A 72,089-nucleotide genomic window follows, 5' to 3' on the forward strand; every position below is an offset into this window, starting at 1 on the left:
ATTATAATTTCTCTAATAGTGATAACTGGCCTTAAAAACTTGAATCATTGTTTATTTCAAATTATTTTTATAAAAATATTATTTAAAATTTATTTTTGTCACCATGAGTAATCCCTTGGTATTTCTTCTCTTTGAATTTTTCTTTGTCTATACTTGCATACTAAATGCGCATCCTTTTTAAAGAGTTACCATATTAGAGAGGCTGTTTTTGACCATTCTGTCTAAAATTACCTTTATATCTTTCCCTGTCTCATGGTTATTTATTGCACTCATCCCTGCCTGAGATATTCAGTACTGTTTGCTTTCTTCCTGCCTCTCCCCACTACAATGTAAACTCCCTTAAGGTAGGGTTTGTCTTTACAGTATCTAGAACAATGTCTTGACAGTGAGGATAATTCAATAAATACTGAATGAAGGTCATTGTGGACATCACTGTACTACTGTACTGATCGTGATGGTTATTTTTCATCCTGCAGGGACTTAAATAAGAAATGAGAGGATGTTGGAAGTTTAGGATATATTCTGTAGCAAATAAAACCAGGAGAATATCAAATATTGGAATTCACAGTCCAAACAATATAGCTGAGTTTGTGATCATCTATTTGTAAGAGATGTACCACATGTTCTCTTTCATACGTGTAATGTAGACATATGTACAAAAAATGTTCACATGTATGTAAAAGCAAAAATGAGACCTGTTGAAACTACCCCAGGAATAGCAGGGGGAGGGAAGGATAAAGGACAGCATGGAAGGAATGAATTCGAGTATGATATATTGGACACATAAGAAATTTTGTAAATGCCACAATGCACCACCACACAGTAAACAATAAAGAAAAAACAATATCTGCAATTCAAAAAATATTTATTTGTCTACTTTATGTGACATACCCTTTGGAACATTGGATTATATTTATTAAAATTATCTTGAAGCAGCTATTCTAGGCCAAGTCAGAATATCAATGCATTTATAGGTCTATAAATTTTAGCAATCGGTCGTTTATTTCCTGTATAGACTTGATTGAAAAATCCAACTGCTACAAATGTTTTCTCATGCATCATTCATAGTGCCCTGCTACAGTTTTTTGGCAATATTATCTGAAAGATAATGCAGTGTAGTGAAATAAAGACCATGATTTATTGTATTTTCTATGCTTCATGATACTTACCTTTCTAATTAACTTTGTATTTAATAGGTATAATTCCAAACTATTTAGCTTATTTCACTGATGACCGAGTAACAAAAATCCTTATTTTCTTCAATTCAATAAATTAAAGCATATTCTTATGTGTATGCTCTTTATTTCAGTTTTCATATTTACATGCTAACGTGGTATAGCTATTCCTTTATTCAATTCATTTTCCCCAGTATGGCAAGGTTCTTTTAAAATAAGTAACTTTAATTTAGTGTGTCACATTTCATTTTCTTCCTTTATTATTGTGCTGGGTTGGGCTACATTGTAGCATTTAAAAATGTTCTTACAATGTATCAACCATATCATACTTGAACTCACCTCTTCCACTGCTCCCCTCTACTCCCTTCCCCCAATTCATGGAACAGTTTTAACAAGTATCATTTTTGCATTTACTCTCATGTGTACCCATTTTTTTTGTACTATATTTGCTTTCCTTTCCCCTTTCCTCACCACCACCCCCTCCCACTGGTAACAACTCCCTCCCTGGGCAGGATCTGTTCTGTCCTCCTGTTCTCTGGTTTTGTAGAAGAAAGAAAGAAAAAAGGAAAAACAACGACATTTTTGCTTATTTGAGATAAAGGTAGCTACAAAGGAGTTTCCTTATGATATTTCCATGTGTATATGTATTGTAACCCAAAATTGGTTCATCTCCTCTAATTTTCTTCATTCTACCTTAGTACCTTTCTGATGGTGGTTTCAGCCAGGTTTAGATTTCTACATTCATTCTTGAATGGGCAGTATATCAACCACATTCAACTTCTTAGTTTCCTTCTTTTACCCTTCTCCTCACATACATGACCTCCCCATAATGTGAGCAGTGTTCTTTAATGTTGCTATGTTTGTATTAGGTCTATATTCCACATGTGAGAGAGAGCATACGGCTTTTTGCTGTCTGAGCCTGGCTAACTTCACTTAAGATGATATTCTCCAGTTCCATACATTTACTTGTGAATGACAAAATTTCATTCTTCTTTATAGCTGAATAAAATTCCATCACATATAAATTCCACATTTTCTTAAGCCATTCATTAGTAGTGGGGCATCTTGGCTGTTTCCATAGCTTGGCTGTTGTGAATAACACTGCAATAAACATGGGTGTACAGGTGCCTTTGTTGTTACCTGACTCACATTCTTTCTGGTATTATCCTAGGAGTGGTATTGCTGGATTATATGGCAAATCTATTTTTAGTTTTTAAGGAGCTTCTACACTGTTTTACATAGTAGCTGTATTAATTTATGTTCCCACCAGCAGTGTATGAAAGTTCCTTTTTCCCTACTTCCTTACCAACATTTGCTGTTGTTTGTGTTCTTGGTGGTAGTTATTCTAACAGGAGTGAGGTAGAATCTTAATGTGGTTTTAATCTGCATTTTCTTTATGGACAGTGATGGTGAGCATTTTTTCATTTGTTATTTTTAGCCATTTGTTTTTTTCTTCAATATCTATTTTATCTTTGAGCCCTGAAGATAACCTTTCACCTGTATTTTTTATTTGATTTAAGGCATTTGACTGTATTTTTATTTGATTTAAGGAACTTTATATTTCTAGGATTTCTGTTTGATTCTGTTTTTCTGAGGTTTTCCATATTTTTGTTAAACTTCTTTTTCATGTCTTGTGGTCTCTTCTTCATTTTGTATATCTTCTTTTTCATAATTGCCTTAGCTTTGTTTTGGAACTTGTTAAGCCCATTCTGAATTCATTTAGTTGTGCCTGTTACTTCACAAGTTTTTTGTGTTGTCTTGATATTCTTTGAGTTGTTTTTGTATGTTCTCTTTAAGTGTCTCTTGAAGTTCTTCTATGAGTTCCTCTTTGAACTCGTTTTTGAGCTCCCCTTTGAGACTCTCTTTAAAGCCCTCATTAAGCTCATTGGACATATTTATCATCATTTTACTGGGGTCAGCAACTGAGTATTCATTTCCTTCATTTTCCACTAAATCTTCTATTGAATTATTGTTAGTGTTTTGAAGGGTTGTATTCCCCTGCCTTCTACTTTTCCCCACGTTTCTATTTTGTGCCTTGCTCCTGTGTTATCATTTGGCTAGTTGTCAGTTTTAATCACCTGTTATCTTTCCCTAGATGTAATTACTGTGCTGTGACTGGCTTAGTGGTTTGCTGGGTTTGTGTGCTATTTCTGTTCCCTGACCTAGAGGTATAATTTAGCAATAACAATTTCACAGATTCCATGCCAGACCAGTTATTTACATAATATTTAGAGGACCTATTGATGATGTTATCTATAGACCATGGGGATTGTGGGGATAAGGTTGTTTGGCTAGAGATAGATACTTAGGTAATTGAAATGATGGTACTGGGGGGGCAGGAAAAAAGGGGTTAGGTTGGGGTTAGGGTGGAGGGGTGTGAGTGTGGGGACTATTGGGTAATAGCACCCTAGTATGTGTTAAGGTATAGTTCAGTTGTTGTGGGGGAGGTTGTTTATGCCAGGGATTGCAGAGGGATAGGACAGATGGTAATGTATAGAGTTGGTACAGTGGACTACTAAGTGAGTGGTGAGTGTGGATGAGATAGGGGTAGTGGGTAAAGATAAGGGAAGGCAAGGAAGAGAAGGTGGAGACAGGAAGAGAGAATGGCAGTAAAGGGCAGAAAAAATAGTTGAGGAGAGAAAGGAAAATGGGGCAGGAGAAGGCTTAGCAGGTTGATATTTGGACAGAAAGGAAGAAGGAGATAGGTAACAATGGATTATAGTGCAAGAAAAAGGGAAAAAATGAAGAGAGTAAAAATAAAGATAAGAAAATAATAGTAATAAAATTAAAAGTACTAAATAAAAAAGGAGGAAAAAGAAAATCAGTTCACTGAAAGCTTTGGACTTATTCCTTTGGCATCAAATCCAGGAGCTGGAGATTTTGACAGAGGCTTTCTCACTGTCCCTGTCCCCCTTCAGGGTTGGTATGCTGGACTGTGTGGTGATGGATGTGATACATGGGTGCACTGTGCTTGGCCAATGCATGTTCTTGTTTTCTACAGCATTAATGAATCAATGATAGAAAACTCCAGCAAGGTAAAAGCAAGAAGATTTATTTGCCAAAAACTGAATGTGAAAGGTTGCCCTTAAGATGAGAAGTGCTCAAGACCTGTGAAAAGAAAATGCAAGAACTTACTGACACCAAAAAGACCAAACCTGAGAATCATGGGCATTGAAGAAGGAAAAGAGGTGCAAGAAAAAGGAATGCATAACATATTCAACAAAATAATTACAGAAATTTTCCTAAATCTAGCGAAAACTATGCCCATACAGGTACAGGAAATCTCTAGAACTCCAAACAGACCTGAACAAAATAGAACTACCCCAAGACATATTATCATTAAAACAAGTACAGAGACTAGAGAAAGAATATTGAAGGCTATAAGAGAGAAAAAACAAATAACATACAAAGGTAAACCCAACCAAATCACAGCAGACTGCTCAGAGAAACGTTAAAAGAAAGAAGAGATTGGGGTGAAGTCTTGTGGGCACTGAATGAAAATAACTTCAACCCTAGGGTACTCTACCCAGCAAAACTATCATTCAAAACAGACGGAACAAACTAAAACAATATGTGACCACAAAGCAACCACTGCAAAAGATCCTTCAAGCAATTCTGTACACGGAAAATGAAACCCAACATAACCATGAAAGGGCAGGCAGCACCAAACTACAGGAAAAGAAAAAGCAAGAAAGTAGAGAGTAACCTTGATTTTAGGTACACACAATCAAACCTTCAAACAACTAAGACAAGTAAATGACAGGAATCACCACATACCTATCAGTACTAACACATAATGGACTTAACTCCCCCATCAAAAGGCACCATTTGACAAACTGGATTAAAAAGGAAGATCAAACAATTTGTTGCTTACAGGAGACCCATCTCACCAACAGAAATAAGCATAGGCTTAGGATGAAAGGCTGGAAGAAGATTTACCAAGCCAATGGCCCCCCAAAACAGGCAGGAGTAGCAATACTTATCTCTGACAAAGTAGACTTCAAACCTACATTGATCAAACAAGATAAAGAAGGACATTCCATACTAATAAAAGGGGAAAAAGACCAAAAGGAAATAACAATTCTCAGCCTATACGCACCCAATGTCAATGCACCCAATTTCATCTAACATACCCTGAAGGACTTAAAAGCATATATTAACTCCAACACAGTGGTAGTGGAAGATTTTAATAACCCACTATCATCAATAGATAGGTCAACCAAACAAAAAATCAATAAAGAAATCCAAGATCTAAAACATGCCATAGATCATCCAACTTCTACACAATATACATTCTTCTCAGCAGCTCAGATAACCTTCTCAAAAATAGATCATATCCTAGGGCACAAAGTAAGCCTCAGCAAATATGAGAAAGTAGAAATTATACTATGCATTCTATTTGATCAGAATGCATTAAAACTAGAACTCCATATCAAAAATAAAGACAAAAAACATGCCAACAGCTGGAAACTGAATAACTCATTGCTAAATGAACAATGGGTCATTGATGAAACAAAAGAGGAAATTAAAAGGTTCCTGGAAGTCAATGAAAATGAAAACACAACCTACCGGAACCTATGGGACACAGCATAGGCAGTCCTGAGAGGAAAGTTTATAGCCATGAATGCATATATTAAATAGACTGAAAGATCTCAAATCAATGACCTAATGATACATCTCAAACTCCTAGAAAAACAAGGATAAGCAAATCCCAAAACAAACAAAAGGAGAGAAATAATAAAAATAAGAGCTGAAATCAATGAAATAGAAACCAAAAAAAAAAAAAACATACAAAGAATTAGTGAAACAAAATGTTGGTTCTTTGAAAAAATAAACAAGATTGATAGACCCCTGGCAAACCTGACAAAAATGAGGAGAGAAAAAACCCAAATTGGTAAAATCAGGATTGCAAAAGGAGAGATAACAACAAACACCATTGAAGTCCAGAAAATCATCAGAGACTACTTTGAGAACCTATATTCAAATAAATTTGAAAATCTTGAAGAAATGGACAGATTTCTAGATACTTATGATCATCCAAAACTGAACCAAGAGGACACTAAACAGCTGAAAAGAGCTAACACACAAAATGATATTGAAGCAGCAATCAAGAGTCTCCCAAAAAAGAAAAGTCCAGGACCTGATGGATTCTCTGCTGAATTGTATCAGACCTTTAAAGAAGAAATAATACCAACCCTCCTTAAACTGTTCCACTAAATAGAAAGGGAAGGAAAACTGTCTAACATATTTTACAAAGCCAGTATTACACTTATCCCAAAACCAGGCAAAGACACCTTCAAAAAGGAGAACTAGAGGCCAATCTCCTTAATGAATATCAATTCAAAAATCCTCAATAAAATAATGGTAAACCAAATTCAATGACAAATCAAAAAGATTATTCACCACGACCAACTAGCCTTCATCCCAGGAATGAAGGAGGGATTCAACATTCAAATATCAATAAATGTATTAAACCACATTAACAGAAGCAAAGACAAAAACCACTTGAGCATCTCAATAGATGCAGAGAAAGCCTTTGACAAGATCCAACATCACTTCATGATTTAAGCTCTAAGAATACTAGGAATAGAAGGAAAGTACCTCAACATTATAAAACCTACAGCCAGCATTATACCTAATGGTGAAAAACTGAAACCATTCCCTCTAAAATCAGGAACTAGACAAGGATGCCCACTATCTCCACTCCTATTCAACATAGTACTGGAATTCCTAGCCAGAGCAATTAGGCAAGAAGAAGGAATAAAAGGAATACAAATAGGTAAAGAACCTGTCAAAATATCCCTATTTGCAAATGACATGATCCTATACCTTAAAGACCCAAAAGACTCTACTCAAAAGCTCCTAGACACCATCAACAGCTATAGCAAGGAAGCAGGATATAAAATCAACATAGAAAAATCATTAGCATTTCTATACACTAATAATGAACAAACTGAAAAGGAATATATGAAAGCAATACCATTTATAATAGTCTCAAAAAAAAAAATCAAATACCTAGGTGTAAACTTAACAAAAAATGTGAATGACCTCTACAAAGAAAACTATAAACTTCTGAAGAAAGAGATTGAGGAAGATTATAGAAAGTGGAGAGCTCTCCCATGCTCATGGATTGGTAGAATCAACATAGTAAAAATGTCGATACTCCCAAAAACAATCTACATGTTTAATGCAATTCCCATCAAAATCCCAATGACATTTATTAAAGAGATTGAAAAATCTACCATTAAATTTATATGGAAACACAAGAGGCCACGAATAGCCAAGGCAATACTCAGTAAAAAGAACAATGCTGGAGGTATCACAATACCCGATTTCAAACTATATTACAAAGCAATAGCTATAAAAACAGCATGGTATTGGCACAAAAACAGACATGAAGACCAGTGGAACAGAATAGAGGACCCAGATATGAAGCCACACAATTATAACCAACTTGTCTTTGACAAAGGTGCTAAAAATATACGATGGAGAAAAGATAGCCTCTTCAACAAAAACTGCTGGGAAAACTGGTTAGCAGTCTGCAAAAAACTGAAACTGGATCCATGTTTATCACCCTATACCAATATTAACTCAAAATGGATCAAGGATCTTAATATCAGACTCCAAACTCTAAAGTTGGTACAGAAAAGAGTAAGAAATACTTTGGAACTAATAGGTATAGGCAAGGACTTTCTCAATGGAACCCCAGCAGCTCAGCAACTAAGAGATAGCATAGATAATTGGGACTTCATAAAACTAAAAAGCTTCTGCTCAACAAAAGAAATGGTCTCTAAACTGAAAAGACCACCCACAGAGTGGGAGAAAATATTTGCCAGCTACACATCAGACAAAGGACTGATAAACAGAATATATAGGGAACTTAAAAAACTAAATTCTCCCAAAATTAATGAACCAATAAAAAATGGGCAAGTGAACTAAACAGAACTTTCTCAAAAGAAGAAATTCAAATGGCCAAAAAAACATGAAAAAATGCTCACCATCTCTAGCAATAAATGAAATGCAAACCAAAACCACACTAAGATTCCACCTTATTCCTGTTAGAATAACCATCATTAGCAGCACCACTAACAACAGGTGTTGGCGAGGATGCGGGGAAAAAGGAACCTTCCTACACTGCTGGTGGGAATGTAAACTAGTACAACCACTCTGGAAAAAAATTTGGAGGCTTCTTTAAAATCTAAACATAGATCTACCATATGATCCAGCAATACCACTCTTGGGGATATACCCAAAAGACTGTGACACAGGTTACTCCAGAGGCATTTGCACACCCATGCTTATTGCAGCACTATTCACAAAAGCCAAGTTATGGAAACAGCCAAGATGCCCCACTACTGATGAATGGATTAAGAAAATGTGGTATTTATACACAAATGAATTTTATGCAGCCTAGAAGAAGAATGAAATTTTATCATTCGCAAGTACATGGATGTACTGGAGAACATCTGAGTGAGGTTAGCCTGGCCCAAAAGACCGAAAATTTTATGTTCTCCCTCATATGCATACATTAGATCAAGGGCAAACACAACAAGTGGATTGGACTTTGATCACATGGTAAAGTGAGAGCACACTTGGGAGTTATGAGGATAGGAAAGACACCCAAAACACTAGCTAGCATTTGTTGCCCTCAATGCAGAGATACTAATGCAAATATTTTAAAGCAACAGAGGCCAATAGGAGAAGGGAACCAGGAACTAGAGAAAAGATTAGCTCAAAGAGAATTAATTTAGAAGGTAACACACATGTACAGGAAAGCATGCGAGTCAACTCCCTGATAGCTATCTTTATCTCAACTAGCAAAACTCTTGGTCCTTCCTATTATTGCTTATACTCTCTCTTCAACAAAATTAGAGACAAGGGCAAAGTAGTTTCTGCCTGGTAGCAAGTGGGTTAGGGGGGAGAGGGTGGAGGTAATGGGGTAAGAGAGGGATTAGGGGGAAGGGGGGAGAAATGACCCAAACATTGTATGCACATATGAATAAAAGAAAAAAATAAGATGAGAAGTGCTTCAAGCAGCGTGGACTGGAATCCAATCCCCCAAGTTTTGACAGACTCCTTTTATTCTCCTGTGCCCTGTACCAGGGCTCTTTATCTCCCCAGGGCAGCTGTTTTTGGGCTGGGTCTCACTGTTTTTAGTAGATATCAGAAGCAGTTCTCCTAAGGTTTTGTTGGCCCCAGTTTTAAGGCTGTCTCTGTCTTAAAGCTGTCATTTTAGCTCTCCCTTCAAATTCCCCATCTCAATGGCCATTGTAATTGCCTTTAGGGAAATGGGGTAATGCAATCTGGACTCTAGCTGCTTCCTACAGGAATGCCTTCCAAGGCATTAAGGTCGGCCATGAGAGGAACCATCCAGGAGGCTGCAGTCAGTCATAGAGGGTTTTTATTTCCATCTGCATCTATAATTTGAAGTTTTCTAGGTGAGGGGAAACAAATTTTACCAACAAGTTATGAATGCGAGTCCCAAAGATAAATAAGAGTATGATGGCAACTATAGGACCCAGAAAGGGTAATAACTATGTCCTGGAGGGGAGTCAGAATTTTATTTGGTCCTATACCTGTGAGGATATCTGAGTTTCGAGGAACTGTTCCCAGAGCCACTTAGCCTGTTGGAGAATGTAGTCTGCACATTCCTCTACAATGCCTGAAGTGTTTATATATGTGCAACAGGAAGTATTGACACTGGCACATAACCCTCCTTGTTTAGCTAAAAGAAAATCTGAGGCTAGGTGGTGGTCCTTCAGGTTGTGAGACTGACACACTGCCTACTTCACTAAGAAGACACTGTGGTGGTCCTTGAGTCCAAGAAAAACCCATTGTTTAAGTCCAAAACTAAAAACACCACCTTTAAGTACTACAGGACATGTCTGGAGCAAGAAGAAATAGTCAGTTTGTCTCTATTAATGTGGAAGGTCCTGACCAAAAATATGAGTTTGTTGTAGAAGGGCTTTAATGCCAGATAGTCACACATGCGTAAGAATCATTTGTTTAACCCTCTTGGCTTTGATTATATTTTTGAGTGGTCTGACATGAGTGACTCCATTTAAACTTTGATGGCATTCCCCCTTGTCTCCAAACTGTCTCTGAGCAGTCTCCTCTGAGGATTTTTTTGATTGCTCTCTTAAGTGCCCATGTTAGGGGGGAAAGCAAAAAGCAGGTCAAGTGGGAGTCACTGTCAACTAGACCCTTTTGGCCAAATTTAAGCAACAAAGAGGCTTGGAAGGAGTTGCTGTTAGGCAGTGAGCTTCTAGACAATAACAATACAAAGTATAACAAAAGTAAATATTTAAAAAATTAACTTGGTTGACAGACAAGTATAGAGTCATTTTTTTTGTAAATAAAAATGTAAATTCAATTTACTCAATTGTAAATTCTCCATAAGGATCAGATTATTATGACAAAAACTTAAAATAGCAATGGTTAAAAGTTTGATGGACAATTTAGGAGCTAATAGAACAGTCTAGGTATTTTTATTGTTTACAGAACAATTATGATTAGCAGCATTATAATATCACCATTAATTTTTTTGTTATAGTTAGGAACATATGTATAAAAACCTGTGAAAGGCTAGCATTAAAGAAGGACACCAACTTGTTTCAGTGTTTGTAAAAACTTTGTATTTTAAAAGGCCTGATATACTTCAAAAACACAAATATATTTAATATACAGGAGCCAGCAACAGTATTACATCTCTCTAGAGGTTATACATATATATTAGTTGTTACCCTTGGAGTAAAACTTTAGATTTCCCATCAGTTGAGGTGGCAGGGTCAGTGACCACAAGTAGCCTAATCACAGGTACATACAGTGTACTAACTACATTAGAATCACCTAAGAAAATAGTTGTTTCACCATAATTATGAGATCATCTAGAAGACTGACATAAACTGACTCTTTAATAAACTTTTATTTATTTATGACACAGTTATCTCAGTTGTCAAAAACCCTGACAAAATTTAGCAGAGAACACAGGTAAATATTCATGAGGACTAAGTATGGAGTGAGGAAACCTGATGGCTCACATTAACAGATGGCTCATGACTGACAGGAGGGTTCTGCTGACTTGTAGTCAGTGGAACCCCCCAAAACTAACAGGCTCAACCTGAATTCCCTCTGCCTGACATGTGGAAGGAGTTATGATGCATAGCCCAGTGTTAGAACATTAATGACACACAACATAGTTTTTTTAGAACTAACCTCCTCCACTCTGTTGACTCCAATAAAAACTTGAGGTCTCAAGACCTCCAGTGTAGTGCTCCTTTTTGAGGCTTTTAAAAAATCCTATTTGGAGGGTGTACTCTGATTTTGTTTTTACTTTGCTTTACATAAGTAAATTTGTCTCAATCTATGTCAGTGCTGTGGCACTCCCTGTGTTTAGCTGCCTATTGTCTGTCTGTGTCCTAATAAACTTTTGTTTTCCTACTTGTCTTGGTAAATTCTTGAATCAACCTGTAGCACCACAAATCCCTGACAGTTATCTTGATAGAACAAAAACCTATTTTTTTTTCAAAATTCCTTCTCATCCTAAAGTATTCTGTTTTTTTAACCTTTCTTTCTCAATACCCTTCTATATCCTTTTTTTTTTAATCTCCTGGTTGACTTGTATCTTAAACTTACAGAATCCAAATTCTCTGTTAAATAAAACATGGCTTGATAAGAAGCAGCTGCTCTAAGCCCAAATGGTAAAGAAAGGGAAAAGCCCAAAATGAATGTTATTTTTCTTGGCTCCCTCATCTAGGACCAGCATGCTCTAGGTGAGTTATGTCCAGTAAGAATAGCATTTCCTATGTCACTGTCAGGCTACAGTATCTATCAGCCATCCTGCCATTTTCTCTGAGGAGCAACTGGGGAGCTACTCTCATCCCATGAGGTTCTCTGCTTTTGGTGAACTTGTTGTTTGGATATTTTACTAAGACTTACAGACTGTTATTTTCCAACTAAGGCTGGGTAAGAAAACAAGACTTTAAAATGATCTTGAACAGCAAAACTTTCAGCACAAGCAAGAAAAAAACTATAGACAGGAGGAAGAATATGCTTAGTCAAAAATCTTTGTTAACCTTATAACTGCCATTTCCCTCTTTCCCATTTTTTTCCTAAAGTTTTTTTTCTGGACTGCTTTTATTATTTTTTTCTTTATTCATATATTCATATATGCATACATTATTTGGGTCATTTCTCTCCCATGCCCCCCAACCTCTCCCTCTCCCCTCCACCCCCCTCTTCTAGGCAGAACCTGTTCTGCCCTTTTCTCCAATTTTGTTGAAGAGAAGACATAAGCAATAATAAGAAAGACAAAGTGTTTTAGCTAGTTGAAATAAGGATAGCTGTACAGAGAGATTCCTAGCATTGTTTCCATGCACAGTGTATTACAAACCAAATTGATTCATCTCTAACTGACCTCTTTACTACTTCTCATACCCTTTTTGATCTTCTGAACCTGGCTAACCTCACTCAGGATGATGTTCTTCAGTTTCATCCATTTACTTGAGAATGATAAGATTTCATTCTTCTTCATGGCTGAGTGAAATTCCATTGTGTATAAATGCCACATTTTCTTAATCCATTCATCAGTGGTGGAGCATCTTGGCTATTTCCATAACTTGGCTATTGTGAATAGCACTGCAATAAACATGGGTGTGCAAGTGCCTCTGGAGTAACCTGAGTTGCATTCCTTTGAGAATATACCTAGAAGTGGGATTGATGGATCATATGGCAGATATATGTTTAATTTTTTAAGAAGCCTCCATATTGTTTTCCAGAATGGTTGCACTAGCTTGCATTCCCACCAACAGTGTATGAGGGTTCCTTTTTCTCCATCTCTTCACCAGCAACACCCGTTGTTGGTGGTGTTTTTGATGATAGCTATTCTAACAGGGGTGAATAGACAAGGACTTCCTCAATATCTCAGCAACTAAGAGAAAGGAGGGACAAATGGGACTTCATAAAATTAAAAAGCTTCTGCACAAGAAAAGAAATTCTCTCTAAACTGAAGAGACCACACACAGAATGGGAGAAAACATTTGCCAGCTAAATATCAGACAAAGGACTGATAAGCAGAATATACAGGGAGCTCAAAAAACTAAACTCTCCCAAAAATCAATGAACCAATAAAGAAATGAGCAACTGAACTAAACAGAACTTTTTCAAAAGAAGAAATTCAAATTGCCAAAACACACATAAAAAAATGCTCACCATCTCTGGCCATAAAGGAAATCCAAATCAAAACCACACTAAGTTTTTGTTGTTGTTGCTGTTGTTTTTCAGGAGCTGAAGCCTACAAAGTAGCTAACAATATCACATCTGTATAACATTTTCTACAAAATTTAGGTTTTTCCCTCCTTTCTGCAGAATATGTCTAGTTGTTAGATGGTATTACAGTTAATGCTTTCCCCTTCTGGCTAGGATTCTGATCTCCCAAAAGCTATTTAAGCCAAGCCTTAGGTTCTCAGGGTCAAGATTTTTTTCAATGCTTTAATAAGCAAGTGAGGGGGTAATCCCTTGAGAATGCAGGAATACTGTGCTCCCCACAAAATAAAGGTGAGTGAGACTTGGTTATCTGGAGGACTAGACTTCCAGGCATCCCTGGGACATTAATTCTCCCTCCCAAAGGAGGAGTCCCTCCCTCATTCCCTTCCTCCTGCTCCAGCAGCCATAGCCAGGAGAAGGTGCAAATTCAGGCCTGTCTGGGTTAGAAGCTGCCTTACTGGGGTGCCCTTAACATTTTATGACCTGTATATCTACACATTTTTCAATTATTAAGAGCCTCTAGTGCAACAAGATTCTATTGAAAAGGGGTCCCAAGACAGCCAGGAGGGTTTGCATAGATAGGGGAAGAATTTTCCTTGAAAGGCCCATGTAACAAGGATCCCAGTGTAGCAGGGAGGAGGACCAGAAGAGAAACAGACAAGCCTGTGTTCTGATAAAGCAACAGGGGGAAATGGATGGCACAGCAGACAGATAAAACCTAAAGAATCCAAACGTGAAGAAGGTCACATAGCACTATGTATAGAAGGGCACTATCACTACGGTGAAGTAGCCTATAGAATCTAAACATTGTTCTACCATATGATCCAGCAATACCACTCTTGGGGATATACCCAAAAGACTGTGACACAGGTTACTCCAGAGGCACCTGCACACCCATGTTTATTGTGGCACTATTCACAATAGCCAAGTTATGGAAACAGCCAAGATGCCCCACCACCGATGAATGGATTAAGAAAATGTGGTATCTATACACAATGGCATTTTATGCAGCCATGAAGAAGAACGAAATGTTATCATTCGTTGGTAAATGGATGGAATTGGAGAACATCATTCTGAGTGAGGTTAGCCTGGCCCAGAAGACCAAAAATCATATGTTCTCCCTCAAATGCAGACATTAGCTCAAGGGCAAACACAACAAGGGAATTGGACTTTTGTCACATGACAAAGCGAGAGCACACAAGGGAGGTATGAGGGTAGGTAAGACACCTAAAAAACTAGGTAGCATTTGTTGCCCTCAATGCACAGAAACTAAAGCAGATACTTTAAAGCAACTGAGGCCAATAGGAGAAGGGGACCAGGAACTAGAGAAAAGGTTAGTTTGAGAAGAATTAACTTAGAAGGTAACACATGCACAGGAAATCAATGCGAGTCAACTCCCTGTATAGCTGTCCTTATCTCAACTAGCAAAAACCCTTGGTCCTTCCTATTATCGCTCATACTCTCTCTTCAACAAAATTAGAGATAAGGGCAGAATAGTTTCTGCCTGGTAGTGAGGGATAAGGGGGGGTAAGGGAGAGGGTGGTGAGAAGGGGGGAGAAATGACCCAAACAATGTATACACATATGAATAAAATAAAAATTATAAAAATAGAATTGAATATAACCATATATGCAAGCTTAAACCTTGATTTTTATTTTATTGCCTTTGTAACTTGCTTGCAAGGAGACATAAGGTGAGACCCCTTTGTTCTTGGGGTTCAGCCTTTGGACACAAGTCTGCCGAGTCTGTGCTGGCACAATAAAGCATTGCTTCCTCACCTCAGAGTCCCGTGTCTCTGTTTGAGTTCCCTATAACACCAGGACATTGTGGAATGGGAGTGCATAGCTTGTCAGGGTAGAGAGATGGACAAAATTTGAAACCTGTGATAAAACCCATAAACAGTGTGAGCTATGCATTCCTTGGCAGCATTATGTCTCTGGAGTATATGTCATTTCCCTAAGGGGGAAACCACAGGAACATGTTCTGCCAAGTGCTGGACATAGTGCCCACTGTGTCACTATGTCCTTTTTCATTTTTTAATCGAGGCTTCTTGAGGATTTCTCCTTCCTCTTAACCAAAAGGCTAGAATTTCAACTTAAAGGGAGGAAAATCCTGCTCCCATTTGTTCCTGGTGGGAGTCATTAGTCATGCACCCCAGAGTCCTAAAAGAGTCGCATTTGCCAGAAAAGTCAAGCTGTGGGTCTGGGCAGAAATATTCTTTCTCCTGGAGCATTTCTATAGGAAATGGGTGGCTTTTTAAAATTCTTGTTAGGGCCAGTAAATGAGCCCCTTGCATCAAGAGGAAATACTGAAAAATGTCTATTGACATTGGTATCTGTCCCAGATGGCAGGGATCCCCCTTTGGGTTAGGTATACCCAGAGACTGAGTCAGAAGTTTCAGTGTTCCTTCAGGGGCTTGTGCCACAGGGAAAAATAACACCTTAGAGGTCCAATCTATTAATTTCCAAGCTACATGAAGGGGCCCAAGATCAGGCCACATCACCCTGTGGGAGAAATTCTTTTGTAGTCCCTACATTTAAGAAAAGTACCTGGTAAATTTTGCCAATTATGAAGTACTTTTTTTACTTCCCTCCTTTTGCAATGACATGTAAACAGAGGAGCAATAAGAAGGAAGGTTGTGTAGGATCCTCAGGGAAAATGCAAGAAAGCTAGTGTAAGGAAATATAGGCCCCAAAATGACCACGTGGAGAGGAGTGATCTGGCCAAGAGATTCTTTATTGCTGGGTGGGAGAGGGAGAGAGCAGAGAGCCGAGAGAGAGAGAGAGAGAGAGAGAGAGAGAGAGAGAGAGAGAGAGAGAGAGAGAGGCAGGGGCTTAAATACCCCTCAGTGGGGCTCAGCATGATCTGATTGGTTAGGATCTTATGGTTCATGCTGATTTGAGGTTGGGGCAGAAGGAGAGTTCAAGCTAGACTTGAGGCAGGACTGTGACCCTGGGAGGCAGGACCGTGACCCTGGAAAAAGAAGCTTAAGGGTGCAGTAAGAACTGAAACCTATCAGCGCCATTATTGCCAACATTCCTCCCTTTTTTGTTTGTTAAGGAAGGAGGGCGTTGTGTTCACTCTGGCTTCTTCGAGCTGGCAAGGGGCGGCATAGGGGAAGGGAGGGTTAGTTGGCAGATGGTGTCAGAGTAGTGAATCTCATAATAGCATACACCCAGGCTCCAAAGGTGAAAATTTCCTCTTCCCTGAATTCGATTAAGGTTCCCTGTAGCCATAGATAATAAATGGTCTCCAGCCACTCCTCTGGGTCTCGTATGGCAGGTATTAGCCAGCTGTCCTCACGTAGGGAATCAAGGAACTGCAGTAGGCGCCTTGTATGGGATTAAAGTGGTTTATAGTCCGGTGTTCCGGTAGGATTCATCATGGGTGTCCTCTGGCTGAGCTATGAGGGGGTGATATCCCTGAAGGAGAAGCTGGTTGAAAGTTTGGTTAGAGATTCTGCTCACCTGAGATCTGAGAAACTGGAGTAAACAGGGTAGGAGGGTGCAGAGAGTAATGAGCATAAGCAAAGGACCCAAGAAAGACGGGAGCCAGGTGACGAGAGGAGAGCTCAGCAGGTTGGTTAAGGTGTTTTTACTGGGTTTCCTTAGGAGGTCCTCGGCCAGGTCTGTTAACCTGTTGACATTTTGTTCCACAATTCTGGACTCATTGACATAATAGCAACATTCCTCCTGGAGGAAGAAACAGGTACCCCCTTTTTCTGCTGTTAAGAGGTCCAGGGCCCTACGATTTTGGAGGGCCACCTGAGCTAGAGAGGTGAGCTGACACTGAAGGGAGGCCAGTGAGGCCGAGGTGGACTCAAGAGTGATCTGTAAGAGCTCCTCAAAGTCTCTTGCTGAAATAACACTATGGCCAAGAGCTCCCCCCACAAAGCCTGCAGCAGCAAAGGAGGTTGCCAAACTTTTATCCACCATAATGGGCAAGAAGGCAGCGCGCTTTGGTTGAGCACCGAATAGGAGGGAGAATTCAGCTTCCCCATAAAGAGTAAGTTGGGGAACTATGATTACCAGTATGCAGGGCCCAGGAGTAGTTTGAGTTATGCAGGAGTGTAGGGTGTTGTGGCACCAGAAATATAGCCCTGAGGGGGATGCCAGTTGTGCTGTAACTGTGACGTTGATATGACAGGAGAGAGAAAAGTTGGACCGAGATGTCGAGAGTGAGGTATAGCAGGTGTGTGTAGGAAGGGGAACTTGTGTAGAGTCAGGTGCCCATAGAGGTACCAATGACAAGGGAGGAGTGCATGAGGAGTTCCATAAGGCAGGGGAAGCCTTGATAGAAGACGAAGTGTTAATGGGAACTGCAGCCAGCAGAGGATGCTGGAGGGAGGCACAAAGAAAGCAGTCAATGACACTAATGGATGTGGTGAGGTTCATGAGTTGGAGTGAAGCCTGGAACAGTTGGAGCCAGGTAGGAGTGGAGGATTTTTGAAGGGCCTGTTGTAGGCTTTGTTCCGACTGGAGGACCTCCAAAGTCACCTCCTTTTGAGTAGGGATTGGAAGGGTGAGCTCCCTGGAAATCATAATGTGAGCTGAGGGTTTTGAGGCTGTGCACCCAGCATAGAGGGCTATCATTTCATCCTGAACCCATCTGTTGTCCCATGGGTTGGGGATGTGGGCCACAATGGTCCCATTTTGTCCCCTATAAAGGGAGAATTCATTGTCTGGGCCCCTTAAATTCAGTACCTGGTAGATATTGCAGGACTAAGAGGGACATCCCCCATATTCCTGGGTATATGGTGCCCCCTTCTTGCAGTAGTCCTTAGTCTGGGAGAAGAAAGGGCAATGGCATTCAAAGTCACTATCACTCCTGGGTTTGAAGGGGACTGAGAGAGGGGTCTGGCTCCCCTTAGGAGAGCAGTCTCCGGTGCCCACCAGACTGTTGAGAGAGGTTTGTGAGACAGTGTAGGTCTCCCATATCTTAAACTTCCAAAAGTACCCTCCGGTGTTAGCCTGCCCACTCATGGAGAGGAGGGTGAGGACCAAGAATAAAAAAAGAGAGTCAAGGAACATCCTTGGGGGCCAGGGAGCAAACATGGACCCGAGAGATGTGAAGTTTCAAGGGGTCTCCAGGGGAAGGAGTGCAAATGAAGGCGGGGGATGAAGGCGAAGGGATTGCTCTGCCAGATGTCTCCGGGGGGCCGGGCTGGCTTTAGCCTGGAAATATGAATCCAAGGTGATAGTTTCCCTAGAGTCTCTTCTAATTGGGCTGAGGTAGGAGTACAGAGGATGATTTTAAGGGGCCCCTTCCATTTTAGGGTGAGGGGTTTCTTCTCGGGGAAAGGGGGAGAAAAACAGGCCCAGTTCCCCTGGGTTTAAAGGGAAAGAGAGATGAGTGCGTGAAGGGTCTGGAGATAAGGTATCATGGTGTCGCCATAATTGGGTTCGAATGAAGGAGAGAAAAGGAAAGGCGAGGTGCCCTGGGAGGGGCCCAGGGAGGTGGTGATTCCCGGAGGCAGAGCTGGGCGACTGAACATTAACTCAAAAGGGGATATTTGCGTGGGTTTCCGTGGGAGCACCCGTAGGCGGAAGAGGGCTATTGGAAGGAGTTGAACCCAGTCTAGGTGTAGTTCTAAGGTGAGTTTGGTGAGAGCCTCCTTTAGTGTGAGGTTGGAGCATTCTACCTTCCCTGATGAGGAGGGGTGGTAAGGGATGTGGAACTGCCATGGGATATTAAGGGCCTTGATAATTGTTTGGGTCACCTGGGATGTGAACTCTGGGCCATTATCTGATTGGAAGGAGGTAGGCATCCCAAACCGAGGAATGATATGGGTTACAATAGTAGATGCCACAGTTGTAGCCCTCTTATTGGAGGTTGGGAAGGCCTCCACCCATCCCAAGAAAGTGTCTACCAGAACCAGAAGGTACTTGTGTCTCTTTACTCTGGGCATATTTGTAAAGTCTACCTGCCAATCTGCCCCTGGGATGTGTCCCCTGGCCTGATGAGTAGGGAATGGGCTGGGTCTCAAAGGGGTGTGTGGGTTAGTCCTCTGACAAGTGGGACATGTGGAGGTGAGGTGGTGTAGATATTGGGAGTCTTCTGGGGTAAGGGGGAAGAATGAGTTTAAGAAAAGTTTGAGATTTTGAGTGCTAGTGTGGAAGATGGAGTGTAGATACGAAAGGAGAACGTGTCTAGGGAGTGACTCATGGGCCGGTTCAGGAGTCTGGTCCTGAGGTTGTGCGAGAGCCAGAGTGGAATAGTTCTCCCCTGGCACCTGTCAGGCAGCCTGATCTGCCTCAGAATTGCCCCTAGTAATGGGTGATGAATCTGCTTGGTGGGACCGGCAGTGAGTGATTCCAATCTTAGAAGGAAGGAGAGAGGCCCGGAGTAGGTTGGTTATGAAAGTGGAGTTGGTGACAGAGGTCCCTCTCATGGTTAATAATCCCCTTTTTTTCCAGATAGCTGAGTGACAGAGGAGGATGTGGAAGACATATTTAGAATCAGTGTATAGAGTGGGAGAATGGTTGGCCGCCAGCTCAAAAGCCCTTGTAACTGCGAACAGTTCAGCCTGCTGATTGGTGGTACTGGGAGGGAGGGGCTGTGCCTCTATGGTTTGGGTTAAGGATACTGTAGCATAACCTGCTCTCCATACACCCCCCTCTACATATGAGCGGCCATCAGTGAACCAGGTGTAGGTGGAGCCCTGCAGGGGCCCTTCCTGGATGTGTGAAGGGCAGGGGAGAAGGGCCTCCAGGGTCTCTACTCAGTAGTGGGTAGGCATGGTGATAGAGGTGGGCAGGAGGGTGGCAGGGTTTAAGGAGGAGCAAGCATGGAGGGTAATGGAGGAGTCATGGAGGAAGGAAACAAGAAGCGACAAGATCCAGCAAGGGGGAAGGGTTCTTAAGCCCTTATACGTGAGAAGTTCTGCCAGGTGGTGGGGGGAAATGACTGTGATTGCCCCCCTGAAAGTGAGTTTCTTTGATTCCTGAACTAAAACATAGGCCACTGATAAGGCTCGTAGACAGGGGGCTCATTCCCAGACTGTGGGGTCTAGTTTTTTGGATAAATATGCTACTGGGGCAAATGTGGTACCCTTGTCTTGACCCAGAACTCCCAAAGCTAGGCCTTTATTTTCATGGACATAGAGGGTGAATGTTTTCTGGGTGTCTGGCAGGTGGAGGGCCGGGGCCTGGAGAAGTGCCTGCTGAAGGCGTCAGAAAGGGGTATCAATAGAGGTAAGTAAAGGTTCAGAGGAGTCTCCCTTAGTGGCATTGTATAAGGGGGCTGCCAGGAGGGAATAGTTGGGGATCCAGACCTGGAAGTATCCAGCCAGTCCCAAAAAGGAAAGAATTTCTTCCTTCATTTTGGGATCCGGCATTTCCCAAATGAGCTGTTTTCTGTCCAGAGTAATTGCCTTAGAGTCGGGGGACAATTGAACTCCCAGGTATGTAACTGTTAATTGAGAAAGTTGGGCTTTGTGGAGAGAGGCCCGATATCCCTTGTCCACCAGAAAGTTTAAGAGTAAAGTGGTGTCGGTTTTAGAGATGTCTAGAGAAGGGCTACATAAGAGTAAATCATCTTCGTATTGGAGGAGAGTGGACCTAGGGAGATGGAGGTTTTTGAGATCGTTAGCAAGCACCTGGCCAAATAGATGAGGGCTTTCCCTAAAACCCTGAGGGAGGACTGTCCAAGTGAGCTGTTGTGAGTGGTGTGTGTGTGGGTCCGTCCAGGTAAAAGCGAAAATGCGAAAATGTCCTGTGAGTAGGGGGAGAGGGGAATGGTAAAAAAATCATTCTTGAGGTCAAGGACTGAGAAGTAAGTGGAGGAGGCAAGAATAGAGGAGAGAATGGTGTAAGGGTTAGGGACAAGGGGGTGTATGGGTTTAACAGCGTTATTAATGAGTCTAAGATCCTGGACGAGGCAGTAGGCGCCATTTGATTTTTTTACAGCTAGGATGGGGGAGTTGTATAGGGAGTGGGTAGGTCTGAGGAACCCCTTTTGAAGTAAATTGTTAATGATTGCTTGTAGTCCCAGCAGGCTGGAAGTAGGGAGGAGGTACTGAGGCTGGCATGGAAAGTGATGAGGATCCTGTAAGAGAATCTTAATGGGAGGACAAGTGGCCAGGGAGGGAGTATTAGTGTCCCATACCTTGGGGTCCACCCCTGAGGGAAAAGTCTGGCTAGTGGAATCAGAAGGGCCGGCCATAGCCATAAGGGCGAGAAGGGGAATGGGATAGAAGTTAAATGAGATGGAGGCCCGAAATTTGGTCAAAATATCTCTTCCCAGTAAAGGGGTGGGACATTGGGGCATGACTAGAAACTGATGGGCAAAAGGATGACCGGAAAAGGAGCAGGAAAGCCTGGGGGTCTTTCTGGGAAAAATAGTCTGTCCCCCTACCCCGACAATAGGGGTTTGTGATGGGCTGGTGGCCCACCAAAACTCTGTCAGAACCAAAAAAGTGGCGCTGGTGTCCAGGAGGAGGCAGATGGGGCACCCATCAACCAGAAGGCTTACCTTGGGCTCCAGAAACGAGATGGTAGTTGCTGGGAGGGGAGTCCCAAGGCCCCTTCAATCATCAATTGCCAGCCCTATGAGGTCGGGACTGGAGCAAGAAGCTGACCCGGCCCCCCACTGGGAGCGGGGCAATCAATCGCCCAATGTCCAGGGGCATGGCATTTAGGACAAGGCATTGGCCCAGTGTCCCTCTTGTTTGAAACAAGGGCCTAATGAGCTCCTGTTTGGTGGGCGTTGACTCCCCCGTTTAGTTTGAGGGTGTGGGCCTTTCATAGCCTGAGCCAGCATCTGGTATTTTTGGCATTTTGCCTTTTCATCCTGGGAGTGGAACACCTTGAAGGCAGTTGCCAGCACTTCAGTCTGAGGAGTCAGGGGGCCTCTATCGAGTTTTTTTTAGTTTTGCCCTAATGTCAGGGCAACTTTGGGAGAAAAAATAAGTCATAAGGAGCTGTCTACCATCTGTGGAATCTGGGTCAATGTTGGTGTATTGTTGGAGGGCCCTGGTCAATCTATCTAGGAACGTAGAAGGGTTCTCTGTTTTGTCCTGGATGATTTCTTGGAGTTTCTCAAAATTAATGGCCTTTTGTGATGCCTGTTTTAGTCCTGCCAGGAGACAGGTGGCAAATTGGTCTTGGAGAGTAAGTCCAGCCTCAGTGTTGTAGTCCCAATTGGGATTGTGATCAGGCACCGCCAGAGTGCCAGTAGGGTGAGCAGGACTGATTTGATGGAACTCATCTGCGTATGTGCGAGCCTGTTCCCAAACCCTTCTATGTTCCTCAGGCAAGAGGGTGTTAGAGAGAATGAGACCGATATCGTGGTAGGTTAGGCTGTAAGACTGGAGTAAATATTGAAATTGTTTGACATAGGCAGAGGGGTTAGTTGTGTAGGAGCCTAGGCAGGCTTCGATTTGGGAGAGATCGAGCATAGAAAAGGGGACATGAACTCTAACAATGCCCTCAGATCTGGCTACCTCCCGAAGGGGTGTTAGGAGGGAAGGAGGGGGAGGCTGGGCAGCAAGAGTGAGTAGGTACTCACAACTAATGAATGGATAAAGAAAATATTATACACACACATCATGGCATATTAGTCATAAAGAAAAATGAAATGATTTTATTTGCAAGAAAATGAGTATAACTGGAAATCATGCTGAGTGAAATAAGCCAAGTCCCAAAAGCCAAATATCACATGTTCTTACTCATTTGTGGAATCTGGACCTGAAATAATGATGAGGCTAATAATAATAATGGAACATGAACGTGAAATGGGATCATTAAGAGAGGGAAAGGTGAAAAGAAAGGATACTGAGTGGTGAAGAGCATCGAAGTACACAACATGTAGATTTATGTATATATATGTATAAAGACAGCATAAGGAACCCTGCCAAACACTGTTTGAAAAGCAGAGGAAGAGAAAATGGGGATTGGAATGTAATGAAGGGGGTGAATTTGTTCAAAGTATACACGCATGGAATTATTACAATGAAAATCCCTGGCATTATTAATGAATGATAACCGAAAAATATAATATGAAGTATAATAATGCTGTTTTATTACAAAAGAAGAATACAATACAATCTCCAAGAAAAGCTGTTCTCTAATATTAAAAACAAAATGAAAACCAATGGTGAGAAAATGTCTTTGGACAGTATGAAAGTCATCAGAATTGTTAAAGATTATGGAAAGAGAAGTTTACCAGAAACAGATTCCTTTATAGAAGAGTGAAAGTGGGAAGCTTAAAGTAAACCAGATGGGGTCAAATTTTTGGTGCAAAATAAGAAGATAATGTTTTGCAATTAACTAATGGGGTGAGCAGATTTAGATGTTTTGTAAAATTAGTCATGTGTTTGGAAAGTTAAATGTAGAGAGAGTGTGAGAGGTATAGGACTAAATGTAAAGAAACATTTGTAAAAAATATTGTATTATTCATTTAGAAGTGGACATTTTTTCCCCAGTAGATTTGTGTTTCCTTCATAGGAGGAGAGTATAAGAATGTATAAGGATTTCTAGTATTGGAAGTTTCACTTATAGGGTTAATTAAATCCTGACAGTCAATAGATATGATGCAATTACTCTGAATATGTATTGAAAAAATAACAAAGTGTGGGGTAGGAAAAGAAAATGGGTAAAGAAATCAAATGGTGATGGCCCAAACAATGTATACATATATGAATAATTGAATAAACAATAAAAAAGAAATCAAATGGTGTTATGAAAGGGTATGGAAATAATACAGACCTAGAGGTCTCCTTGAAGTTTCCCTAAATGCAGCAAACATATTTATACCTCAATGAACTTGCAATTTGTTCTTTCTTTGACTTGAAAATTTTACTCTCCATCTCCCTCACATTGTAAATTCATATTTTTCTTGAACATCCTAGTAAAATTGGCTCTGTGCCCTTGTCCTTGCTTTATTCATTAAGTACAATTATCACTGCCTGCTATATTACATATTATTTCTATACTTCCTGTCCACTTCTCTCAAATACCATGTAAGCTTTCCACAGACAGAGCTTTTGTGATTTATTCCTTTTTGTGTCTGCAGTGGGTTGAGTGATGTCTTCCAGCTAGTCATTCAATAATTATTTGCTGATTGAAAATTACTGCTGACACTAGAAATAGAGGACATAATAGAGTGTGTGTTCTCAGTGCCTGCTTTCTTCTGTGAAGTTATATTAGAGGTTACCTTCTCCCTTCTGTAGAGACTCAGATAGGAAATGGGAGGAACTTGTAGATTTATGTGGTACGTGTTCTGTAGCAAATAGTATGGGGAGCATATGAAATGGCGGAAGATATAGGTCAAATGACTTTACTAATGCTGGAGACAATATACTTGGAGGATATAAAATATGACAAACTAAACTGTAATTATCCAACTTCTGGGTTCCATCATAGAAAATTGTTTCAGTGCTACCCAAAGAGGGAAAAAGAAGTCACAAAAGGAAATGCTATGTCAATTTACCCTGAATAGAAATAAATACCATACACAGAACAATATGCTTGAAATTTATTGTTTTGTGAAATGAAAAGCGTAAAGCATTAGTGAAATCGGGTTGAACAGTTTGAAATTGAAGACATCTAGTCATGCATGAATTAGAAAGGCAAGTATCACAAAGTGAACAGAAAAACATGAAGACATGATCTTTCTTTGTTCCACATTGTGTTTTTGATTATTTTTTTGAAATATGACGGAAAAATGGTATGATCTTAGCCATGAGAACAAACAGGTAGTTACTGGATTATTCAGTCAAACCTGTACAATAAAAGAAAATAAAGATTATTTATAAGCTTTATTATGGTTTATAAAGACATTTATACACTGGTTTGGTATAGAGTACTTAAACATAGATAAATTTGGTAAATGTAACACAGTGCTCCAAAGAGTACATCACACTGCATAGACAATTAAATAATTGTGCATAAATATCTGAATAAATTTCATATGTCATCCAGCTTTGATATTTAAATTTCTTTTAGGTTTATTGAACTATTTCATTATCCCTTTTAATACAGTCTAGATATTACATTTATTTTTATGTCCCCCAAATAGAATTCTAATCTACTCTTCCTTGAATAAATAACTTCAGCTATTTCATAACATCTAGAGGATCATGTTAAGACATCCTCACTTCATTAATGGTAAAGGGGAAATCAATTGGAATAAAATCACCAATTGCATTTAAAAATAATTGAAGTGACTCCACTTTCACTCATGAATTGTGGCATAGTCCCCTTTCGTCTCTGAAAATATTCTTGAATTTGTTTTGTATCTCAATTGTTCATTAGAATTCCTTAAGGCCTGACTTCTCATACTTGTGTCAGAATATAATGGGTTATTGTTAAAATACAGGTTCTGACTCCATAGGTTTGCATGTGACTTCATGCTCCCTTTTTTGCAGCTCCTCTGAGGACTGCATGTTGGGAGGAAAAATTTTACACAATATCCATGACAGTTCCAGTGCCAGAGCAGCATGTAGCGATAACTGTTCACAATTCAGATCGAGGATTTTGTGTGAAACATCTTCAAATAGTCTCACCAACTCTATCAAGTGGTTAAATATTATAACACCTATTTTGTCAATAACATAATTGAGATTTAGAGATGGGATTGCTGAAGGTTGGAGACTACTAGTTATCAGGCCAGGACACAAAGACAGGTATTTCCTTCCCCTGAACCCAGTCTCATAAACCAGACTAGAGAAGATTGTTTCTCTTAGAAGCATTTCAATAAATACATTCAGAAGAGTTACACCAGTACAGTAATCATTTCTAAAACTTGGATATCTTTATTTTTAGGTTGATGGCTGTTTCCGTTTTCTTCTTTTAATTATCAGCACTGATCCCTTTGGATAGTAAATATAAGTCATTAAGCCTGGCTTACCTAGTTAATCATCTTTTAGATGAAAACCAGGAGGGTAAGGATAGCCATGGTCATATGGATCTGGTTCACCTTGAAATTGATATTCTTCATATCGGCGATCCCTTCTCTGAATATACACAAAAGAGAGAAACTGAGCGAATGCTAAGAAACTGTTAGTACAAGTGGTTGCGACAATAATTGTCATTGAAAATCTTCAGTTGACTAAAGTGGGTAGGATCTTATGTGTGAATTACATGAGTGTTTACAAAGATTAGTTATGCTTTCACTTTTGTTTCAGACAGAATGTCTACAGAAAGGAAAAGGGTAAAAGTCTTATATTTTTATTGTTTATTGACAATTTGTGGTTCAAAGATATGTGTAGGACTACCGACTACAGCAAACCACTGGAAAGGAGTTTTAAGTTACCTTTAAAACATATCTCCAAGGTGCTAACTTACCTTTCTTCAGAATTAGTAGGAAATAATTTCTTTTTTGGGGGGCAGTACTGTGGCTTGAACTCAGGGCTTCACACTACCTAGGCAGACACTCTACCACTTAAGCTACTCCACCAGTCCAGTATGACTTAATTCTAATGGGGAAGAGAAAGCAGAAGGTCCTTCATAGTCCCAATTCTAGCCAGGAATACCTAAGGCACTTACTGCTCAAGAAGCCTGTGGGGAGTTACAAGGTTATGCCTCTCTTGCTATGACCCAGAGAAAGAACCCAGTCAAATTTGCATCCCTTAGAACATGCATGTTACATATAAGACTAGTAGAACCAACTGATCATTTGGATGCAGAAATACTAGCTTAGGGAAACAAAAAACATGAAAAGACAAATTAACATGATGCTTCCAAACGAACAGAATAACTCTCTAGTAACAGAGTGCAAATAAAAGTAAATACATTACTTGAATTAGATTGATGAAGGAGAAGAAAAGGAACATAACTTTTTGATACACATGTACAATGTGTAATGATCATGTCAGAGTAATTGCCATATCTAGCTAGCCAAAGATTTAGCATTTCATTGTGTAGTGAATATTCAAAATTTGCATTAGTATCTATTTTGAAGTCCTTAAATCATTTGTTGTCATCATAGTTATCTTAATGTGCTATAGAACATAATAATTTATTCCAGCAATCCAACTGTACTCCATTAATATATATGATTCTCTGTGTCAATTAAACAAAAAACTATAGTAAGAGAATATGAGATATTGAGAATTCATGTTATGAAGAAAATGACAAATAAGTGAGATTTCCTAACTTTTTGTGAATGATCAATTCAACCTAATGACTTGATAAACCTCAAAATATCAGAAAGTAGAAACTTACCATGTCATCTCCATATTTAACAGCCTTTATTCCTCATTAGTCATATCATGTACTGAATAGAATTAAAAATTCAACTTTTCCTTAGGTAGAGGTAGTTACTTATCACACAAAGAGGGTATCATTCTGGGAACAACTGTCTTCATTATAGTGGTATTAAGTTTTCACCTAAATTATTATACAAGGCACTGTGTCATTTTCAGTGAATCATAAATTAGCGAAATCAACTTGTACACTACTGACTTATGATATATATGCACTTCAGAGAGAAGTAGTCTTTGTTTCTACAGAATAGATGCTGAGACAGAAAGCAAACACATCTATACTTTACAAGATATTCAGGTAATACTTACATGGTGTCTGCCTCCATGTTTGGAATGTTTCTATGAAAATTAAAAAAAAAAGGGGTAATTAAAATTCAAGTCAGGTCAGAGACTGTGGCATTTTCTGGTGAATGAAAGTACCTTACCTCTTCAGATGAATCAGCAAACTGGGAAAAAAGAAAATAAGAAATTAGTGAACACTCAAATTATATAACTAAAAATGAGTGTAAAATTTTACTAACTGCCATAATTAGGTCAGGGAGAATGCAGGCAAAATCTTGAATAGATGATACACTAAACTTTTTATTGTATTTACTGACATTTTAACAGAAGTGAAAAGTAGGCTTTTCCATTAATAATGTACTTTCTTCAAATATTTATTCACTTCTGTCCATATTTCTTAAACGTATAAAATGGAAGAGAATTTCATCAACTTAGTTGGGAGAATGAATATTGAAAGTAAAACTGAATTTATTTTTATATGATTTTGTGATAAGTAGCTCAAAAGCTACTTACCTTCAAAGATTTGCTTGGCTGATAAAGTCTACCATTACACATTTTTATATGCCTGTTAGGTTTTTTTTCTTTTCTGTCAATTTATAACAAAATGTGATAATGGTGGTTTGATAAGCAATTTAATGTCTCAGTGATCTGTTCAATGCATGACTTATTTGAAGTATCATTATGTTTTTTGGCAGGTTTCATAATTACTAGGTATAAACAAAAAGAGAAGTAGTAAGAGTAACCTGAGAACAATAAAGAATAATGCAAAAGAATTCCATAGATGTGAGGTACTCTCAGTGACACCCATAGGAAATGAAAACACATGCTGGGAAGTACATCTATAGCTATTCTGAGAAGTTTAAAAACAGAAACTTTATATTAACAATGCTGAAATAAGAGTTTGCTAACTTGAACAAATAGGCTGTAAAAGACATAATTCATTTCTACTTTTGACATACTCCATGTTGAATTTCATTTCAATGGACAGAGTTCTAACTTTATATGGCCTATATGTTTCTATTTTATATTAAAGGATTTGGATCAGCTATTAGTTTTACAACTTGTAGACACTTTCATTCTTTTTGTTTATATGTAAAACTTAAAAAAACTATCTATACCTGAGCTTCTGGGAGTAAAAACAAAAAATTAATTCTAAGTTCTAATAAACTATGTAGGTTAATTCCAGAAGCATTAAAACACTAAAAGCTATTAAGTCAAATTCAAATAAATGCAACATGGTAGAGAACACAGGAAATAAGAATCTTTGGATAACTGCTGAAAACATGTTCTTAAGAGTTTCCTTATGTACTTACAGTCATAGAAACCAAAAGAGCCAAGATAAAGGCAAAGGCAAAGAACTTCATATTTGGCTGAGTCCTGTGAAAATACAGGTGAAAAATCAGTAACACTCTTCATCGCTGCATTGACATGAAAAGCATTTATTGATCATCCTTTTTTCCAAAACATTAAGATACATACTGCAGATCAAAGACAATTGTACCACATTACTGTCATCACAGAATTCAGGGATTGCTTGGTGACATTGATGAGTAAAGAGGAGTGCTGAGACATGAGAACACTACAGTGATATAAACACACAAATGAACATCTAAATTAGATGAAGTGAATGGGAGCATTTAAGTAAAGAAGACACTAAACTTGGAGGTAGTTTATTCAGGATGAACAGAGGAACATTTCCAATATTTCAAAAAGGCAAAGAGAGAGAACATACCTTGTTAAAGTGCAATTAAGTCAGCAAGTGAGAAGGAAACAATTGGGTAAGATAACCACTTAGATTGGTGGAGATCATAGGGACTTACACAATGCAGTTAGGATTGTTATAAAGCACAGTAGAAAAATAATTTTAAAAATAACAAGCATTGGATATGTGAAAATGAGCCAAGTTTCTTTTTTGAGAATTACAGCATTAATGATATTGCATAGAGAAAAGTGAAATGGAAAGAAGTCACAGGAAAAGTGTTTGTAGCTACATTGAGAAATTTGACTTTGCTCACTTGTTCATTGAAAACAAGATATAAAGAGAAGCTGAAAAGTGTGTGGTTCTTCTATTATAGTGATTATAAAACAGACAGGCAGATATTGATAAACAAATGGATGGATGGATAGATAAAGATATAAGTGGATGAATGTAGACACATACATGAATAATTGAAAGGTTTGAGAAATATTTCCCAAAGAACAAAAAATTTTCTATTATAACATGTTACAAATGAAATGGAAAAAGTTTCCATTAGGTAATGCAGACAAGTATAATTGTGATGCAGTATTAACTTTGAAGATGAACAGATGAATTATCAATGTTGAAATGGTTGATGAAAGGAGATAAAAATGTTTATTTTGGGGAATAAAAATTTCTGAATTTTGGGGAATTAATTTCTGAAAGGTTTTTCCAAACTCAAATTGCAAAAAGAGAATTTACATTATCTTCCTACCAAGTTTGGAGTAACACTTAAATCAAATGTAAAAGCCATTACTGAGAAATTGAATACCACATATGTAATCAAGGCTTTGGGAATTTCCAACAACTAAGACAGGGGGAACATATCCCTCCATATTCCTCACCACTTATATGTATGAAATTGTTAAAATCAGCTCAGAGGACTTGAGACCCTGAACTTAACCTTGGGTCTTGACATGGGGTTATCATGTTCTAAAAATATTTCTTTAAGAGAATTATCAATAGATAATATTCATTATCATAAGGTATTTTCAATCAATCTTAGCAAGCAAAAGTTTTGACAGAGGCATCACAGTAGATTGCACATGCACACATTACCTTCGTTACCTTTACTCAAGGTGAAACTGAAGAGTCAGAACAGCTGAGCTGAAGCCTGCAGAGATGATGCTCTTCCCTAGAGGCCTGGAGTTTTTATACATACTGAAGCACCATCTTTGTTTGTCTAAATAATGCCAGTTCTGAGATCATATTAAGGTCACTGACAACAATGCCCCAAATCTGTCTCTGGAAAAACTAAGACTCAATTTTAAAAGGTGATTTTACAATAGAAGTTTGTGAAAACCAAGTAAACCAGGAAGTAAATGGACCCGACAAATGTCAATCCTTCTTTTGATCTTTTGATCTAGGCATGTGTGAGTTAAAAAAAGGAAAATGGTCCAATTGTGGTGGGTTATGCCCATTCAGAAAATGGAGACTTGGAGGATCTCAGTTTGAGGCCAACCTGGGCAAAAAGTAAACAAGACCCCAGTTCAGCCAATAAACTGGACACAGTGGTATTTATCTGGGATCCCAGCTATATGAGGCATAGATAGGAGGATAGCAATCCACATGTGGCAGTGGGCAAAAATTTGAGACCCTATCTGAAAAACAACTAAAGCATAAGAAGCTGGAGGAATGGTTGCCTAGCAAGCACGAGGCCCTGAGTTCAAACCCTGGTATGACTAAATCATATATATATATGAATACAAATTAAAGTAAAAAAGAAATGCATGCTCGTTACAATAACCATAGAAATGATTGAAATAGTAAAAATATGTTTCTGAGACACCCTTATTTCTAGTTTGACAAATGCACTAGCAAAATGGCAGGACTATTTTAATAGTGTTAGTTACAATCTTACCAAAATGTTGCCTGTTCTGTAGTAAGTAATGATAGTGGATATGACAAAATTGGAGTCATTATTTATTTCAGATGTGTTTCTTGTAGGCTACTATTTAACCTACACTTTTACCTTATACCATTGACATTTTATATTTTAAGTGTTAATGTAGATAGCTTTAAAAATCAACTAGTTTTCTGCTGTTTGGGTAATTATTTGTTCTCAGTATGGAATATCAGAAAATCACTGGCAACATTTCAGTAATTTGTATAGCCTAGTGCATGTTTACACAGAGAGTGGCACATGGACCCTCTGAATCAGCACAGCTGGGATACTTTGTAATGTATATCACTTAATTACTCTTCCCAAACTTGAAGAAGTATCCTGAGGAACTTGCATTTTAGCCATATTTCTAGGTGAATTTTGTGAACTCTAAAGTTGGGGAAACCACAAAATTAATGGGTTTTGTGTTTTTAGATGTGATTTTATGAATAGTATATATAGTAAAAATTAGATTTTTAGTACTAAGTTAGCTTTTTAAACAAATTTTAATTACATGAATTTGAAAATTGAAGCTATTCTCTATGCAATATATAATAAAATATAAACATTTTTTAAATAAATTAATTCAGAAAAAAATTATTGAAAATTGTTCTAGTTTTTGTTGTTGTTATGTGATCTAAGCATCCTATACACATAGCCACCTCTCACATGTAGAACCAATCCAATTTCTACAATATTTTCAGTAGATAAAAGGATATTTAGGGTTTAGTAACTAGTGAAATCGTTCTAATTTTAAAAAATGAAGCATGATGTATTTATTTTGAATTTGTCAAATGATTTCTTTCCTTCCTTCTTACTTTCCCTCCTTTACTTTCTTCCTTCATTTAATTCTTCACTAATTCATTTAACCAAAATTGTTAGCCACTGTTGTAACTAGATTTGTGATTATCATGGTACAATGAACAAGTAAGATAATTCTCCAAAGGCACAAATACAACAGCATGCTACCAGGTAACAAATAGTAGTTTGTAGCCATTTGAAAACTATAATTAAACTTAAACTAGCTATATTTAGGTGTGAACACCAAAATGTAGGTATTATTTCATTCATTTTCTGTCAGAACAATTAAGTAAGTGCAGAGATGGCAGTAGGAAACAGGAGTAGTGGACAATCACACAGAAGTAAGCTCCTGTCTTAGTTATATTGTCATTCTCAGGAAGAGTAGTTGCTTATTTTAGAAGATTGATGGACCAGAACATGTCTGATATTTAAGTAAAATAGATATCTTATTGTCTGTAACCAACACCATGGCTTTGGAAAAGCCATAGTATTGATTGACCAGGGAAACATCAATAAAGGAACACAAATATATGACAAGTGTATGACAATTGTATGTCATTACATTAGCACATAAAAGTTGTATCCCCAAAATATGTATTAATAGTGATGTTTGTTCAGGACTTTCATCTTCCTCTTTCTCCTCTCCCTCCTGCACCTTCTTTTTTTCCTTCTTCTGTGTTTAGTTTATGATGAAAACATGGTGTAGTTTGTGACAACTATTCATCAGATTTCCTTTTTAAAAATTAAAAAAGAAGTAATGTTATATTACTGTTTAAATTAGTGAAAAGAGAAATAAAGCAGTCGACAATATGGAACAATACATGACCATCTACTAGATAACATAGAACCTCTGTACACAGGAGATACAAAGTGATCAGGTGCACTCCTGCTCTTCAGGAGCTTACTGTATAATGAAAAAGACCATAGTGAAGTGCAGGAGTTTAAAAAGGCACAGAAGTTTCAACCTACAGTTGCAGATTTGAAATTCATCAACACGTTAATTATTTTCAAAACTGAAAATAGAAGATAGTGCACAGGAAAGACATGTAAAGTTAGAAGCAAGTAGGGTTAAGGCAGCACATAATTAACTCCAATAAAAATATGTAAGAGTAATGGAGAAGCCCATGAAAAACTCTGAGGAGCAAAGGAATAACAGATGTGAAAAGTAGTTCCAAATAATGTGCAAATTATGGGAGCCAAGGAGATGAAATTTCATGACAGAAAGTGTAATTCCCACGAATAAGATTTCCACCACTTACCTATATCCTTAGCACCAGAAAGAATATGTTAATGAAAAAATTTCCATGAGAATATTGGAGGAAGTGAAATACAAAGAGCAGTAAGAAACATTTTTGATCAATATGAGGGTCATCTCAACTCTTAAGACTAAAGGGAGAGAATTAGAAATTATGTAAGACATAAAGTCCTTTAAGAAGACAGAGAGTGGGAAGCTTAAGGTAATTATACTGAAAGAACTCATTTGTTTTCAGGATTGTGTACTGCATGAGGAGAATTGAATGGTCTATGAAATTAATGGTACCTGAGCACAGGTTTTTGGAGGGAAAGGGTGAGAGGTGCAGAACCACCAACAACAAGAAAGATTTCATAAGCAATGCTGCACTCTAAATAAACAAAAACTAAAATTAGAGCTGCCAAATCTAGCAATTCCACTCCTAGGAATATACTCAAAGGAATGTGAGTCAGGTTAAAGTAAAGGCACCTGCACACCCATATTCATCACAGCATCATTCACACTAGAAAAAGTATAGAAACATCTAAGATGTCCCACTACAAATGAATGGATTCAAAGAATATGGTATTTATATACAATGGAATTTTTTTCACCCATAAAGAAGAATGACATCTTGTCTTTTGCATATAAATGGATGGAACTGGAGAACATCATCTTTAGTTAGCCACTGTCATAAAGCCAAAGGCCACATATTTTCTCTCATATGTGGAATATAGACTCAGTACAAATACAAGCAATATTATGAAACCAGGTCACACCAAATATTGGTCACTACCAAGAGAGGGAGGGTGAAATAAGGAAGTTAAGAAGGTGAATATGCTTGATGTATTCATATACAAGAATGGATATAGAATTTTTAAACCTGTTGAAATCACCATAGAAGGGGACTAAGGTAAAAAGGAGAAAAATAGAGGGGATGAACCAATTTGGGTTGTAATACATGTATGCATGGAAATGCCACAATGAAACATCCTGTATTGTTATTTTAAGCAAATAAGTATATATATATATATATATATATATATATATATATATATATATATATATAAAACAAAAATGGAGAACAGAAAGGCAGTATGGGTCCTGTCTGGTGGCTTGGTAACAGTGTGTGTGGGGGGAAATGTAAAGAAATGATTTAGGAGCATGACTCTGTTGGGAATATTATTATGTACTCATATGTAAATGGAAAAATAAGACCTGTTGAAATGATTCCAGGCATGGCGGGAGGTGGGATATAGGAGAATGACCCACAGGGTGAATTCAACTTACATATATTGTAAGAACTTTTGTAAATGTTACATTGTACCCCCAGTACAACAATAAAAAACAAAGAAATGGAAAAAAAAAAAGAAAATGAAGAGATTTTCACAGGAGCTTTAGATTTCCTTGTTAGGGAAAATTTAGGATTTCCATTATTGAGTTTAGGAATAGGTTTACTAAAATCCAGAGGTGTGCTGGATTTACTTTAGTTATTTGCAAGTACGCATTGATCAATGAATATGAAGTCATGAATTATAAGATAATGACATAAAATGACAAACAAACAGATAGCATAAAAGGTATGAAAAAATGAAGGGTCTTGATGTTTCTGTAATCACATAGTAATGGTATCTTTGCTTTAACCCTTGTTCATTTCTGAAAATATAACTAGAATCTTGTTTTCTCTACCAATGTCCATCTTAATTCAAAACCTAAACTTAAACTGAGTAGATTTAAAATTTTCTGCACCCTGTTTTCTGTGACCTAATTTAATTTTATCCTCTTATTGCCTTACTATTTACTTATCTCCTGGAAGTTGGTCCAAGCACAACAAAAGTATTTCTACAACAAGGAATTTGTACTTCTTCTTTCTTCTGCTTGAAATTTTCTTTCTCCATCCATATTCTAAATTCATTTACTTTCTAAAATGTCACTATCCCATATGGCTATTATCCACCATCTTATTGAAGACTCTGCATGCCTTTGCCCTGCCTTATTAAGACACTTATCCTTGGCCTAGGTAGTAGGTATAATTTGTTTCCGACCCATCTACTTTGCCCATATGTACTGCAAACTCCACAAAGGATGGCTTTTGCCTGCTGGATTCCATGCTAAATGTCTTCAGCCTGTACAATGGTTTCTAAGACCTAGAGTTACTCAATACAAGCACGTTGAATGAAAATCATTGTGGAAACCACTGAAGGAGGACATTAGAAAGTTTGTGTTTTCAGTATCTGCCTACTGCTTGGAAATATCATTGGGGTTATCTTCTTTCCTGGAAGGAAAATAAGAGGAAATATGAGGATCTCAGTAGTATAAGATATATGCTCTGCTAAATCAAGCCAGAGGCATTTCAGGAACTGGGATGCAACTTGACCATTTCTTTTGGAAATGTTTGATTCCTCCTTCTGTATGATTATCCTCTCATGAGTGCAATTACATGTATAACCTATGCTCCAGAAAGTTAAAAAGTCACAAAATAGAAAATTACATATGAACCATTAATACTGAACAATTATTATGACTTCAGTTTATATTTAGTTTTGACTGAATTTTTGTCCCATTCAAATTTATTTAAAGAATCATAAAATATTAGAATGGAAGTTGGACTCAACTCATAAATGAGTTTTCTGTGGCATGAATCTCTTACCTTGTTACATTTGTAGTCATTTTATCTCCACTGGAATTAGCAATTCACATTCTGAAAGTCATTCTCTTTTGGTGCAAGCTATCAGTAATATCACATTCCAGTAGTATTACTATGAGACTAATTATTTCCCATCTCCCAATATTGTTTACTTCCTATCCTTGGAATCTGTCAATATGTTAAATTATAAGACAGAAGAAATTAAGCTTTCAGATGGAATTATGTGTGAAAATATTGGACTGAGATTGTATAGGAAAACTTAATGTATTCACAATAGTTCATAATGATGTATTGGGGAGGCAGAAAGATCACAATGAAAAGACAGAAATAAGATACAATTAGCCATTGCTGGTTTGAAGATAAAAAAAGGACACTACAAGCTGAAGAATGCAGGAATGCCTTTGAAGCTAGTAAAAAGGGAAAATTGATTCTTGTCTATGACTTCCAGATAGGAATGCAGCATGTGAAACCATAATTTCATCCTTTTTGGATCATTTTGAACATTGGACCTTCATAATTATAAATAATGAGTTTATGTTGTATCTATTAATTCATGACAATAGCCATAGGACAGTAGCATAGGCAGTGTACCTGATGTAGGTAGTGTTATACTCAGCATTGATTTGGAACATAATTGTTCTGAATATAGAAGTTTTTCCAAATGAACTGTTTGATCTAGCAACTTAATTCTGTTCAGTTTTTGTTTCTTTGAATGTGGTAATATTGGCATCAACAAAATTGTGTACAGATTTACTAAAATAGCTTGTAGGAAAGCACTTAGCTAACTGGTGATAAATATCTTTGTTGCCATTTTTAAGTATTACTCAATTCAATTGGATAAATCCGATGTTCATCCTTTGTTTTCACATTAAATCTTACTGCAACTACTTTAGGAAGTCCATGCTCAAACAAAAACTGGGATTCATACAGTCTAATTGACTGGGCCATAAACATGTCACCAAAAGGGCCATAATTATAACTCTTAAAAATAAAGGTGTAAGAATGCCTACTCAAAGAGCATGCAAAATTTAGACATTCAAAAGCTGAAACATGAGTTCAGTAAGTCCATAAAAGAATGATATTTCTTATTGTGCAATTTATTAGCAATACTTAATTGGTAGAATGTCCATACCATCTTTTGCTATCATAAATGTGTATATGTTTTAGAGCAACCATATACTTGATTTCCTTTATGACAGAATATTTCTCACCTTTAATGTGAAATGCTTCCAGGAATTCAGTATTATATATTTTACACAGAAGCTGGGTACTTGTTTGGGAATTCAATTTACTTCCTTTGAGGATTTAGGGACTCATGCTTCTCAATGGAATGAAAAAACTCAGTATATCCATAGTTATTTATTCTGAGGAAGACAAGGGTAAAATTAGCTAAGACTAAGGGAGGGGTACAATGAAGAGTCTATTTTGGATTTGTTGAATTTTAGCACTCCTTTTCATAACAAAGTTTCTAAATAAAGGCTGGCAAGACAATTCAGGAGAGAGCACACATCTCATAGCATTCTATCCAATTCCCTCACTCACTGATCCCTGCCCAGCCCTTTGAAATTATAACTATCAATCCAAAATTTATTAGAAAGATATGTAATTGAAGCATAGACAATAAACTAATTCAGAGTCTACCTTTATTGGATATTATCTGTTGGATAATTCTGTCAAAGGATGATGTCAGGGTAATGCAGATAAAACATGAGAATAGAAAGTTAGCCACTGGATTTTCCACTCAAAGTTGTATAGGAAAAAGTAGCAGATCATTCCTAAAGTTTATAAGCCCATAAATAAATACAAGAGTGTTGTGGACTGATGAAGAGTAGCTATTTATAAATAATTTTAATGAAAGTAATCCAATATTCAGAAAAGTTATCTCACAAAGAGTAGACAAATAAATCTCAAATAAACATCTGAATAAATTTAAATTATCACCAGTTAGTACAATTTAAATTTCATGTACATTTATCATTAATATGTTTCATTCTTCACTTAATATAGTTAAACATTTCATTCACATTTATCTCTTATGAATATTATTGTAATATTCCCTTTCTTTATTAAATATCTTCAGCTGTTACCTAATGAATGCAGGACTATGTTCAGACTCTTCACTTCTTTAATGATAACAGGGTAATCAATTGCAATAAAACTAACAAATACTTTTAAATAACTGGAATTCTTTCCCCCTTCACCTCTGAATTGTGAGACATTCTTAATGTTTCACAGAACTTGGAATATTGAATGTTGTGCCTAAATAGGTAAAGTAAACTGATAATATCTGCATATATTAAGGTTAGAATTATCTTACTGGTTTGAATCTAAATTACTCATTGGAATTCCTTAAAGTACACATTTTGAAAATTACTGTATTATGAATCATATGGTGATATTATTAAAATACAGGTTCTGACTCCACAGGTCTGCAGGTGGCCTCATACACCCAGTTTCTCATAAATCCCCAGAGGTGCTTCTGCAGCTCTTCCAAATAGTGTATTTTAGGAGGAAAAGTTTTAAATATCATCAAGGACAGATCTGGTGGCAAGGCAGATGTACTCATGTTTACTCACTATTCTGATCAAGAGTTTTTGTGGTATGTCTTCTAATAGTCTCACAACTCTATAAAGTGGTTAAGTATTATTATAATACCCAGTTTATCAATGATAGACTTGAGGTTTAGAAAGGATTTTGAACACTTCAAGATCAGGATCTAGTATTTGTCAGGGCCAGGATACCAACACACATATTTCCTTTTCCAAAACCTAGCTTCTTGACCAGGGTAGAGCAAACTGTGTCTGTCCCTCCCTCCCTCCTTCTCTCCCTCCCTCCCTCCCTCCCTTCCTTCCTTCCTTCCTTTCTTTTGTTGTGCTGGGGTACATTGTGGCATTTACAAAAGTTCTTACATCAAATATGTCATACTTGAATTCACCTCTCCATCATTCTCCTTTGTTCTCCCCTTCCCTCATTCCTGAAATGGTTTCAACAGCACTCATTTTTCCATTTATATACATGTGTACACAGTATTTGCACTATGTTCACCTTTTTACACCCTTTTCCCACATCTTCCCCCTCTTCCATTGGTACCAATCCCCCCAGACAGGTCCTCTTCCTCCTTCCTGTTCTCTTACTTTGTAAAAGAAAAAAAAATTCTTTCTTTAAGATAGCCACACAGGGAGTTTCCTTGTGACATTTCCATGTATATATGTATTATAACCCGAATAGTTTCATCCCCTCTATTTTTCTTCTTTCTACCTTAGTCCCCTTCTTATAGTGATTTCAACAAGTTTAAAAATTCTATATTCATTCTTGTATGGAGGGTGAAGTTAAGAAGGTGAATATGGTTGATATACTCTCTATAAGAGATTCTTTTTTAAGAACTATTTGAAAAACACACTTTGGAAGAACTATACTAAGATTCAGCTCTTAAACAGGGCTGTTTTCTTGGTTTGATATCTTGTTCTATTACTTGTCGGCATTGATACTTCAGGAAAGGAAATAAAAGTCTCTAAACACAGCTCAACTCTATCATGTCCCGTAGTTAGTAAGGAACAGGGTAAGGATTTTCACTTTCTTATGGAAATGGATTCTCTGGATAAAATAAGTATAATACTTCTTCAGATGGCAGGTATCAGCTATTTTCTCTCTTTATATACACAAAATAAAGTAAAAATTAGAATTGAGACATCATTAATGCAAGTGTTTTGTAGTAATTGTCATTAATAAACTTCAGTTGGCTGGGTACTGGTGGCTCACACCTATAATCCTTGCTACTAAGGCAGCAGAGATCAGGAGAATCATGGTTCAAAACCAGCCTGGACAAATAGTTCATGAGACCCTATCTCAGAAAAACCCATTACAAAAAAAAGGTCCAGTGGAGTGGCTCAAGGCGTAGGCCCTAAGATCAAGTCCCATTACTTCAGCGGGGACAGTGAGGGGGAAGACTTTAGTTGACTAAAATAGAAGAGTGTGTGAATTACATGATTCTATTAACAAAGTTTTAGTTAGGCTGTCACTTTTTTTATAAGAAAAATATCCAAAAGAAGGTAAAATGATAAACATTTACATATTCACTGTTACTTATAAGTTTGTAGTTGATTAATTCATTTGTAACAACTGATAACAACCGATCACTATAAATGAGCTTTATATTTCCTTTACAATATTATCTCCAAACTGCTACTTTGCCAATATTTGAATATTACTAGAAGAAATTTACTTTCAATTTAGAGGTAGTCACTCCATGTTACCCTTGATATTTAATAAGCTATCTGTCTCTTAAAATTACTGAGTTCTTTAATATTTTGCTAATCATATATCTTTCATACCTCCTTCTGTAACTTTTTCTGAGGTCATTTTAATTCTCTACTTTCTGTTTTAGAAGGAATATTTGGGGGATATCACATTGGTATGACACTTCAAATAATTGAGTGACATTTATAAGATGACTGACTAGATGTGTCTGGTACATGCACTCCACAACAAAAGCCTGAAAAAGGAGAAATTAACAACTAATTCAATGGCATGCTACAGGCAGATCATCGTATGCCTTGGAAATAAAATGCACTGGTTTAAGCTGTAGGATGGGCTTATAAAGAAAAGTACACACACAGCTTCTGCCCCCTTGTCTCTCAAGATCAAACTTGAACCAAGGAGATTCACTCAGGGAAAGAGACAGAAGATGGCCTCTGGCAGTTCCCATTCTAGTTAGAGACACCTAAAGCATTTACTGTTAGAGAAGCCACCTGTAGTTCTCATGGGCCCTAAATTGAAATTAGGGAACTAAAAGGTTGTAAGTGCTTTACTGTCCAACAGAAAGAGCCAGACAATCCAAGATTAGCCTTCTACAAAAGGGTGATGTTTTGAGCCCTTTGCATTCCCAAAGACCTAGGAAGCAGTCAGATAGCTAACCCCAGAAGCTTTGCTGACTTGGCTTTGCTGAACAGAGACAACACCCCACTCACCTCCTACCTTCCCTCCATTTAATCAAGAGACCCATCCACCCTTCTACCCAGATATTTCCCCCTTGAATAAAAGAAATACAGGGATAGATCACACTTTGCAACTTGGTCTTTAAGGATCCCCAAAATAATGGGGAAATGACCAATTTTACTTGAAGCCAATTTTCATATTTCCCTAGGACACAAACAAGATGCTTTTCCCTGAATCATAGCCAGTCAGCCTGCTCCGAGTGAAGTCACTTAGAGTTAGAGAGGCCCCAGGGAAGCAGAACAGTACCTCCACCCACCCACTTATGGTTGTGGGAAGGAGTTTATTAGCCTTCCTTCCACGACTGAGATCACTTTGGTGACCAAGTATCAACTAGGCAGCACTGGCCACCCAAGAAGCAGTTAAGCACCTGTAGTCTGTCCCACAATAAAAGTAAAAACAAGGACCAATATTTACAATGAGCATAGATGGAAATAGTCCCAACAAAATATTAGTAAATAGAATCTAATAGTAATCAAGAAAAGCTCATAGAGACTGGGGCAAGATGACAGATTATTGACATCCCCTAAATCCCAGCATTTAACAACTCTGAAGAAGGAAGACACTGGTGACACCAAAGGACATCCACAAGGTCCCATAACTAGGGAGAAGCAGAGCTGTCTTAAAACCCACAAAGAGAGAAGCAGCTAACTACGTGAAAAAATGCCTGGCAGGTCAGCACTCCCCCTCATCCCTCCTCCCACCGCCGCCCTTAAAGGCTCTGTGGGTAAATTCCACTTTCTGCACACACAGAGGATCAGCAACTCCACATTCCCCCCCTGCTCCATGACCTACTACCCCACGCCCTGAAATGCCGGGGAAACTGCTCCCCTGCACAAGCAGGTTCAGGACCCTGCTCTTCTATGAGTGTTATAAAGCACACCCAAGGCCAGCTTTGCAGATTCCCTACAATGCTTCTCAGCCCTGGTAAGCCCGCTCCCCTCAACAAGTAGGCTCAGGGCCCCCATTGCTCCCAGGCACCAGAAGGCACAATCCATGCTCCACGCTCTACTATTGTGTAGGTACCAGGAGGACTGATTCTTCACTATGTACAGAGGCCCAGTGCTCCCCAGCAAGTCCCAGAGTCTCTGCTTCTTTTTCACAGAACAGAAGCCCAGCTCTTCTACTAAGGGAAGGAAAGCAGTAATCTACACCACAAGGACATTGTGTTACACGTGGTGTAAGGTTTCAGGCATGCTTCTTCCTGAGGAAAATTGCTGGAACTCCACAAGAAAAAGCTGATGTGCTCTGGGTAACTGCCTTTGAACAAGAATCTTTCCTGCGCTGAGTGAACACAGGGACCTTGGCAGTGAAGTCCTCCAAGGAACTGCAGGCACTGGAGTCTTTTGTCAGTGAGGTCATCTGGCAAAAGTCTGCCTTGGATATAGACTGTAAGTACTGGGGAGCAGAAAGAGGGGAAAGCTGCAACAGGTGATGGCAGGAGAGTGGCAAATTGATAAGAGAGCCAACTTAGATCTTCAAACACCCCCACCTCTCCATTATCAGACAACATCCCAGAGCCAAGTATCCAATTAGACTGCCATTTAGTGGACTGAGTCAATAGGAAGGGGGATTGTGATAAATTGCTTTCAAGAGCACTAGAAAATGTGTAATCTTTTTAATGTAAAATTTGTGTTTTTGATGTAGATTTTGTATTTGTCTTCCTATATCTTCTTCTGGTGTGTACTCCTACAACTTTGCATTGTCGACCCTCAATTTTTTCACAAGTCCTACCCTCCATCTTTCCCGCTCTGGGCCATAATCACAGGAGAGCTCTGTAACCTGCATTTCAGTAGTTAACCTTAAACTACTTCTCTCCCTTTCTATCACCCTCCCCAACTCACTCTTTCCATCTAACAACAACCAGAGCCTCTCCCTAGCTCTTACTTTCTCCTTTTACTGTTCACCCACCCAAAATCTTCCTTCATTATTAATGCTAGTAGTGGTTAAACTGATTCTCAGATCAATTTTTCTGTTTTGTTTTGTTCCTCTGTTCAATTTTCTCTATTATTCTCTCCCTGCCACCCATTTCAACATCTACTGACTTTCTTCACCACAGCCCAGTCTGCTTCTTAACTTGTCACCTCATATAACCCAACAGAGTTTTTCCTCTGTCTCTCATCACAACCCTTACTTCCCTTAGCCTTTCAGGACCACGAAGATACATCCTCGCTCCAATAGACAATGAAGATGCTGGAGCAGTAGTAATAACTGATCTTTATGGGGGATAACTGATCTTTATGAGGGATTAATGTAATTACAGGCCGCAGTTTAACAACTTCAGCAGCTTTAGTAGCTAAGCCTCTTTGCCCTAAGTGGAACATGGGGTAGAATCCAGCACCTGAGAATAAGAAGTAGAAGGGAGTACTATCGAGCCCCACCATCAAGAGGCAAGAAAACACGTAAGAGCTCAAGCACCATCCAGACCTGAGGCAAGAAAACACATAAGAGCTCAAGCACCATCCAGACCTGTACAATCCTTCATAAAACCCCAACCATGGGCATGAGGGATTAGAATCCCAAACACAAAACAACTCCAGATGTGTAAATCTCAATGTAGAAACATGAAGCAGCAAGGCGACAGCTCTCCCTCAAAAGCCAACTGCACCACTAAGGATCAACACAATAGCAAAGAGTAGGAAATATCAAATATTGAATACAAAACAGAATTATTTATGAACTCAAAAAAGAGACACAAAAGCTAGTGTCTGATCTCAAAGAGGATATGAATAAACAACTAAATGAGCTGAAAGAGAATACAGTCTTTTCCCTCCTCCATTTTGTTAAGGTTTTAAATTGTCTATCTCTCTTATGTTGCCAGTCTTTTCTCCTTAATTTTTCAGTCTTCACCCTTTTTGTTCTTCACTGAAGTATTAAAGTAAACTGAAACATCATCTTTTTTTGTCTTATAATGCCAGATATGGGAACATATTGAAAATAGTTCTATAACTTTCCTGTCTTTAGATAAACTATGAGCAAATCTCACAGCATGATGGTATAGAAGCAAGATTGTACCCATCAAATGTTAATCCTTCTGTTAATCAAGACTGGTTAAAGAAGACAATGAGAAATGCATCCTGGAGTAAACCAAGTGCATAAATGATTGAGATGACAGAAATCTTTATGCACAACACCATCTACTCCATCTCAATAAATGCATTGCAAATCTCTATGCCAAGTATTATAACCTAACCGATATTTTACCTGTTCTGCAATAAGTAATTATAGCAGGTATGATAAAATTGGAATTATTTATTTCAAATCTATTTCATGGATTCTATTATCTATATTTTACTTTCAATTTATTCCATTGACTTCAGAGTTTTTTAGGTCATAAAGTAGATGACAATATTTTCCAAAATTCAGTAATTTGAGAATTATTGATATTGTATGATAAAATGGTCCTCATATTAAAAGTGAAATTATAATAGGAGCTTTGCATCATGTATCTCACATAGTAAATGGGCATTTATTACTTGGAGTTTAATTTACTTCCTTTGAGGTTAGGAACTCATGTTCCTCAATGGAAGCCCTCAGTTGACATAACTATAGTAGACAATAAGGAGCACACAATTTTTACTGTATTTCTCGTGTTAGGGCTGAGTAGTCTGAGAAGACACTTCTCCAGAAGACTCCTGAACAGAGAACTCTGTGTCACCTGAACAGAGAACTGAATAGAGACACAAATTGCAAAACGGTAGCAAAACTTTATTGAAAGAAAAGAAAGAAAAAGTAAAAGGAAGCAGCACAATAGTAAAAGCAGTGGGCCCCTGTCAGATGGCACAGAAGCATTGATCACTTTGTTTAAAGACCAATAGGTAAGTTTTAAGGTAGGAAAAATCTGGGCAGCCCTTAGGGAGGGAGTAGGGTGGTTGGCAGATTTACCTAACACAGCCTTATCACATAACAAAGGGTATTCTGAGCATGTGCTTATGTTAATTTTGGTTTTTAATTCTATGTATGAGATGTGACTAATATTCATGAGAGCCTAAGTAAGAGGACTTTGGCCTGGGAGGCCAAATTGGGGAAGGCCATTTTTACAAGTAGGGTAGACCCAAAGGCACCTCTTCTGGCTGCTATCTTGCAGTGATAGTGTATTTACAACTTAGAGGGGATTTATTGCTCTAGAAATTGCTCAGGGTTGTGTTGGGGTGCCTGTTTGCTCAAGAGAAGATCACTGGTGAGTTATTTTCCCTGTCTGCTAACCTACCTCACTAGGAACACTTGTAAAAAAAAAAAAAAGTGACTTGCTTTTCACTGTTTGCATAATTTGTTGATCTCAGATAATCTTTTCTAACATTTAGGCAAACATTATGTTTAGTGCACGTTATCTCAGAGTGTGGCACATGGGACCAGTGGCATCAACACTACCTGGAAGCCTGTGGGAAATACAGATTCTAGTCTCCCTTTCCTAAATGACTGAATGGAATTCCAAGAGTGTACTTGGATCCTGCATTTTAACTATATCTCCAGGTGATGTTTTTGAACTATAAATTAGAAAACTACATAACAAACTCTTAACTGCATTATGTGTTTTTGTAATTTATGGCACAAATAAGTCTAGGGTTTATTTTTGTGTCAAGTGATTTAAGGAAATATTTACTTTGTAAGTGTTCTGTGGTATGTTATAAGAGTCCCATTGAAAATCAGAGTGGTCTGACTAATATGCAATACAAAGTAAGTTATTTATTAAGGTTAATAAATAATTCTTGTCAAATTTGTTTTCATTATTTACATTATTTTCTCATGTGATTTCTTAGGTTGTAGAAAAATGGTCTGTTCTCAATGCAAACCGAGCTAATAGTTAGACCATTTTCCATGTATAAAAGATACATGGTGACTACTGAAATACATTCAATTAAAAAAATTAAACTCTCTGTTAGTTATTTTCAAAATGTCAAATGATGTCCTTTCTTTCTTCTTTCACCTCATTTATTTCTTCATTATTTCACATAATCAACATATTCCACTTTTGAAATAGATATGGTATTTATGGCTACTAATACATAAGCTAATTAATGTTCCAAAGGCATTGCCAAGCAACAATATCTTATCAGGTAAGAGACATTGTTAATGTTTAGCACAGCTAAGCACTACAATTAAACTCAATTCATCTATATTTAGGTTGGACACTGAAATGCATGTACTCTTTCATTCATTTGTTTGCTTCAAAATGTTTGGAAGGTCAGGGACTATTCATAACAGTTGGAATGCGAATAGTGGATTATAAACCCAGAAGTAACCTTCTTTTGTTAGTTGCAATCTCATAGTCTTGAATAAAAGGTCATTTTTTAGATCAATGGCTGAGATCATATCTTGACATTTTATAATTAAGTATAACAGGTATTGTATTCTTTTTCACCAAACACCATGCTTTTTAAAAATGCCATGGTCTTCACCATGAGGGAAACATCAATCAAGAAACATGGGTATGTCAAAGGCTGGCATACATCAGTGGATTATGATAAAACCTGTGAATGACTATTAATAGTGATGTACAAATAAGGCTTGCATTCTCTTCCTTTTTCTTTTTCTCTTTCATTTGTATTAATAACCAAGGCATGCAAGCCAAAGCATATGGCAAAAACACATGATATTTACTTACCTAATTAACATACATTATTTTCCTATTAGAATTAATGAAAAGAAAAATGCTGAAACTGACAACAAAAGAGCTCCATGTGCCTATCTACTAGATATCATAGAATTGTTTTGGCACTGGAGATACCAATGACAAGCTCTATTTCTGATTTTTGGGTCTTACAGAATAATTTGCAAAACAGACAGGTTTATAGACCACCACCTGTAGAGAAATTCAAGAGAGATTTAAACATGTGTTTAAATTGGAAGAAGAATGTTCATATTGGAGATATGGTTTCGAGATGTCTGAACGTATTCATTGCAATCAAAACTATGCAAATAGAAGAGATGATACAGGGATCATGTAGAGTCTGAGGCAGGTGGAAGAAAGATTCAATAGATAATACCAATGAATATTTAAGGCAAAATAAAGAAGCTCATGAATATCTCTGAGAAGGAAAATGATAGCAGAATATAAGGTCACTTATCCCTTGTTGAAGCCAAGGAAATGAAATTAAGAAAGGAAAGCTTAACGCCCGTGAACAAATAAATAATGGAGTGAACTTGAAGTTTGCTTGAAACTACAGTTTTCTTATAAGGAATGTGTTGCTTATTATTTGGGCTTGCATTAAATGAGAATGAATGTAAACCACATTGCAAATAGAAATTTATAAAATGTAAATATTCTGTATTATTTTTGTACCATAATAGTCTTCCACAGAAAGTGCATGCTCTTGAAAACAATTCATGAGGAATGATGGAGGAAATAAAAAACAAGGAGCACTGAAAATCTGCATTACAACAACTCGTGGGCACCTCTACTCCTAAGACTGGAGGGAGAGACTCAGAAGTTAGATTGTAGGCAGGAAGAACGAGAGTGGGAAGTATAATGTAGTTAGGCAAGACAAATTCTTTTTAGTTCAAAACAGGTACGTGTTTTTCTCAAGTTGACTGTCTATGAGTAGCTTTGATATTTCATAATTTAATCATGTATTAAGAAAGTTTATTTGAGGTAATCTGTGAGATATATAAATCCAAATATATGGAAAAGGTTTGGTAAACAATGCTGTACCTTTCACTTACAAAACATAAAATCATTTTTCCTGTAGATTTGAATTTCATTGCTAAAGCAGCAGTGTGAGAATGTGCAGGGTTTTCTAGGATGGGAGTTTAGCAAACAGTGTTAACTTAAATCCCAAGTTTCACTGGCTTTTTTGCAGGCATTGCAAGTATGTACTGAATGATAAATACAAAGTTCTAGGCTAGAAGAAAATGAAATAAAATAAGAAACTAATTCATGGCATAAAGGCATGTTGAAATATTAAGAGCATAGGGGTTTCTGATAAGGCCAAAGCAATCTTTTTAAACCTTTTCCTCCCTTCCAAAACTGAAGAAATCAGACTTCTCTAAGGGTGTCCATCTCAGTCCAAAATATAAGCCTGAACAACCAGGCTTTAATAACCTTCTCATCACTTTTTTTGTGATGTACTTTATTGTATCCACTTCTTTCCTACTCTATGCTGGTCTCCTGGAAGTTTACCTATATGCAGTAATCATATTTCTACTACAATGAACGTGCACTTCCTCTTCCTCTTCAGTGGTAAATTTTTTCCTCATGCTCATTTATACACTAAACTCATATCTTTTCTAAAATGTCTCTATAGCAGAGAAGGTATTTTGGACCATATTATTTAAAATAATCTCTACATCTTTATCAAGCACACTTATAATTGCCTAGAATACTAGCTATGATTTGTTGCTTTCTGTCTAGTCCTCTCAACTGCAATGTAAATTGCTCAAAGAAGGGCTTTTGTATCATTTATTCATTGTTGTCTGTGCAGCATCTTGAATAGTGTCTGACACTAGAGTCACTCAACAAGTATTTGTTGAATGGAAGTCTCTCCTTATACCCCTCATGGAAGACATTAGAGAGTTGGTGTTCTCAATGTCTGCCTACTGTTGGGAAGTGACTTTGGGTCACTTTTTAAGAAATGTAAGGTATTTGGAAATGTGTGAGATATGAAATGTGAAAGGCTAACTTAGAATTATTTCACTTTCTGGGGTGAGTAGGAGTGAAAAAGGAATAGTGAAAGTTTGATTAATGAATATTAAATTATGCTCAAGCAGAGAAATTAGTTCTGGTGTCCTTTGCATAGTAGGTTGGCTATAGAGAATGATAACATACTATATTTTGTTATCAAAATATAGAAGACTATTTTGAACATTGCAACTGCTAAGAAATGATAAGTGTTTGAGGGAGATAGGCTCACCATAGTTTGACCAATACACAGTATATACTTATATCAAAACATCGCATTGTATCCCTTAAGTGTATACACTTAAGCTTAATTATTTGCACTTTAACAAGTTGTGATCTCTGTTCTTTTTCTTTGAAATCTCTGAAACTGTTTATTCGTCCAGAATAAACCATCTTCTTTACTGCAATGCTCCCATTCACTTTATCTAATTTAGATGCTCATTTGTGTTTTCATAACACTTTCATGTTCTTATATTACATGCTTCTCTCTGATCATATGTGTCACCAACCAATCCCAAAGTTCTGTGATGTCAGACAATGTGTTGCATTATTGTTGAATCTATGTTTTGTTTCATACTGTTATGAAGCACATTGTGGTCATTAAATGTTCTTTGTGTGAATGCAGCCATGAAGATTGTTACTGGATTTCACCTGTATTGTCACAGGACTCAGCCAAATATGAAGTTCTTTTTCTTTGCCTTTATCATGGCTCTATGGTTTCTATCAAGGAATTGTGAAGAAATTGTTCTCAGCAGTTATCCAAAGATTCTTTTTTATTCCTGTGTTCTGGAAAATCATTGTATTTATCAGTATCTGATCTTATAACTTTTAATACTTTACATATGTTCACATTGTTTGAATTCACTTACGCAACTTTGCTAAGGACTTGGAATAAATCTTCAGTACTCATTCCCAGACACCCAAGTATAGTTAGTTGTACATGAAGATAAAAGAATTAAAAAGTCCAGAACAGTGAAGCAAAGAGATGAAAAAACACATTTAAATTTGAACTATAGACCTCCCCTAGACTGTTTGAACTTAAAACTCCAAGTACACAACAAAGCCCATTAAAACTGAATCCAAGTTAAAAAAAGTCAAAAATCTAAGTCAAAAAACGACATCAAAAGTGGAACTCTATTTCTTTCACAGCCTTTTTACTTGTTAGCACACTCATTTCAGCATTATTAATACATAGCAGCCTTATTAATATATATAATATTAATATAATAATATATTTCAGCCTTATTAATACATAAAAATTAATATAACTTTTCACAAAAGCTGGATTTACCAAATGTAAACCTCCCAGCATGTGTTTTCTTATTTTTTTCTTTTATTAAATTCATTTATTCATATATGCATACATTGTTTGGTCCATTTCTCTCCCCTGCCCCTACCCCTCTCCCTCTCCCTGCCACTCCCCTCATTTCTGGGCAGAACGGCTTCTGCCCTCTTCTCTAATTTTGTTGAAGAGAAGACATAAGCAATAATAACAAAGGCATAGCGTTTTTGCTAGTTTGAGATAAGGATAGCTATACAGAGAGATTCCTAGCATTGTTTCCATGCACATGTGTATTACACCCAAATTGATTCATCTCTACCAGGCCTCTTCACAACTTCCAGGTTACCTTTCCATATTGACCTTTGTTGTTTTAAATTTACTGTATTAGCTCCTCTGCAGTGGGCACATCAAACACTTCTGTGTGTCCTCCCCTTAGGTTGTGATAATACTAATAATACTGCATTTGATAATACTAATAATACTGCATTTGTTTTAGATCTAAAGTCTGCATATGAGGGAGAACATATGATTTTTGGCAAATAAGGATACTTTGACAATTTTTTAACCTATTTGTATTCTTTTATTTCTTCTTCTTGCCTTATTGCTCTGGCTAGGAATTCCAGGACTGTGTTGAATAGGAGTGGGGAGAGTGGGCACCCTTGACTTGTTGCTGATTTTAGGGGTAATGGTTTCAGTTTTTCTCCATTAAGTATGATGTTGACTAAAGGTTTGGCATAACCTTTATAATGTTGAGATACATTCCTTCTATTCCTAGTTTTCTTAGCTTTTAGATTCATGAAGTGGTGTTGAGTCTTACCAAAGGCTTTTTCTGCATCTATTGAGACGATCAAGTGGTTTTTGTCTTTGCTTCTACTAATGTGCTGTATTACATTTATAGATTTGGGTATGTTGAACCACTCCTGCATCCCTGGGATTAGGCTGACTTGGTCGTGGTGAGTGATTTTTCTAATATGTTGTTGAATTTGGTTTGCCATTATTTTATTGAGATTTTTTCATTGATGTTCTTGTAGTTCTCCTTTTTGGATGTGTCTTTGTCTGGTTTTGGGATGAGTGTAATACTGGCTTCATAAAATGAGTTAGGCAGTATTCCTTCCCTTTCTGTTTCATGGAAAAGATTAAGGAGAGTTGATACTAGTTCTTTAAGGTTCTGATTGAATTTAGCAGAGAATCCTCAGGTCCTGGCCTTTTCTTCCTTGGGAGACTCTTTATTGGTGTTTCAACTTCATTTTGTGTTATAGATCTGTTTAGATGGTTAATATCCTCTTGGTTCAGTTATGGATGATCATATGTATCTAGAAATTTGTCCATTTCTTCAAGATTTACAAATTTATTGGAATATATGTTCTCAAATACTCTCTGATGATTCCTTGGATTTCCTTAGTATTTGTTGTTATCTCCCCTTTTTCATTTCTGATTTTACTAATTTCAGTCTTTTCCCTCCTCATTTTAGTTAGATTTGACAGGGGAGGTTCTATTTTGGTCAAGTCTGTTTGGTATCCTGGAGGCTTCCCGTACTTCATTGGGCAAAGCTTTCTTAAGATTTGGGAAATTTTCTGTTATTTTTTTATTGAATATATTACAAATCCCTTTTGCTTGGACCTCTTCTCCTTCTTCAATATCCATGATTCTCAGGTTTGGTCTTTTGATGGAGTCAGTGAGTTCTTGCATATTTCCTTCACAGGTCTTGCGTTGTTTGTCTAACAGTTCTCCAATTTTTCCTTTAATTTCCATTTTATCTTCAAGTTCTGAGATTCTGTCTTCTGCTTGTTTTAGTCTGCTGGAATGGCCTTCCATTGTGTTTTGTGTTTCTCTTTCATTCTTTTTTCTGAGGTTTTCCATATCATAGGTCACTTTCTCTTTAATATTTTTAATTTTCATCTTTAATTTATTTATCTCTCTCTTTATAGTATTCTCTGTTTCACTTTCATGTTCATTTAGGGCTCCTGTGAGTTCATGTATTTGTTTCCGTGTCTTCTTATATTCTTTATTTTTAGTGTCTTGAAATTTCTTGAATGCATCTTGTATGGTTTGGTTAACACTGTCTAGTATCATCTCCATGAAATCCTCAGTGATTGCTTGCAGGATTTCTAGGATTTCTTCTTTGAGAATGTTTTTGTGGGCATCATTGTGTTCCTTGGTGTCATTTATCTTTATTTTGTTGGAGTCCGGAACTGGGTATCCATTTTCTTCATTTCCCTCTGAATCCTGTATTAAATTACTTTGGGCGGGGGCAGAATGGTTTCCATCCCTTTTTCTTCTTCCCATCACTCCACTTGGTACTATGCAATTATGTTTTTGATAGTCTAGTTGGTTTTTTCAGTAACCTGTTTTCTTTCCCTTGATTTAATTTTTGTTTTGTGGCTGTCTTGGGTTTTTAGCTAAGTTGGTATGCTATTTCTGTCCTTGGTCTGGGTGTAATTTAGTGTTAACTAATTCACAGGTTTAATGCCCGACCAGTAGTTTATGTGTTATATAGAAGACCCCTTGGTGGTAATATCTATAGGCAGTGGGAGTTGGGAGGTTACCATTTGTAATGCTAGGTATAGAAATTTGGGGAGTTGGAAAGAGTGACACTAAAGAGAGAGATGGGAAATGTGGTGGGTGAGTGGGGAAAGCAGTGTGGGAGCTGCTGTTTTTGTGGTTCTTGTGTGTAATTGGGTATATTTCTTTGACAAAGAGGGTGTTTGTGTTAGGGATTACCGGGGTTTGGGGTTGTATAAATTTGGTATAGTGGGTTGGTCAGTGGGTGATGAGTGTGAGGAGGAAGGGGTAGTCTGGTAACAGGTTGGGGGAGAATGGGAGGGGAAAGTGAGGGCTGGGGGAAGAGAGTAGGTGAGAATGGGCAGAATGAGTTGTTGGAGAGGGGAGCAATGAGTTTTAGCACAAGGGAGGGAGGGAAACTGAAGGGAGAGAGAGTAAGGATGAGAGGATGATGATGGTAAAGTTGATAGTATAGAAAGAGAGAAAAAAAGATAATAAGAATAAAAATAAAAATAGAAAACCCACAATAACAAAAACTAACAACAACAACAAAAACCCAGAGAAATCAATGGGAAGAAAAGAACAAACAAATAAAAAAAAAAATCCAGGGTCAGGAACAATAGAATTTCAGTCTAAGTTCTGGAGTTACTCCTCCAGCATCTAGTCCTGGTGTTGGCATATAATCAGATCTGTCATAGTCTCACTTGGTGATTGGATTGTGAGTAGTGTTTTGTTCTTCTGCCTTTCAGCTGCAGCTGCTTGGTCAGCTCCTCCCCCAGTGAGGTGTGACAGTTAAAGTTTCCATGCTGTCCTCAGGACATCAGCTCTGTAGTCCAGTAGTTGTCCTGCTTTGAAGGTGGGTTTTCGCTGTGCTTGTTTACTGGTGTTTCAGTTCTGGGGCTTTATTTCTTTGCCCCGCCCCTTTTCTCTGGGGCAAGGTCAGTGTTCCATCAGCATCTCCCTGCTGTCAGTGTGTTATGATGGTTTGCTATTTGTTTTTCAATTTTGCAGGGCAGTTTGACTTTGGGTGCTGCTCACTTGCTCAGAAGATGAGTTTTGTGATCTGCACCTGCCCTGTTTCAGGCAGTGGCTTATCACCCGCCTGCTGTCGGCTTCCTGCCTTTTCAGTATTTGTTTACTGATAGTTCTGTTGAGATTAGCTCCTTGCTCTTTCCCCTTTCTCCAGTGCACTTTCAGTGATCTTGCCCCTTCTGCTGTGTGCTAGATTACGGTTCACTGTTCAGTTTTTTTTTGGGGGGGTCAGTCTGCCCAGGGGGCTGTGTTGATTTATCCTGGGGGTAGCTGGGGGAATTCTGCATGATGTGTGGCACTCACCTATTCAGTGTGATGAATCTCACAGGCAGGTTTGGAGTTGCCCATGGCAGTGGCTGTGGCAGTGGCAGCTGTGGTGACAACAGCTGTGGTGGCAGTGGCAACTCACAAGTTTTCTCAGTGTTATGTGGCATGGAGTAGGCTTCCACGGGCTGGGTATTGAAGTTTTGATTCTTGTTGGTGTTTTATTTCTGCCAAGTGTGACTCCAGCATCTCAGTAAGGGTTTGGAGTCAAGGAGCTCATGCTGTCTGCTTCCACACCTTAGTGGCCACTGTATATCACTAAGAATGCTTCACTTCCTCAAAGTCTCTCTTCTTCCTCTATCTCTTTTTCTTTAAATCTAGTTACTACAGAACTTTCAAAAAATATAATATAATAATACTTCAAGCAATCCCCTCATTCTATGGCTGTTTTAGACAAAAAATGTTTATAAAATTAGACCAGTTTATTATAAAATGATGGAAGAGGACAAAAGGAAAAAATTTAACAAGAATAGAGAAAATCATACTTGTATACTCTATCAGCCAATCAAGGATTTGATTGGCTTTTGAGTTACTTACAAAATAACTCTATAAAAACAAATACGAACTTTTATACTCAGGAAAAGCCTGCTTTTCACTCCTTTTAGGTATGTCAGTAAAGAGCAATAGCAAGTTCAGTTTATCATCTATGCAATATTTTGCCTTCATTCTGGTTGGCTATAGTTGTGTCAACAAGTGGCAATTTTACACTTACTTTCAAGTTATACAAGTAGGGTGCTAACTAATTTCTTATTTTCTCTTTTTTTTCCAAATTTCCAATTCACATAGAGAAGTAGGACTTGCTCATTCAATAGATGGCTTCATAATCACCAGGCACTGAAGTTTTAATATTTTTTGCATAAAAAGCATAGAGAGAGAAGCCACATTAAGTATTTCCCTAATTATGTTGTGCAACCCAAATGCATTTTATCTGAGTACTTTTTCTGTAGGAAAAGAATGTTTATGTATCCTAAATGACTAATGTGCACATTGGTTTCATTATTTTAAGATTCATTGAACAAGAGCAAATATAACATGTAAGAAATTATCTGGAAAGTTATGTAATACCTCCATAATGCAGCCATTCATTCTCAGAACTAAGCTATATTTGTCAGATAAATAATAAAATTACATGAGGAATAGTTCTGGTTCTAATTCTATTAAGTATACTATATACTTAACAAAGAATAAAGAAATCTAGGGTACCCTCTCTTGGAACCCCTCCAAGAGAGGTTCCAAGCTTGGGAGCTCTACTTTGTTAATTTTCTATCTCAATAAACTCTCCAGTTACTCACAAAAACTTAAAAGAACTTCTAGATTCTCATAGAATATGGCAAGTTTCAGTCTTTAGATGTATTGAGATTGACAAAGTAATTAGGTTAAAGTGACCATATTCAATAGACACAAAATCTCATTTAATTGTCATTTTAATAATACATATTCTCAATGTCCTATATTATTTTCATGTATTTTGATTTTAATTGGCACATAGAAGTCATAGTTGTTAAGGGATATAATATGTCTTTTTCAACATGTGCACAAATATGTGTAATGATCATATCAGGGTAATTGTCATATCTATCACTTCAGACATTTTTCATTCCTCTGTGTAGGAATAGTCAAATTTTGCTTTAGTAACTTGTGAAGAACTTAATTATTTGTTGTCAACCACGGTTATTTTAAAGTGCTATATGACAAAGAATTTATTCCACCAATCCACTGCACCCTTGTACCCATTAAACAATGTTTTCTATTCCTCTCTACCCCATAATAGCTCTGGCTTTGGTCACCAGTATCTTAGTCTCTACTTCCTTAAGATCAACTTTTTTTCTGCCACATAAACATCACTAAGTAAAAATTACATCTACAATCAAATAGAATGCAGCATTCTTTACCATAGCCAAGATAAAGAATCAACCAAGGGTGAAGGAATAAAGAAAATGTTGTATGCATATCAGTAGGATAATTCCACTCAAAAACAACGAATGCAGTTCTTTTATTTGTAGAAACATGGATGGAACTGGAGGACATTATGTGATGTGAAATAAATAAATCAATTAATTACCACATATTTTGATGTACGTGTGGCAGTTTCTTTGAAACATATAGGAGTTCTATCTCTACGTTTTTGAAGAACCTCCATATTGTTTTCCAATATGGCTATACTGAGTTACATTTCTGCCAGCAGTTACAGGAGTCTCCCTTTTGCCACATCCTCACTAGGATTTGTTCATTTTGGTATTTTTGAGAAAAGTCCAGCTGTAATGAGATGGCATCACATTTTGGTTTTGAGTCGATTGTACCTTTTTGTTAGTAATATGGAGGATGTTTTCATTCTTTTAGGACATTTGCATATCCACTTTTGAGAAGTGTTTATTCAGGACATTGGCCCTTTTTCAAATTGGATGGTTTAATTTAGGCTTCTTCTTGGGTTCCTTACCTATTCTGAAAATGAATCCCTTGTTAAATGAAGATTTTGCAAATATTTTCTCCTGTTCTGTAGGTTACCCCTTCACTCTGCTGATCACTCTCTTAGTTGTGCAGAATTTTGTTTAGACTGATATCATCTTATCCATTCAATTGGATTGCTTTGTTTTGAATCAAGGGCACATTCTGCAGCCCAGGATGCTTTTGAACTCACAATACTCCAGCTTCAGCTTCCCATATGCTTGTCAACTCTGGTTTTACAATCAGTGCTTTTGGGATCATAATCATAAAATATTTGCCAGAACCAATGTCCTAAAACAATTTGTCTAAGCTTTCTTCTGGTAGTTTTATAGCTTTGAGAGCTGCATAATCATTGGTCTCTTGAGTTGATTTTTGCATATATAGTGAGAAAAGAGTCTATTTGCTATCCTCTGTATATGCATATTGAGGTTTTCCAGATAATGCTTATTGAAGAGACTTTCTTTGTCCAACACATGTTGAAAACAAGCACCTATGTGAATACATGGATTTATTTCTTGGTGATCCATTATTTTCCATTGCTCTATACATCTGTTCTTATGCCAGTATCGCACTGTTTTTGTTCCTTTCAACATGTTTTAAACTCAGATATTGTAACGTGTCATCCTTATACTTTCTGCTTAAGATTGAGTTGGGCTTGGGGGTCTTTTGTGGTTCCATTTCAACTTAAAATTATGGTTTTTTTGTTATGTAAAGTGTTGTTTACTTCTGTGAAGAATGTACTAATATTTTGATAAGAATTACAAGGAATCTGTGCATATCACTAGACAGTATGGACATTGTAAGGATATTAATTCTTTGAATTCACTATAAAGTGAAGTCCTTCCACTTTTTGCTCTTAAATTTCTTGCATTTGTTTTTTGTGATTTTTTTCTATATATCATTCACTTTTTGGTTAAACTTATTCTTATATTTTTTGTGTGCCTGTTGTGAATTGGATTGCTATCTTTCTTTTTTTTATGGAGCAGCAGTACTGGGGTTTGAATTCAGGACCACAGCTTTGCTAGGCAAGCATTATACCATTTGAGCTACCCCTGGAGCACCTCTTGCTTAAGTTATTTTTTAGACAGGAATTCATGCGTTTTTGGTCCAAGACTGACCTGGGAGTGCAATTCTCTTATCTATGCTATCCACATAACTGGTTTCATAAACGTCAGCAACCGTGACAGGCTTGTTCTTTGAGATAGTGTATCTTTAAATTTTTTTTTACCTGGGATGCTCAAACTGTTGTCCTCGTATCTCTGTCTCCCGAATGGCTGGAATTACAGGCATTAGCCACCATGCCCTGACCTGTTTCTGATAGTTTTGTATAACCCATGTTCCTTTTCCCCTCTCTTGTTCATCTAGTTCAACTAATCTGTTTCCTGTTCTTTGGAGTCTGTTACTAGATAGTTATTGTGTCCTTGGGAAGCATCATGGTCCTTTGCCTTTTCCTGTTATATACCTTTGCATTGATATAATTGGAGGGTCAGGTGTCTCTATCAGTCTGACATGTTCGGAGCCTTTTGCATGAAGGATTTCCTTCTGTGAAGGTCCTAGGATGTTTGTTGGATGTTCTTTGTTGGCTTTGGTTCCAGTTGGATGCTTTAGGGCAGTATCTATATTGCTTCTTCCCTTTAATTGATATGTGTCTCAGTGTGTCTCAATGGCCTAGACAGCTAGACCAGTTTAGTGTAGCTGAGATGAAACTCACTTGATGTGACAGGGTTCACTGGCGCTCTGGTCACAGTGTACCCAGCTGTGAGTATGAAGTTTCCATCATTTTCATAGGTTGGTAAGTGCAGGATGCAGGAACCCACAGAAAGGTTAGTTACCTTTCAGTGTCTGAGGGCTGAATGAAACCCATTCCTCACCCCTGCGTTTAGAATGCAAACTTGTAAATATCTGAGGACTTCATGGTTGACTTCACATGACCTATGGGTCCACTTCACTTTAGGACTTCTCCAGAGCCACATCTTGGTAGTCAGGGCTGCCTCATTCCTTTCTGAGGTCCCCTACTGGCAAGCTACTCAGGGAGGACCACCTAAGACTTTCACTGGTCCAAGGGAGTATATGCAGAGCTTCTTGACTGTTTAACAAGACTAAGAGGTTGGAACTGGTGGTGGTAACTACCTAGTTGTTTCATGAGAACCTGGGGTGACCCAAAGTGGTACAGTGGGTGGGAGAGTGTGAAAAGGTGTGCAATGTTGTCAGGCTCTTTCTCTGAATCATAGCAAGGGTGTGATAACCTGGGTTTAGGAAATGCAAGGGACACAGGCTTTCTAGCAGTAAATGCCTCAGGTGTCTCTGGATAGAGTGGGGACTATCAAGGGTCTTTTAATTACTTCTTCCTTGCTAAGTGACTCTTGTTTTTGGGTTGATCTCAAGAACAAGCAGGGTAGAAGCTGTGTGCATGATGATGCCTCTCCCTGATCTCAAATAATTTTACTATTTTCCCACTCACTTGATAATCTGCCTCCAAAATTCCATTAAAGTGGAATTATTTCTTCATTTAATCTTTGTTGTGGGTGTGCACTAGACACATGCATTCAGGCATTTACCTCATGTCAATTAATATATTATAAGACATGTAATATCAATGAGGTATTTCTAAAAGTCTACTTGCTAACATAGAAAATTTAGAACATAAGTGAACCTATTTAAAAAGCTGCCAAAAGAAGGATAAAGGACTTTGGCATTACAAAATATGAAAAAAAGAGGAGTTTTAAGAGACAGTAATTTTATTATAATTCAAGAGTTGCATGAAGAATCTCCATCTAAGTAGAAGGAGTAAATTTCTCCTTCCAGTAATCTTCAATAATTTACAAGGTTACAGTTTAGAGACATATGATAAAGGTAATTTGAAGTTCTGTTTCAGAGGTTAGCTATAATACATGGTCCCATGGGTAATACTGAACAACAAAATTGTCAGTAAATAGTAAATATGTATTTGACTTATTGTCATACGTTCTTTTGAACATTTTTCTTGAAAAGAAGTGAAAGCCTAGCCCAAACTTTGTCAACCCAGTCATGTAATTCACAGATAAAACCATTAAAAAATCAATCAACTGAATCTTTTTAGAAAAAATTTTGTGAAATGGTTGCACTAACATTTTCTCAAATCTTTCTAATTTCTCTTACATTTGAATATAACCAAAGAAGGGATCACCGAGATGTGTCAGTTGAAGAACAGTCATCATACACATCATATCCAGGCAATCCATTTGTGTATCTCAATGAATATCCTTACCCTGTACTTTACTGACCATAAGACATGATTAAAGAGGTAAGCTAGGTCTAGGAGATATATTTACTTTAAAAGAATATTGATGTTAATAATTAAAGATAGAAAATTTAAAAAATCAAAGCAACAAAAATTAGGTTAAGAAATAGACTTTGGTGTACCTTTGTTGAAAATCTTCTTCTTCTCTAAACATCAATTCTATCATCTCAAAGTAAGTATTATAATACTTAACTGTTTTATACAGTTTCTGATATATTAGAAGGATGTGTTACAAAATGTCCCTTATCACAATTATGAATAATTATGAGTTTAGGCTGGACTGCCATTGAAGTTGTTCTGGAGTTTGGCTAAAACTTTTCCTTCTAAAATTTAATCTTTGAAGCAGCTGAATAAGCACCACCTGGGGACTTGTGAGAAAAAGAGACCATGAAGCCACATGCAGAATTATGGAGTTAGAATTCGTATTTTAATTATATACTCCAAGCTATTCTAATGAGACATATAGATTTCTCATTAACAAAATAATTCCAACATGAAAATATAAAAATATCATGAATTTACTTTTTAGAAATAAATTTTACGTATTTAGAAACAACATTCAGTATTCCAGGTTCTGTGAAAGCTTAAATATTTATCCACCATACACAGAAATATTTTCATTTACAGGTATGTCTCACAATTCATAGTTGAATGGTGGAAGAGTTTTAATTGTTATTAAATGCATGTTGTGATATTATGCCAGTTGATTTCCCTGAATCATGAATGAGATAGAAGAGTCTAAACATGGTCTGCTAGTCATTAGGTAATAGTGAAGACATTTAACCAAAGAAAGGCATATTAGAATAATGTAAGGATGATAAATGTGAATGGAATGTCTAGCCTATATCAAATGGGGTAATATATGTTATTGAAAAAATTAAAATAAATTTAAATTACAGAAATTGGATGATAATTCAAATTTATTCTGATATTTAAGACATTTAAAATGTCTACTCTGAGGTACTACTTTAAGCACTAATATATTATATGTGTATATATATGTGTGTGTGTGTGTATATATATCACATACTCTCTTCTATGTATTTTATACATGTCATTGTAAATGTCTCTATGATTTAGAGACAATCTCTGTTTTCTGTTTCTTTCCAGGTATGACACAATAACCCAGTTACAAGATGTGTTTTCCAATTGCTCATATCATATCACACTTCCATCATGTTTCAACAGAATAATCAAAATACTATGTAAAGAAGATCAGTATTCAGTGTGTTCTTTGTATTTTGTGATACCTGTCTAATACTTGTTAGATTAGACATCTTCAATTTCAAGCTTTTCAGCCTGAGTCCTGCGTTTATGATTCTGACTAACAGAACTCTATTTCATTTCTCAAAGTAATAAATTTGAAGTACATTCTTTTGCATATGGTGTTTATTTCTATTATTTGTACTTACAGAGTGAACTGACATACCATTTCATTTAACCACTGCCTTTCCTAGTTTGGAAAACACTGAAATAAGTTCCCATGATAGGTCCTAGAAGTCAATTAGTTCCAGGGTAGTCTGTCCTATTACATATCCTCTAAATATATAATCCCCAGCATCAGTCAGATTGTTTGATGTACTTATTAAAACATTTAATGTGATCCTAATATTATTTACTGTAGCACATATCCTAAATATAAAGGTCATTACATTTTCTATCTGATTCCCTAAGGTGAGAAAGAAACCCCTATGGAATTTCACCAGAGCAGGCAGATACTGAGAACACAAATCGGTCCTTTATCTCTGGTATCAGTGACTTTCAATCAGCAAATATTTACTGAGTGGTGCTAGTTGTCAGGCACAGGAATGAAGTTCACAAATAATGTGTAATATCTCAGTCAGTGAGATACAAACAAAAGACAAAACAAGGGCATAGGAACAATTTTACATAGATGTTCAAGAATATCCTCTCATGTATAGTGTGCCAACATTATGCAATTGTTTGTGCACTTGGGCTTTTAAATAAGAACAACATACTTTTCACATATACAAATATGAACTGACATACATGCAAATGTGTCACAAGTTTCTGAAGTATTTTCATATAATGAAGTTTCTGATAGGAAACATGTTTCATTTAGCTTTATAATTGATGTTGCAATTAATACTATATTCAACCAGTATGTTCTCTTAGGAAGAAGTCCAAATGAAAGGTGAAGTGATTTTTCTGATCATAGCATTTTACACTATCCAATGTTATTTAAGTTCTCAGAAAATGATGGCAAAAGTAGGGTTGGGGTTCCAAAATCTTATAGCCATTAATAGTCTTTTCATTCTGTTTGCTTTAAAAAGAATTCATGAATAGAAAAGTCAGAGGCCAAGAATTGTTAAGAGACCTGAGCAAAAGCGAGATGCTGTGAACTGAATATAATGCCTCTCACAAATTCATGTGCTGTAATATAATTCCCCCAAATGAGACCTTTGGAGGTGATTAGATCACGAGGTAGAACCCTCATACCTAAGATTAGTGGACTTGTAAAAGACCACAGAGAGACTCTGCATCTTCAGCCATGTGAGAACAGAGAGAAAAATTGGCCATTTATGAACCAGGAAGAGGGCCCTCAGTAGCATCCAGAAGGGTGATAAATGCATATCTTTTGTTTGTAGTGTTTTATTAGAAATGAAATAACTTGGAACAAGAAGAAAACAGATTAATTGATGTGGATGTCAATTACTGATTTCTTTTCCTTTTTACTTCAATTTTAAATAGAAGGAATACAACTCTAAATTTTAATTTTCAATTGGCTAAAATTTTAAGGAAATGCCAGTCCCTCAAAATGCATGACTGAATACACATTGCATGAGATATCTAAGGTTTTGCACCTCATTACACCTTGTGAGGAAACAGAGAATGGATTTGAGATGGGAGCTGGGACTGCTCCTAGGGCTGAGGGCTGAGGTCTCTTATTCTCTTTGGCGTTGATAATAAGTATGACTACTTATTACATTTATATAGTTCTTATGAACAAAACACTTTCAAATCTGTTACCTATTTAAATGTTCAATATTTTTTATAAATGACATTAATTCACATCTTAGCAGAAAATGAAGCCCTGACAAATTGTAGCATTTTTCATTGGATTATATGGCTAGGTTCAACTCAAAGCCAGAGTTTCTATAAACAAGGTCACATATTTCTGTCTTGCTGTCATAAATAGAATGCACAATCTTGTTTTTAAGCCTGATAAAAGTCTGACATTGTTTTGACAAACCATGCTACATCTACACTGCCAATGATATGTAAGTTGTCAAGCAAATAAATACAGAGTAAAGTACAGTGTATACTTTTCTATATGAAGCTAGAACTACAATTCTAGCACAACAAGGAAGATTTTCCAAAAATACAGTGACAATAGAACACTGTGACATCTGTAAAGGAAATGGTTAATGTTGTTTTAATTACTGGATAATATATCAGAGTTGCAGAGTGAGAATATAGCCAGTGTTGCTCATATAGGCAGTTATTATCTACATAGTTAAAATTCCTGATATCCTCTTTCTTTAAATCAGAATGGAGATGCTGAAAATTTTCTTCTACTCACATACTTTGGAAGGGCAACATATAGAAGAAAGGCAAAGATAAAGAAGTTTATGTTTATTTCCATTTGTGGAGTAGAGACAATTAGTAACACATTTCATTTCTTTAACTTATACTTTGTTCTTACTTTTTTATCATAGAGAATGTGCCTTGGGCAACTAAACTACATAATGAAAACTCTTACCAATGAATGTAATAAATCTACTTAAGAAAGAGTAAAGATGAGAAAAAATTTTATTTGTCTAGGGGTATATAGCTCAGTGATGGTGCACTTGAGTAGTTGGCAGAAGGTCCTACATTCAAAAGCCATTACTGCATAAAAGAGCATCATTAATTCTGACTGCTTCTAGACAAAATAATAACTGCCGTCAAAGTAGGTGCATGAAAAAAATTGAAAGTCTGACCCACAAATCAGCCTTCAATTGCTCCTAACAGCTGTAACCTGCTGCACAGCCAGCAAGGTGGGTCTAGTACTGGGGAAACCCTCTTTCCCCACTGAGATTTTTTCTTCTTCTTTTTTATTTTTTATAATTCCTCCTCTTCTCCTTCCTCCATCAAGCAGAAATAAAGCACCAACCAGAATCAAACTTTTGACATCCTGAATCCCTAGCCAATGGAAAGGCTCCCCACACCACATTATACTGAGAAACTTTGGCACCATTTCTTGCCATTGCTGTTGCAGCTGCCTCCACCACCAGTGCTGGGTCCAAACTTGCCAATTGACAGAACAAACAGGTGAGCACCACACACCACATGGAACTCCCATATCCACTCCCAGGAACACAAACCAGCACATCCCCTGGACAGACTGATCCCACCCAACAAAACTGAGTAACAAATAGTGAACTGTAATCTAGCATGGACAGTGGAGTAGAGTGCTGAAAGTGAACCAGAGAAAGGGGGAGGGTCAAGGAGCTGGTCTCAGCACCAAGCAATCAGTAAACAAACACAGGAAAGGCAGTGAAGACTGAGAGCAGGTGGACAATAAGCCACTCCCCGAAGCAGGGAAGGTAGTGGATCACAGAACTCATCTCCTGAGCCAGTGAGGAGCATCCAAAACTGAACTGCCCTGCAAAACTGAAAAACAAACAGCAAACTGAAATAAAACATGGTCAGTGGAGAGGGCAGGTGGAACACAACCTGCTCCAGAGAAAGGGGATGAAGCAAAGAAATAAACCTCCAAATCAGAAATCCCAGTAAACAAACACAGTAACAGCCACTTCCAAAGCAGAGCAGGTAGTGGATTGCAGAGCTGATCTCCCAAACCAGAGGGCAGCATTGAAAACTGAACTGCTCCACCTTATGGGGGGGGGTGGTGTTGCTGACCAAACAGCTGCAGCTGAAGGGTAACACAGCTATCAGCTAGGGAAATCAATAGCTCTGACCATCCCGCATGATCTGGAAAACCTACCTCACCTCACAATTTCAATTAAACTGGTAGATGGAAGAACAAAACACTATTCACAAGCCAATCACCTGGTGAAATCACATCAAAGCTTCTGCTTATATGTCAGTTTCAGGACTGGATGCCAGAGGAGTAACTCTGGAACTAAAACTAAGACTGAAATTCTATTGTTCCTGGTGTTTTTTTGTTTGTTGTATTTTAATTAGTTTTTCCTGTTATTTTTTGTTTATTTTGTTATTATGGGTTTTTGATTTCTATTTTTATTCCTACTTTCTTTCTATAATATCAACTTTACAATTATCATCATGTGCTCATCCCTACTCTCACCCCCTTCACTCTCCCTCCTTCTTCTGTACCAAAATCCATTGCTCTCCTTCCCTACTACTCTTTCTGCCTCCTCTCATCTACTCTCTCCCCCTGACCACACCTTCCCCTCTCAATCTCCCCCAAACTGTCACCAGACTACTCTTCCCCCTACACACTGACCACTTGCTGACAAACCTACTGTACCTTTACACAACTCCCACCTTGTGAAATCCCTGACACAAGCACCCTATACTACAAAAACAAAAATACACCCAAACACACAAAGGGTCACAAAACCTAGCAGTCCCTGCACCACTTCCCCCACTCACTTTCTTGCAAGAAATCACTGAGAATTGCTATATGTAATTATAATCAAAATGTACAAGATGCACACAAGAAATTTTAAGACACCAAAAAATAAAAAATATGAGAAGACAGAGAAACAAATGAACTCAGAGGAGCTTTGAATAAACACCAAAGTGAAACAGAGAACACTATAGAGAGGTAAATGAATTAAAGATGAAAATAAAAAAAAATTAAAGAGGAAATGACCCATGATATGGAAAACCTCAGAAAAAAGAATGAAAGAGAAACACAAAACACAGTGGAAGGCCATTTCAGCAAACAAGAAAAAGTAGAGGACAGAATCTCAGAACTCAAACACAAAATAGAAATTAAAGAAAAAACTTAAGAACTGTTAGTCAAACAACTCAAGACCTGTGAAGGGAATATGTAAGAACTCACCAACTTCATCAAAAGACCAAACCTGAGAATCATGGGTATTGAAGAAGGAGAAGAAGTCCAAGCAAAAGGGATTTGTAACATATTAAATAAAATAATAACAGAAAATTTCCCAAATCTCAAGAAAGTTTTGCCCATTCAAGTACAGGAAGCCTCCAGGATACCAAACAGATGTGATCAAAATAGAACTTCCCCATGGCATATTATTAAAACAACAAGCACAGAGAATAGAGAAAGAATATCAAAGGTTGTAAGAGAAAAACAAATAGAATATAAAGGTAACCACATCAAAATCACAGAACATTTCTCAAAAGAAACCTAAAAAGCAAAAAGGGCATATATGTGGTATTCCAGGCATTGGATGAAAATAACTTCAATCCTAGGATACTCTATCCAGCAAAACTATCATTCAAAATTTATGGAGCAATAAAAATTCAATGATGAGCAGAAACTAAAACAATATATGAACACCAAGCCACCACTACAAAAGATTTTCCAAGGAATTCTGCACACAGAAGATGAAAGCAAACAAAACCATGAGAGGATGGGCAGTATCAAAATACAGGAGAAGAAAAGAAAAGAAATTAGAAAGTAGCATTGATTCAGCTGTACACAACCAAATCCTTCAACAATAAAAACAACTAAATGTCAGGAATCACCACATACCTATCAACATTAACACTGAATGTCAACGGACTCAACTCCCCCATCAAAAGACACCATTTGGCAAACTGGATAAAAAAGGAAGATCCAACATTTTGCTTCCTACAGGAGACCCATCTCATTGACAGAAACAAACACTGGCTTAGGGTGAAAGGCTGGAAGAAGATTTACCAAGCCAATGGTCCCCCAAAACAGGCAGGAGTAGCAATACTTACCTCAGACAAAGTAGACTTCAGATTAAGAAAAATGGTGACTGGGACTTAGATGTAGATGGCATGAACCCCATGAATCAGGGACCTTGTTGAGATGTGGGAGACAAACTTGGATGAGGTAAAGCACAAGGGAGAGCTGAAACTTTGGCACCCAGAACCCTTAGCCCATGGAAGTCTTCTCCATGCCACGATACACTGAAAGAACAGGATACCACCCCCATGTTACCACAGCCCACTTCCCTGCCAACTGCTCACCATCTCCAAACATGCGTGGGAGACCTACAGCTGACCAAACAGAATACTTTCCGGCTGGAGCCACACTTGGCAAAGAAAAAAAAAAAACCAAAATAAAGAAACAAAACTCTGAAATCCTGAATCCCCAGCCTATAAAAAGCTTCTCCATGCCATGTTACACTGAGAAAATAGGAGGGCTTCAGCGCTGTCAGACACCAGCTCCAAACTTGCCTAGGAGGCACAGACAAACAGGACTGGAGGTAAAGGAGTAACATCAGAACTACTAAGACTGAAATTCTAATGTTCCTGAACTGGGAATTTTTTTTTCTTTAAGTATTTGTTTGTCTCATTTGCTGTTTGATTGTCCACCATCTCTCTCTGCTGATATCTTTGGTTCTCAATTTTTTTTCTTTCTTTTCTTTTTCTTTCTCCTATTTCTTTCTTGGTTTTGTTAGTTTTACTATTGTAAGTTAGCTAATTACAATAAATTACTACTAAATTACAATAAATTACTACTAAATTACACATAGACCAGGGACAGAAACAGTATCAAGTGGAATGATGAGAAGACAAAAAAGGGATGGAAACCATTCTCCCCACCCAAAATAAATTAGTGCAGGATTTAGAGGGAAATGAAGAAAATGGATATCCAGATCCAGACTCTAATAAAACAAAGATAAACTATACCAAGGAAACCAACAAAGCCCACAAGAACAATCTGAAAGAAGAAATCCTGCAAGTAATTGATGAGAATTTCATAGAGATGTTATTATCTCTCATAGTCTACTAAAACGTACAGGACGCACTCAAGAAAGTCCAAGCAACAAAAATAAAGAATATGAGAAAACACAAAAACAAATAAATGAACTCATAGGAGCCCTAGAAAAACACCAAAGTGAAACAGAGAACACCATAAATAGAGAGATAAATGAATTAAGGACAATATTAAAGAGGAACTGACCCATGATATGGAAAACCTCAGAAAAAGAATGAAACAGAAATATAGAACACAATGGAAGGCCACTCCAGCAGACTAGAACAAGCAGAAGACAGAATCTCAGAACTTTAGATGAAATAAAAATTAAAGGAAAAACTGCAGCACTATAAGTAAAACAACTCAAGACCAGTGAAAGGAATATGCAAGAACTCACCAACTCTATCAGAAGACCAAACTTGAGAATCAGGTTTTGAAGACCAAACCTGAGAATCAGGGCATTGAAGAAGAAGAAGAAGTGCAAGCAAAAGGAATTCATAATATATTCAACAAAATAATAACAGAAAATTTCCCAAATCTAGAGAAAGCTATGCCTATTCAGGTACAGGGAGCCTCAAGGACACCAAACAGACTTGACCAAAATAGAACTACCACACCACATACTATCATTAAAACAACAAGCACAGAGAATAGAGAAAGAATATTGAAGTCTGTAAGAGAGAAAAAACAAATAACATACCAAGGTGCATCCATGAAAAGCACAGCAGATTTCTCAATGGAAACCTTAAAAGCAAGAAGGTAATGGAGTGAGGTATTCTGGGCACTGAATAAAAATAACTTGAACCCTAGGATACTCTAACCAGCAAAACTATCATTCAAAATAGATGGAGCAATAAAAGTCTTTCATGATAAGCAGAAACTAAAACAATATATGACCACCTAGCCACTACTACAAAAGATTCTTCAAGGAATTCTGCACAAAGAAAATGAAAGCAAACAAAACCATGAAAGGATGGACAGTACCAAACTACAGGAGAAGAAAGAATAAGGAATCAGAGAGTAACATTGATTCAGCTGCACACAATCAAACCCTTAAACAACAAAAACAACTAAATGACAGGGATCACCACAAACCTATCAATACTAACACTAAATGTTAACTGACTTAATTCCTCTACCAAAAGAAATCGCTTGTCAAATTGGATTAAAAAGGAAACTCCAACAATTTGCTGCCTACAGGAGACCCATCTAATTGAGAGAAAAAGCACTGGCTTAGGGTGAAAGGCTGGAAGAAGATTTACCAAGCCAATGGCCCCTGAAAACAGGCAGGAGTAGCAATATTTATCTTGGACAAAGTAGACTTCAAACTTTACATTGATCAAATGAGATAAAGAAGGATACTCTATACAAACAAAAGGGGAAATACACCAAAAGGAAATAACAATTATCAATCTATATGCATCCAACGTCAATGCACCCAATTTCATTAAACATACTCTGAAGGACCTAAAACCATATAGACTACAGCACAGTGGTAGTGGGAGACCTTAATACTCCCCTATCACCTATAGATAGGTCATCCAAACAAAAAATCAATAAAGAAATTCTAGAACTAAATCACACCATAGATCAAACTGACTTAGCTGATGGTTACAGAATATTTCGCCCAACTTCTGCACAATACACATTTCTCAGCAGCTCACAGAACCTTCTCTAAAATTGATCATATCTTAGTGTACAAAGCAAGCCTCAGCAAATATAAGAAAATAGAAATAATCCCATGCATTCTATCTGATCACAATGCGTTAAAACTAGAAATCAACAACAAAAACAACAGGAAAAAAACATGCAAACAATTGGAAGCTGTACAACACATTGCTTAATAATCAGTGGGTCACTGATGAAATAAAAGAGGAAATTAAAAGGTTCCTTGAAGTCAATGAAAATAAAAACACAAACTACCTGAACCTATGGGACACAGCTAAGGCAGTCCTAACAGGAAGGTTAATAGTCATGAGAGCATATATTAAAAGGAAAAAAAATCTCAAATCAATGACCTAATGCTACATCTCAAAATCCTAGAAAAAGCAGAACAAGCAAATCCCAAAACAAGCAGAAGGAGACAAATAATAAAAATAAGGGCTGATATAGGTGAAATAGGAATAAAAAAACATACAAAGAATCAATGAAAAAAGTCTGGTTTTGAAAAAATAAATAAGATTGACAGACCCTTGGCAAATCTGACTAAAATGAGGAGGGAAAAGACCCAAATCAGTAAAATCAGAAACACAAAAGGGGGGAGATAACAACAAGCACCAAGTAAATCCAGGGAATCATCAGAGTGCTTTGAGAACTTATATTCCAATAAATTTGAAAATCTTGAAGAAATGGGCAAATTTCTAGATACATATGACCATCCAAAAGTGAACCAAAAGGATATTAACCACCTAAACAGATCTGTAACACAAAATGAAATTGAAGCAGCAACAGTTTCCCAAAAAAGACACGTTTAGGACTTGAAAGATTCTCTGCTGAATTCTATCAGACCCTTAAAGAAGAATTAATACCAACTCTCCTTAATCTTTTCTAAAAATAGAAAGGGAAGGAATATTGCCTAACTCATTCTATGAAGTCAGTATTACACTCATCCTAAAACCAGACAAAGACACCTCCAAAAAAGTAGAACTATAGGCTAATCTCCTTCATGACATCAATGCAAAAATCTTCAATACAATAATAGCAAACAAAATCCAAAACATATCAGAAAGATATGTTGTTGACCAAGTGAGCTTCATCCGAGGAATGCAGACGTGGTTCAACATATGCAGATCAATAAATGTAACACAACACATAATAGAAACAAAGACAAAAACCACTTGATTATCTCAATAGATGCAGAAAAAGCCTTTGGTAAGATTCAACACCACTTCATGATAAAAACTCTAAGAAAACTAGGAATAGAAGGAATGTACCTCAATATTATAATGGCTATATACATGACAAACCTATAGCCAACATCATACTTAGCGGAGAAAAACTGAAACCATTTCCCCTAAAATCAGGAGTGAGTCAAGGGTGTCCACCCTCCTCATTCCTATTCAACACAGTCTTGGAATTCTTAGCCAGAGCAATACAGCAAGAAGAAATAACAAGAATACAAATAGGTAAAGAAACTGTCAAAGTATCCCTACTTGCAGACAACATGATCCTGTACCTCAAAGACCCAAAAACTCTATGGCAAAAACTCCTAGACACCATAAACAGCTTCAGCAAATTGACAGGATACAAAAATCAACTTACAAAAATCAGTAGTTTTTCTATATGCCAACAATGAACAAATTGAGAAAGAATATATGAAAACAATTCCATTTATAATAGCCTCAAAAAATCAAATATCTAGGAGTAAACTTAACAAAGGATATGAATGACCTCTATAAGAAGAACTACAAACCTTTGAAGAAAGAGATTGAGGAAGACTGTGGAAGGTGGAAAGATCTCCCATGCTGGGATTGGCAGAATCAACATAGTAAAAAATGCTATACTACCAAAAGCAATCTACATGTTCAATGCAATTCCCTTCAAAATCCAATGACATCACAGAGATTTAAAAATCTACCCTAAAGTTCATTTGGAAGAACAAGAGACTGCATATAGCCAAGGCAATACTCATCAAAAAGAGCATGCTGGAGGTATCACAATACCTGACTTTAAACTATATTGTAGAGGCATAGCAATAAAAACAGCATGGTACTGGCACAAAAACAGATATGAAGACCAGTGGAACAGAATAGAGGATCCAGATATGAATCCACACAGCTATGCTCACCTTATTTTTGACAAAGGCACTAAAAATATATAATGGAGAATAGACAGCCTCTTTAACACATGTTGCTGAGAAAAAGTTATCTGTCTGCAGAAAACTGAAAACAGATCCATATCGATCACCTTGTACTAGTATCAACTCAAAGTGGATTAAGGACCTTAATATCAGACCCAAAACTCTGAAGTTAGTACAGGAAAGCGCAGAGAATACTCTGGAAGCTATAGGTATAGGCAAGGATGTCCTCAATAGAAGTCCAGGAGCCCAGCAACTAAGAGAAAAGATGGATAAATGGGACTAAATGAAATAAAAAAGCTTCTGCACAATAAAAGAAATGGTCCCTAAACTGAAGAAACCACCCACAGAGTGGGAGAAAAATATTCGCTGGCTATACATCAGACAAATGACTGTTAACCAGAATATACAGGGAGCTCAAAAAACTAAATTCCCCCCAAATCAATGAACCAATAAAGAAGTGGACAATAGAACTAAACAGATCAAGAAAATGTGGTACTTGTACACAATGGAATTTTACTCAGCCATGAAGAAGAATGAAATCTTATCATTTGCAGGTAAAAGGATGGAACTGGAGAGCATCAATTTGAGAGAGGTCAGCCAGGCTCAGAAGACCAAAGAGTGTATGTCCTCCCTCATATGCGGACTTTAGACCTAGGGCAAATACAGCAATGTGGTTGGACTTGAATCACATGACAAGGGGAGAGCACATACGGGAGATATAGGAATGGGTAGAA

The 72,089-nt window shown here is 37.3% G+C and overlaps 1 protein-coding gene and 1 long non-coding RNA gene across 2 annotated transcripts; both read right to left on the reverse strand.

The window, feature by feature from the left end:
- Positions 1–16,792: 16,792 nt before the first annotated feature.
- Positions 16,793–18,031, reverse strand: LOC109702101 (endogenous retrovirus group FC1 Env polyprotein-like). The gene has a single exon (XM_020187532.2). It carries the CDS (start codon positions 18,029–18,031, stop codon positions 16,793–16,795), a length of 1,239 nt encoding a protein of 412 aa, XP_020043121.2.
- A 6,869-nt stretch (positions 18,032–24,900) lies between these two features.
- On the reverse strand, positions 24,901–30,780 carry LOC141410761 (uncharacterized). Its single transcript, XR_012435546.1, has 6 exons — positions 30,725–30,780; positions 29,241–29,304; positions 28,071–28,091; positions 27,955–27,984; positions 26,289–26,394; positions 24,901–25,160 (listed from the first exon to the last, which is right to left on the reverse strand). It is a non-coding gene; the product is annotated as an uncharacterized lncRNA (long non-coding RNA).
- Between the last annotated feature and the right edge of the window lie 41,309 nt (positions 30,781–72,089).

This window comes from Castor canadensis, chromosome 9, assembly GCF_047511655.1.
Source record: "Castor canadensis chromosome 9, mCasCan1.hap1v2, whole genome shotgun sequence".
NCBI classification, from domain to species: Eukaryota; Metazoa; Chordata; class Mammalia; order Rodentia; family Castoridae; genus Castor; species Castor canadensis.

Coding starts and splice junctions, on each gene's coding strand:
- LOC109702101 (XM_020187532.2), bottom strand. CDS start 18,031: ATGATAGCCCTCTATGCTGGGTGCACAGCCTCAAAACCCTCAGCTCAC.